Source organism: Aquarana catesbeiana, linkage group LG05 (genome assembly GCF_042186555.1).
Source record: "Aquarana catesbeiana isolate 2022-GZ linkage group LG05, ASM4218655v1, whole genome shotgun sequence".
Taxonomy (NCBI): domain Eukaryota; kingdom Metazoa; phylum Chordata; class Amphibia; order Anura; family Ranidae; genus Aquarana; species Aquarana catesbeiana.
Genome location: NC_133328.1, coordinates 402971272 through 403043360, shown reverse-complemented (window position 1 = coordinate 403043360; position 72089 = coordinate 402971272). Strand labels below are relative to the sequence as shown.

The following is a 72089-nucleotide window of genomic DNA, read 5'->3' as shown; positions in this document are numbered from 1 at the left end:
AAAAAAAAAAAAAAAAAAAAAACACGAAAATTCAGTAGGGCACTCTCAAATTTGACTGCAAAAGAGGAAAATCGCCTTTTACGCTCACAGGAAGAAACCCAGAAGATTGCATTTTTCGCAAGATCAGCATGTATTTTCTAGGCTGGCTGAAAAAAAAAAAAAAGGAAGCCTAATGCAGCCAAATTTAGGGATCTACTTAAATCATAAAACAGAATTGATATACAGAACAATTTATTTATAGTGGACATTTGACCTAGTCTTTTTCTTGGAAGCCATTGAGGGACACAGGAAGTCTTTATTCTTTCATGTAGACTACCACATACAGGATTGGCCAGTGAAAGATAATCCTTAATACCACTATAACGCAGTTTTGTAGCACAGCAGTATTGAGAGCATGATCAGACACAGCGGTGGGATCCGTAGCCCTCAATGAAATCCAAGAAAACAAAGTTGGACACCTGGTAACTTGTTTTCTAGGAAGTCTTCCAGGGCAGCATCCGAGAGATAGGGCTCTTCCCATCTGCAAACAGGAAACCCTGTTGTCCACCGTTAGAAAAAGTTCACTCATGCCTCAGTGATAGCACAGTATCAACAGAACAAATAACCTAAATGCCTAAATTCTGACTTATACTGACACTTAGGGTGGAAATGAGTGCTGCCCTAGAAGACTTACCAACTCAGTTTTCTCAAGTCATCTTCCAGGGCAGTATCAGAAGACGTAGCAAAGATTACTTACTAGGGAGGGGTTATTGCCTTCAGCACTTTCCTTCTGAAAGCTTGATCCTGACTGGACAGGCAAGTAATGAGGTGGTGCCTTACGAAGTATTTAAAGCTTGACCTTGTCAGTGCACTGTAAATGTGCTTCAGTGTTACCCCTGCTCTCTGTAACCAAGGAAGACAAGGTCCTGGTATAAACGGAGCTTTGATCCCGCTTGGAGGAGCAAGATTTTGTGCCCGATATGATAAGGTTATGGCCAGCTTAATCCATCTTGCTATTGTGTTTTTTAATGCCTGTTGCCCTTTATTAGCTCCTAAATGCAAAACAAATAGATTTGATGATATGTGCTACTTCTTGGTTCTTTCTAGGTAGGCTATGAGGCTCCTCCCGACATCCAGTTTACAGTAGGTTTCCATTTTTCTGCTGTCCATTGAGGCCAGAAGGGAGGGAACATTAATGATTTGTGACCTATAAAAGCTGAAGGGACTTTAGATAAGAAAGCCAGGACTGGAGAGCTGAATTAAGCAATATGGCTCAATCATAGATCGTGACCAGATCTCACCTCACTCTCCTAGCTGACACCAAGGACACTAACATTACCGTCTTAAGCGTGAGGATTTTGTCCAAGCAGAAAGGAACCCTTGAACTTTGGCTAGATCCCATACTGGACACTTGTCGTTTCTTATTGGTTTAGATTCCTCTATAGGAGTAAAGGGACAGTTTTTAAATGAGTTATCTGCCAACTTGGTGTCGAAGGAGGAAATAGCTGCTACTTAGACCTTTAGGGTGTTATGCAAGAGGTTTTTATCCACACTCTCCTGAAGAAAGTCTGAGACTGTGGGGACCACATCCTGCTTAGTTCCTCCTTTGTCTTCGTCCCAGTCAAACTTTTTGCCGACTCTCATATATAGCCCAGGTGATCTTTCTCCGGCTGGCCAGTATGGTGTTAAATCTTATCTGACAGCACCTTTCTCAGCAGCATTATCCTCTTCACAACCAGATTGAGTTTCATCAACCCACTGTTCAGGTGGCTGATCCCTGTGTTTAGATTCGGTGCATCTGGTAAACAGGGGTGGTTGTATGCTCATGTTGTTGAGGGGGGGGGTCTGGTTCCTCCCTGGCTGTTGTCTTTGCCCTGGATAAATAATTGTAATGACAAAGGCTTCCTCCACCGCTTTCAAACCTACTGAAGATTACACTTGCCTTGCATTAAGTGTTCTGCCAGTTACGCTCCCCAACCCAGGGTGCTGGCATCTGTGGTAAAATGCACTGGGTTGGTCTATGTGTCCAAATATCATGGATCCCCATTCCGCTGGGCTAAAAGGTGGTTTTGAAGGGGTCTTACATGCAATTGGGCCCAAGTGATGGCCGGGATAGAAGATGTCATGAGTGCCAGAGCTCTCATCCCTTGTCTGATGGCAATAAAGTTTGCCCCTGCCACTGACGCTACCCTCTCTGATCTTTTGTACCTCGTCTTGGGTTAGGTAGATTTTCATTTCCTTGGCATCTACCACATAGCCCTGGTACACCACTGATTGGCTTGGGACTTTTGTATGTTTATCCACCCTAGTTCCTGAAAGTAGCTGATGCTTGTCTAAAGGTCACTCACCAGTGCTTCTGCCGAATTTGGAAAGAATAGATAATCCAAATATAGAATAACTCCTATGTCCTATAACTTTTTCAGCGTTTCCGCCGAACTTTTTGTGAAGATTCTGGGTGCGGAAGAAATTCCTCAAGCGTAAGGAAGTGTATTGCCTTCGGCCCCAGAACTGCAAACCTCAGATATTGTTGAGGACTTCCCTTTATCGGCATGTGTAGATAGGAGTCTTAAGTCCACGGTTGCCATGAAGACTCCCGGCGGTAGGCTGTTCCTGATTGAGTAAATAGACTCAATTCTGAATATCTTGCATTTTATCTTCCCTGTGATGTTTAAGATTACATAAAAGTCTGACCTTACCAGGTTTTTTTTTTCCCCCCCTTGTGAATATGTGCGAGTAGAATCCTGTGCCTTCTTCGCTTGGCAGTGCAGCGTAAATTACCTTTTGGACCAGTATGTCTTCCTGAGAGGATAACAGACCCTACGCTCGGTTTTTGTCAAGAGTTGTGATCAAGGACCTGGGTGGGGAGGTTGCGTGGAGAACAAACTTGTTTTCAGTTACATCCTGCCATTGATGTGCGAATGACGGTAATCTGCCCCCCACCTGAAAAACGTTTTTTTTTTTGGAGGTGGAAGGTTTGCAGTTGAAGTCTTCCCTGTTACTCCTTTTCTGAAAAGGACAAGTTTTTTTTTTTTTTGCTTGCATTTCCCGGCCTGATGAATACACGTTTTCCCTGGGAAGCCTTTTTTTTCCTGTCGGCGGACAGACTCTAGGTCTGGTCTAAAAAGTAGCTGGTCTGAAGGGGATACCACATAGTTTGTTCTTGGAGGAAATGTTGCCCGGCCACGATTTTAGTCAAAAGGCGCTCCTGGCTGAGTTGATCAGCGCTGTGGTTCTGGATGTTAATTTCACCGCTTCCACCTATGCATCTGATAAAAATTTTGCAGCTCCGGTTAGAGTAGGGATGGTTTGGAGCAGTTCTTCCCTGGGTATCTCTCCTTCCAGGTGCTCTTGGATTTAATTCAGGAATGACAACAGGGTGCGAGCTGTGCATGTAGATGCTATCGCATGGGTTCAGGTTTGCAGCCCCTGCTTTCCATGCTGTTTAACAGAGCCTCTGCTTTGTTGACCATCGGATCAGTCAGTGTTCCGGAGTCTTTGAAGAACAGATCTGTCATGTTAGCGATCCTGGAAGGTGACACATCCACTTTAGGGCACTTTGCCCAAGCTTGTGTGTAGTCTTCAGAAAAAGGGTAACTGCGTTTAACCGCTGCCGGCATAAACAATATGCTCTTTGATGCCCAAGGTGTCTAATGGCACTGAGCAGCTGTTCCATTTATTCTGATGGGAAGAGAATACCCAGTGATCTCTCTCCTTCGTTCGAGTCTAAGCATAGGCCATCCTCTAATCCAGAGTCTATATTCTCAGAGCCTTGCCCCTGGTTTGATGGGCCTGTTCTTCCCCACTGCATGATGGGAGGGAAACCTGGCTGGTGGATGAATCACTGCTCTGACTTGTACTCCCTGGCATTTCTAGTTTCTGTATAGCAGAACACACCAGATGCAAGATGTCCCTCAATTCCTTATTAAAAGAGGCAAGCATATCTTCAAGAAACTCTTGAGATTCCTTGTCAACCATTTTATTAATACATTTTTGGCAAAGTGGTTTTGTCCACACTGAGGAGTGTTTGTGACCACATGAAGCACATGCTTTACTGCTAGTCTTTGCCTCTTTCTCTTGGAGCCTTTGTAAGTAAGCAAAAATGGATAAGTAAAAGGCAGAGGTGACCCAGTGTGCTCTGGCTTACCTTGGAGCTTTCCTGACTCGTAGGATTTGCAGGGCAATGTAGAGTGCGACATGGTCAGCACAAATGAGGCATTGCCTAATGCTCCTTATGTGAACCTTTGCCCCAAGTCCAGCTCTGCCCCCCCCCTTGGCAGATTGGTGGACAGGTTCTCTTTTCCAGTGCCTCAAGTGCAGAATGTGTTAAGTTTTCCTCTCTAGCTTTTTTTTTTTTTATAAATCGCCACCTCAGCGAAACCAGCTGCGGCCAATGGCGAGCCGTCCAGAAGCGACGGTGAATATACCCACCCCATCACTTGGACCGCTGTCCATGCCTCTACAAACATGGCGCCTGGCCTGAACTAAGTCACCGGAAGTGAAGAGAGGCCCGGAAATGACAAGACAGGCATCCCCAGGCCAATCGCTGCTCAGCAGGAAGTCCTCTGCACATCCACACCAAAGAAAACCGTCCAGGGGCATATTTTGCCATACAGATGGGAGGACAGCTGCTAACACCCCTATTGGGGTGAAACCTTGGGTGGTCTGCCAGGCTAATTCCTGGCCCTGGTTTTGCTGCCCCTGCCCTGATACTGCTAGGAACTCAAGAGCCCTGTGGAGGCAGCCAGGCAGTCTTTTGCAACAAGCACAGACTATGGAGAAGAAAAAACAAACTGGTACATCTCCTCTTGATCTGGAGGAAATACGAACTGAAGCATGCAGGTAATGCGTGAAATGTATAATGGTGGACAAATGCATTTCCAGTTTACCTGCGTGAGTCCCATCTGCGACATGCTGCGCTGGAAGACAACTTGAGAAAATAATTTCACAAGTGCAACATTCATTTTTCTCTCTCATCCATTGAGGGACACAAGTCTTACCTTTAGGATATCCCAACTGAGAGGTTGGCAACAGGTCCAACATTAACAGAGAAAATAAATACCTTAGACTTACCGGTAACGGTATTTCTACGAGTCTTTCAGGACAGCACCTGGAGAGAGCGCAGCTCCACCCACTTTCCCAGGAAACACTGCAGTCAGTTTCTTTATAGACCGGACACTTCCACCATGGCCTCAGTTGTTCAAGAGTACCTCCAGCCATGCTGAAATTAGATAAGCTGAACATAGCAATAACACCACATTTTGTAACATTTTATAATGCTTTAGGGTGGGTCATCGGTGCTGTCCTAAAAGACTTGTAGAAATACCGTTACCGGTAAGTCTAACTAAGGTTTTCTCACCTCGTATTTCAGGACAGCACCTGGAGAGGATAAAAGAGTACTTACTCTAGGGTGGGACCACCGCCTGTAGGGCCTTTCTGTCAAAGGACTGCTCTGATGCAGAGAGCAAATGCAACTTGTAATGGCAGGTAAAAGTGGAGAAGCTTGTCCACGTAGCCGCCTTGCAGATCTGTCCTGGAGAAGCCCCTGCCCGTTCCGCCCAGGATGCTGCTACCGCCCTGGTTGAATGGGCCGCCACGCCTGCAGGAGGATCTACTCCTGAAGCTTTATAGGCTTCATTGATGGCCATTCATAGCCACCTACCTATGTTGCTTTTGGAAGCACCGTATCCCTTACGTGGGCCAGAGAATAGTATAAACAGTGAATTTGAATTTCTGAATTCACTTGTGATCTTCAGATAATGTAGTATACATCTCCTTACATCTAGGCTGTGAAAGTCTCTTTCCCTCGTGCCGGATGGTAAAGGACAGAAAGTCAGAAGAACTATCTCCTGCGACCTGTGGAATACCGTTGAAACCTTAGGTAAAAAACCTGGGTCAGTTCTCAACACTACCCGGTCCGGAAATATAGAACAGAAAGGTTAAATAATGGACAGGGCTTGCAATTAGCTCACCCTCCTGGCTGAAGTGACTGCAACTAAAATTGCTAATTTAGGCAACCAAAATTTGATTGTCACCTCTTCCATAGGTCCGAAGGGTCCTTTAGTCAGACCCTGCAACACCAGAGATAAGTCCCATTTTGGGAAAAACTTAAAAGGTACTGGCCTAGCTCTGGTCAGTGCCTTAAATCTAATAAGTGGGTCCTGAGATAATTGTCTCTCCAGGAACACCAAAAGATCGGCCACTTGCACCTTTAGGGTGCTAGTCGCCAACCCTTTTTCCATTCCTTCCTGTAGGAATTCTAACACAAACTACTTCCCTTGGTGAAAACTGTTTGCTTGCGCACCAGGAATTAAAACATTTCCATGTCTTAAAGTAAATCTTTCTAGTGACCTTCTTTCGGCTGTCTAGTAGTGTTGAAACTAATTTATTAGACAAGCCCTTACTTTTTAAGATCTGCTCCTCAGTAACCAAGCAGCTAGTCTTAGGTGCTCGATATTGGGGTGCTGAAGGGGCCCCTGGGTCAGAAGGTCTCTCTGTAAAGAAAGAAACAAGTGGGGTGCCACCGCCATTTTCTGTATGGTTGAAAACCATGTCCTTTTGGGCCAGAATGGGGCTACTAAGATCATGGCTGTAGATTCCCTCTATCTTTTTTATACTAATGGAATCATTTAAAAGGGGGGAAAGGCGTAACACAAGTGGAAGGTCCATGGTTGCGCTAGCGCGTCTAGTCCTGCCTTGATCTCGTCTGTTCAGGGATTAGCAAGTCTCTACCTTTGCATTGGAGTGGGATGCAAATAGGTCTACTGTATTTGGGGAGTCCCCCATCTTCCTGTTATCCTCTGGAATACATCTGTATTCAGACTCCACTCCGATTCCAGTACCCTTTCCCTGCTTAGGAAATCGGCGATCTGGTTCAGATCCCCTTTAGGTGTACCGCTGTCAGGATGCTAGATTGGCTTCCGCCCAGGACATAATTTGGAGGGCCAAGGAAAGCAACACTCTGCTCCTCATGCCTCTTTGCCTTGTTATATAGGCCACTGCTGTGGTATTGTCCAACAACACCTGAATATGGTGACCCAGAACTTGGTCCCTTAAAGCCCATAGTCCCAGGAGAACGGACCTCAATGCCCTCCAATTGGAGGATCTCCTATCTTCTCTGGTTGTCCATGCTCCCTGGGCCATCTGACCTTGCAGATGAGCACCCCAACCCCAGAAGCTTGCGTCTGTTGTCAGTCTTTGCTCTATGGGGAAAAGTCCAAAGTAGACCCCAGTCCAAATTTGACCGATTCCTCCACCACCATAGTTTTCTCTGAACCCGAGGAGGAATCTTGATTAATTTTCCAGCGGTTCTCCATAGGACCAATTCCTGTGAATTGTCTGCTGGAGATCTCTTGCATGGAGACGTGCCCATTGTACTGCTGGTATTGAGGACGTTAGGAGGCCTAGAACAGTCAAGGCTGCCCTGATTGAAATTGACAGATTTGTCTGAGTCCCTTTTACTGCCTTCTGGACTTTATCTTGTCCTGTGGGAGAAAAATCCTTTCCTGAATGGAACTGACAGTATAACCCAGAAACTGTGTCTGGGATGGGATCATATTTGATCTTTCTTTGTTGATGATCCATCCGAGACTCTCCGAGTGTGTTCTTGTCTCTTCTAGATCTTTCTCCAATAGATCCCTTGTTCTGGAAAATAGCAAGAGATCGTCCAGGTATGGCACTATTGATATACCCTAGTCTGAGGGGTGCTAGGGCCTCTGCTATAATTTTTGTAAATATCCTTGGCGAGGACAACAGGCCAAAAGGGAGGGCTCTGAACTGTAAATGTGAGACTGACTCTCCCATCTTGACCGCTAATCTTAAGTACTTCTGCGATGTTGGAGGTATAGGCACGTGCAGGTATGCATCTCAGATCTATTGATGCCAAAAAGCATCCTGGCGTCAGAAAATTTTTTACTGAAAAGATCGTGTCCATTCTGAACCTCTTGTATCTGATTGACTTGTTTAATACCTTCAGGTTTCAGATTAAACGGAATTTCCCTGATGGTTTCCTTACCAGGAATATGTGCGAATAGCACCCTTTCCCTTCCTCTTCGGGGGGGAACAGTTATAATCACCCTCTGTTGGATGAGTTCCTGAAGTAGAGCCGACATCCCTAGAGATTTTTCTAAGTCCCGGGGAGCCAGGGTTACATAAAAGCAATTTAGAGGGGATTAAGAGAACTCCAGTCTGTAGCCCTCTATTATTTTGAGGGAGCGAATGGACTGGAGGTCGCTGTCTTCCACTGTGCAAAAAAGGCTTGCAACCTTCCTCCCACCGTCGGAGGACTGTCATTGGTTCTTTGTGGTTTGGCCAGGAGGTCGGAAAAGTACCCCTGACTTCCCCCTTCCTCTTTGGGACCTCCAGGGTCTTTTATACCCAGCTTCCTTCTTTTCTTCGGTTGGTCAAAAAGAGCAAAATTTTTTTGGCCTGTGGGACTACCTTCTTTTTTATTGGGAAGGCCTTCTTCTTGTCAGCCATTCTATCAAGTACGGCTTCCAACCCAGGACCAAAAACCAAATTCCCCTCAAAAGGTAACCCACATAATTTTGCCTTTGAGACAGTATCCCCTGACCATGTCTTCACCAATAAGGCTCTGCGAGCTGAGTTCACCAAGGCCGCAGATCTTGCCGACATCTTAATAGATTCAGCAGAGGCATCTGCTATGTACCCTACAGCTTTCTGTAGTACAGGCAGTGTGTCTAACAGGTCCTTAGAGCTGCACAATTAATCGTCAAGAATCGTTATCGCGATCTTGACTAAAGGGTTTCACAATTCTTTCTAGGCAAAGAATTCTCTCTGCTCTTCTGAAGCCACAGCCCTCAAAAGAAAGGAAGAGAAAAACCGGGCATTCTGCCAAGAAACAAAACATTCTTTATCAGTTGAACTTAAGTATAAACATTGTAACAATTTGTCAATGGAATAGACTTCCTGTGTAAGTGAAAAAAGTTTAACCACTTAAACACTAAATCTTTTTCTGACATTTTATGGTTTCAAGTTAACCCCTTCCCGCCGACCGAACGCACATATGCGTACTCGGCTTTCCGGGGTTATACCGGGATGATGCCCGCAGCTGCAGGCATCATCCCGGTACCGTTTTCAGCGGGCGATCGGCTACCCGAGTATAACAACCGATGCGGCTAAAAGCCGCTCGGCTGTTATACCGGAGGAGCGGGAGGGGACATCCCCCCCCCTCCCGCCGCTGTTACCGGGCCTCCCGTGCGATCGGCAGGCCCGGTGTCCGTTCGGCTGCCTTCGGCGGCTGGGGGCGGGCTGGAACGAAGCTGCGAGCGGCTTCGTTCCAGCCTTCTTGTTGTAAATGCGGAAGCGACGTCATGATGTCACTTCCCGTTTACTCGGCTGCCAATGGCGCCGAATTTAAAAAAGTACACAGTATTCAGAATCGCCGTTTTCAGCGATCTGAATACTTTGAAGTGTAAAGGAGGGATGGGGGGGTCTTTTAGACCCCCCCATCCCTCCATAAAGAGTACCTGTCACCACATATTACTGTCACAAGGGATGTTTACATTGCTTGTGACAGCAATAAAAGTTAAAAAAAAAAAAAAAAAAAATTTAAACACAATTTATAAAGTACAAAAATAAATAAAATTAAATTAAAAAAAAAAAAAAAATTTTTTTTAAAGTGCCCCTGTCCCCGCGAGCTCGCGCAGCGAAGAAAACGCATACGGAAGTCGCGCCCGCATATGTAAACGGTGTTCAAACCACACATGTGAGGTATCGCCGCGATCGTCAGAGCAAGAGCAATAATTCTAGCCCTAGACCTCCTCTGTAGCTCAAACCTGGTAACCGTAAAAATTTTTTAAATCGTCGCCTATGGAAATTCAAAGGTACCGTAGTTCGTCGCCATTCCACGAGTGCGTGCAATTATAAAGGGTGACATGTTTGGTATCTATTTACTCGGCGTAACATCATCTTTCACATTATACAAAAAAATTGGGGTAACTTTACTGTTTGGATTTTTTAAAATTCATGAAAGTGTCACTTTTCCAAAAATTTGCGTTTAAAACACCGCTGCACAAATACCGTGTGATAAAAAATATTGCAACAATCGCCATTTTATTCTCTAGATTCTCTGCTAAAAAATATATATAATGTTTGGGGGTTCTAAGTCATTTTCTAGCAAAAAATACGGATTTTAACTTGTAAACACCAAATTTCAAAAATAGGCTTAGTCATGAAAGGGTTAAAATCTTTTTTTTGCTAGAAAATTACTTAGAACCCCCAAACATATATATTTTTTAGTAGACACCCTAGAGAATAAAATGGTTGTTGCAATATTTCACACTGTATTTGCGCAGCTGTCTTTCAAAAGCAATTTTTTTGGAAAAAATTACTTTAATTAAAAAAAATAAATAAATCTAACCAGTAAAGTTAGCCCATTTTTTTCGTATAATGTGAAAGATTTTACATCATAAGAATCGTGATCTTTTTATTCTAAGCAAAAAAATTGAGATTCTCATTTTGGCCAGAATCGTGCAGCTCTACAGGTCCTTGCGAGAAGTTCCTGCCTCAATGAGCGTTCTTAATTGCTCGAGCCAATGTTCCAGGTTCCTGGCCACCACAGTTGATGCCATAGCTGGCTTTAAATTGGCTAGAGTCGAATCCCATGCCTTTTTTAATAGGGAGTCTGCTCTCTTGTCCATGGGGTCTTTCATGACCCCCATGTCCTCGAAGGCCAAGTCAGTGTTCCTTGACACCTGTGAAAAGGCCGCATCAAGTTTTGGCTTCTTATTCCAGACCTGATCACCATCGTCTTCGAAAGGGAATCTTCGTTTGAGAGATTTAGGGAAAAAAGGTGCCCTCTTTGGGTCCTTCCATTCCATTCCAGGGGAACAGACTCCGACGAATCCCCCACATGTAAGGGGAGATGCTGGGCTGGCCTGAATAACAAAACAAAGTGCACAGGTATGCCCCATACTGTCTCCACCTGGAGAGAGCATAGCACACCCTTGGTTCCCTGCAGCGCTTCCACCATGGTCAGAGGAAACACTACAACTGAGGCCATGGTGGAAGTGTCCAGTCTATAAAGAAACTGACTGCAGTGTTTCCTGGGAAAGTGGGTGGAGCTGCGCTCTCTCCAGGTGCTGTCCTGAAAGACAAGGTGAGAAAACAATCCTAAGGATTGCCTACAGCTCAAAAGCAACCTGAAGGACCTTACGCTGGAATCAGATGAGGCTGCAGTCTCCACCCAGTATAAAAGAATGTTAATAGAAGACCAAAGGGTAGCCTTCACAGGAAGCCAATGCTGATGACATATCATAAACATGCATAAACAGTGATGTATTGACATAAAAAAAGGACAAAAACAATTACCGTATTTATTGGCGTATAACACGCACCCTAAGTTGAGGAGGGAAGGAAAAAAAAAAAAACTTACATTTAAATGCCCATCAATGTAGCCTCATCAGTGTAGCCTCATCAGTGTACACCGGAAACCTTGTCCAGTGTCATTGCAGCTTTGTCAGTGTACTCGGCTCACAGTCATGCCCAGTCCCTGTGTTATGTTCATCATAGGGCGGGACTAGTCGTGACTGAGCTGAGCACACTCAGCTATGTATCTCGGCGGCTCAATCCACCGCTCACAATCAGTGGGGGAATCGGCGTATAACACGCACCCACGATTTTAAGGGAAAAAAAAAAAAAAAGTGTTATACGCCGATAAATACGGTACATGAAGGCATAAGCTTGGAAGATGATTTACCTGATCCACTCATAGTGGAAGATGAAATCAAAGTCACACTACAGTGTTCATCCAGGATTACCAAAAGAGAAATTGCTGTAGCTAGGTGAAAGATTTATAGCCCGAGTACCCAGTTACAAGCTCTTCTTGGAGAACTAGAGACAGAAATTCCTAGGCCTCAACTCAATTTTTAACAGTATGCGACTTTCATTCACGAAATTACATTAATTCCAAAATAAAATGTTAAAAAGCAAAATAAATTGATGTACTACCAAACACTCTTTAAATTAGTCACTGAACATACAAAATGTTTTCACAAAATAAAAATGAACACATAGGTGTATCGAATGGAAATTTTGGTGCCAAAAATGAAAACGCAGGATGCACTTGGCCGGAAACCAAAACCGAAAAGGACAGTTTTAAAATAAATTATATTCAACTTTGATTACTATCATGAATTTAAATGAATATGAATTTGGCAGCCATTATTGGCACCTTTAGCTCAAGAAATATGTTTAAAAATTCTATATGTGGTGTTAAAAATCCTGCTTGCTACATTTTTAAGTCAGTTAAAAAAAAAAAAAAAAAAAAAAAAACCTAAAATGCACCTCCCAATAAGGGAGCCAGGTTACTTTGTCACATGATCTATGAAAAACACACCTTGGCATAGTAAAATCGCTGCAAAGCTCCATACTTTGTCATTCTTTTTCTCTTCTCAGAAAAATGCCATTAACACCATTTTCAGCACATCTCTATAATAGAGACACACAGTAAAAAAAAAAAAAAAAAAAAAAAAAAAAAAGTGTATTTGATCCCCTGCCGATTTTGTACATTTGCCCACTGAAAAGAAATGATCAGTCTATAATTTTAATGGTAGGTTTATTTTAACAGTGAGAGAAAGAACAAAAATATCCAGAAAAATGCATTTCAAAAAAGTTAGATTTGCATTTTAATGAGTGAAATAAGTATTTGATCCCCTATTAAATCAGCAAGATCTCTAGCTTCAAGGTGTCTTCTATAAAGCCAACGAGCTGAGATTAGGAGTACTCTATTAAAAAGGGAGTGCTCCTAATCTCAGCTTGTTACCTGTATAAAAAGGCACCTGTCCACAGAAGCAATCAGATTCAAATTTCTCCACCATGGCAAAGACCAAAGAGCTGTCCAACCATGTCAGGGACAAGATTGACCATCAACCTACACGACCATCGCCAAACAGCTTGGCGAGAGGGTGTCAACAGTTGGTGCAATTATTTACAAATGGAAGAAACACAATATAACTGTCAATCTCCCTCAGTCTGGCTCCATGCAAGATCTGACCTCGTGGAGTTTCAACGATCATGAGAAATGCTGCTTATGACCCCAAGAACACCATCCCCACCATCAAACATGGGAGGTGGAAACATTATGCTTTGGGGGTTTTTTTCTGCTAAGGGGACAGGACAACCGCATCAAAGAGACAATGGACGGAGCCATGTACTGTCAAATCTTGGGCGAGAACTTCCTTCCCTCAGCCAGGGCATTAAAACTGGGTCGTGGCTAGGTATTCCAGCATGCCAATGACCCAAAACACACAGCCAAGACAATAATAGAGTGGCTCAAGAAGAAGCACATTAAGGCCCTGTAGTGGCCTAGCCAGTATGCAGACCTTAATCTTATAGAAAATATGTGGAGGGAGCTGAAGGTTAGCGTTGCCAAACGTCAGCCTCAAAACCTTAATGAATTGGAGAGGATCTGCAAAGAGTGGGAAAAAATCCCTTCCGAGATGTGTGCAAACCTAGTAGCCAGCTACAATAAACGTCTGACCTCCGATTGCCAATAAGAGTTTTGCCACCAAGTACTAAGTCATGTTCTGTGAAGGGGTCAAATACTTAAATCACTCATTAAAATGCAAAATCAACTTATAACTTCTTGAAATACGTTTTTCTGGATATTTTTGTTATTCTGTTGCTCACTGTTAAAATAAGCCTACCATTAAAATTCTAGACTGATTATTTCTTTGTCAGTGTGCCAACGTACAAAATCAGCAGGGGATCAAATATTTTCCCTCATTATAAATATATATTTCTAAAAGGTGCTATTGACATGACTTTCACCACATCGGTAACAATCCATACAAAGAAACCAAAACTACCAAGTTCAGAAATGAAGTTGCGTAATAAAAATGGAATGTCATAAGGAAAAAGTATGATGAAAAAACAAAATAAAACTTCAAAAAGCTCACCATGTCTCAGACTGTCTACTTTTCAAAAAGGGGTTGTTTGAGGGAATGTGTACTATCCTAGCATTTTAGGGCCTCAAGAAGACATGGGCCGCCAGTATTGGGCAAGCTGGTCATTGGTCAGACTCCATAAAAACCCAAAATAACACTGGAGGAGCTGCAAAGATTCACAGCTTAGATGGGAGTATATGTCCATAGGACAGCTGTACGCCCTAAACTCCACAGAGCAGGGCTTTACGGAAGAGCAAACAGAAAAGCTTTGTGTTACTAAACCGACCCTGCATTCACTCGTTTCCCACAGTAGACAGAACATGAGCATGCAATTATTTTAGTAAATATAAAACTACTAGCTAAACACCTTTTCTCATCAGCAGTATATAGCAGTTTTGTGACTTCTATCAGTGTCTGGTTAAAGCTTCTAGGACTTTTCATTCTACTGACTGTCCTATGAGGCTGTAGGACCCCTGACCCTCTGTCTGGACAGTGTTAATTGGCCCTGTGCCAATCAAAAAAAAAACAAAACACACAAACACTACACACAAACACAACACACACCCCTCTACCAATACACACTAAACTATGTATGTGTAGAGTTGCCCCCAAGGCTCTGTACTAAACAGCAGATGGATTGGGGACAGTAAAAAGGGGAGGATCAGAGAAGACAGGATCAAACAGCCTTTTTACATAATGCAGAAAATTAGCCCCTTAAGTTCCACAGCGAGTATAACATGCTTGACTGCATATACAGACAACCCACTTCAACCCATTCTCTACCAAGCTACGTTTATAAACATTCTGGTATTCAGGGGGGTTAAAAAAAGTTCAGTGTTGCTACTTCAGTAGTAAGCCAGCAATTGGCTGTCATGTAAAAGTGATAAGAGCAGCTGTAGAGCCCTCCGCCATAAGACCCACAGCGTTTCCTAGGCTCTCCTCTGGGATTCCCGGAACCATGGTAAAATACTGTACCAAAACAAGTTTTGCAGAAGGAGATTAAGAGACATCCATTCCCAAATCTTCTCTGTAATGAATGAACCAGAAAGTGATGTGTATTCCACTACTTCCAGGTTGAGAACAGCGGTCATTCCCCAGCTACTGTAGCCAGGTAAGCAGCAAATCAAGCACACATTTTGTTTGTCATTAGCTGCATGAGACCTTGGGGGTCTAAGACTCCTGATGTCTCCAGAAAGATAGTCTGCCCATGTTATCTCACAGCAATTTTAAAGTGCATACACTTAAAGTTGTGTTATAAAAACGTTAACACCTTCAAAAGTTGTAAGAATGTAGTGTACATCACATGATACAACCCCCCCCCAAAAAAAAAACAAACAAACAAAAAAAAACCAACAACACACCCACGCCACTTTAATTCCAGGTTGTAATGCAACAAAAAAATGACCACCACCAAGGTGGCGATTACTCAAGGCACAGTTTGCTTGATTCAGTACAGAGCTAGGGGCATCACCAAATGGTTCTTTCATCTCATGACTGTAAAACAGACAAGGGGGTCTAGATCTGGATGTATAGATCCCCCATAGCATCCACTGCTGCTTCTAGAGGAGTCCTGTACCTGAAAACAAAATGTGTTAAGCATGCAGTAGAACCAGGATATTGGAGAGTCCACAATAAGCATTATCTGCCTACAATGCAGGCTCTGGAAAGCGCACTGGCACATGGACTGCTCCACCAGCGAACCTGTCCACATCCAAGATGAACAGGATGAAGACTAGAAAAGGGAAGTTCTATTAAGACTAAGTTCAGTACTACTAATTTCTGCAAGATCTGTTTTTATGTGAATGGGGTCAACCATTCTTCTACCCAAGCCCAACAGGCTGGCATCTGATCACAGGATCTTCCAGAAAGCAGTAGGGAAAGACTTTCAACTGCAGAGCTGGAAAACCAATTCAACATGCCATCAAAATCTGTCAGCTCAGTCTAGTCACATGACAAAAGATAATGCCGAGAGAGTCTGGGGCGAGAATGGGCATGAAAGGCTGCATAAGACTCCAAAGACACTAGGTGGAGATCTGCTAATCTGTGTGGTGACACAGGAAAGCTGGAGGTAAGAAGCAGAGAGCTCAAAGCAAAGGTTCGATTTGTATCCCTGGGAGATTACTCCCTGCACTTAAGTAGCAAAGTACCTGGGTGTGCACAAAGGACAACAGATATGTTTAGGAATGTGGGGTACACCATCATGCTATTTTTTTTTCAGGTTTAGCAGAATGTAAGACTTTGCAGATGGGCAGAGAATCAAGTTTGGGAGGCCTGGTTGTGTATACTCCAGGGGTTAACAAAAAGGAATTAAACTTTGCAGACCTTTCCCTTGGCTCCTTACACTGAGGCAGATGGGTACGCTATAGGGTGCCCACGTGTCCCAGATTGCCCGGGATTGTCCCTTATTTCTGATTTTTGTCCCGTGTCCCGGGCACCTTCATTCCGGGACAATACAGTGTCCCGGAATGAAAAAAAAAAAAAAAAAAAAAACAAAAAACACACCGCCAGGCTCCAGTCTGACTCCGTCACCCTTATAAACATTTACACACCGCCACCACCCTTATAAGCATTATAACTGTGTAACACACACATCATATGCCTAACTGGTTGCTAGGCTAGGGCCGTCCCGCATCTAGCAACCAGTGCTGTCAGCTGACACCGTCACGTGGGCAGTCAGTGTAGTGGGCACCCGCACCCTACGGCTGAGCAGCGCGCCTCCGAGAGATAGAGAGAGCAGCCGCCAGCCAGGCAGCCACAGACACCACACTGACACCAGAGAGAGAGACACACATAATGCCTGTGCCCAGTCAGTGCCGCCGTCCCAGGGCTGCCGCCGACTACTCCAGCAGCCGCTGCAGCAGCACATTGCCAGCAGTGCAGCCCAACTCTGAGCTGCCCGACTTCTCCACAGTTCAACTTCTGTCCTGAGCGGAGCCTCGTCCGAGTCCTCCCTCCCACCCACGAGGTCCGCGAGTTTGCTGCATGCCATTGATAAACTTTCAGGTTAGTGTTACACTTCTTTGGTACAGTGAGCATGCTCCCCCTCCATTCTGCTGCTGTCCCCCCAACTCCCCCTCCATTCTGCTGCTGTCCCCCTCCAGTTTTCCTGTGTCCCACTCCGTTCTGCTGCTGTCCCCCTCTGTCCTTCCTCCGTTCTTCCTCCATGTCCCCCTCCATCCTGCTGTCCCCCTCTGTTCTTCCTCCGTGTCCTCCTCTGTTCTGCCGTCCCCCTCCAATTTTCCTCCGTGTCACCCTCCGTTCTGCTGTCCCCCTCCGTTATTCCTCCGTGTCCCCCTCCGTTCTGCTAGCCCATACCACTTGATTAAAATGGTTACCACTGTCTGCTTTTTTTTTTTCAAACATTTTGCAAAAAAAAGTATCAAAAACCATCTTTTTGGGGTGGGTGGGGTGTCCCTGAATGGCAGCTTGGAAATGTGGTCACCCTAGTACTCTACCCTTCAGTGACACCCTTCGAGGGCCAGAGGTTTTTCCACCAGCCCATTCATGGTCAGGTACTTCTTGGCTGCAGGACCCATAGAGCCAAGGTGTAAAGCTCCAGCCATTTGCCACACACACAGATCCACTGCCACAGGAGACAGTCTTAAGAGCACTTGACCATTCTTCCAGGGTTTGACAGGCAAATATAGGGCAAAGGGCAAGACACACCAGCGAGAACAGCATTCTAAACAGTTTCAAATAGGGTCTTTGAATACAGGGACATGCCCCAGTAGCATAATGGTCTCATTGTGAAGGTGTTTCACTGAAAACAAACTAGCAGTTGACACCGGTTTTACACTCCTCCAAATGCTTGCTCCATTTGTTCGTGTTTGGGAAGGTTGTCAAAAGGCACGTCAAGGTGTCTAATCCCCATGAAAGAAGACATTTAAAAGTAGGGGAAATGAAAGGTATTTCAGGATTTTATCCACAGGGTAGTTAAAGCAGACCTTTACCATCTTTTACCAAAAAAACACATTGGCATACAGGTCCCGCATGCCAATATAAAAGCTTATATTAAGCATTTTGTGCTTTTAATGTCAATTAGTTTCTCCCATTTCCTGGTTGAGGCTCCTTTCACACTTGTGCGACTTGAAAGTCACACAATTTTGACACGACTTGCAGCACTGCCTGTGTAATCTTGAGGTCTATGGACCTAAAGTCAGACCAAAGTAGTGCAGGGACTACTTTAAAGTTGCTGCAACTTGAAGACACAAATATGAATGGTACTCATTGGAAGTCCTGGGGTACGACTTGTCATGCGACTTTGCAGTACCAGGTCACAGGACAAGTCACACAAGTGTGAGAGGGCCTTTGTGAGACACCGATGATGCAAGTTGGACATCACAGATGCATCCTGGGAAATTAACCTTTCACATGCTCAAGAAAAGAACCAGTGTTTTAGGCAGAGTTCAATGAAGTAAAGGAAGAGGATTTAATCTACCCTTTAGTGAAAGATGGGCACCTTGAGACAAATAAGAATAAGGTATGCAGAGAATAAAAAGCCTGCAATAAGTAACCATTTGCAAATGGCCATTATTCAACCCTTAAAAAAAAAAAAAAAAAAAAAAAAAAAAAAGGTACCTTTGTTGTATGTCCAAGGGTGAAGTAACTCATAAAACTATGGGATGTCTGAGAGGAACAGCGTCCTCTTAAGGCAAGAAATGACTGGAGTCACAAAATTAAATTGCCCACTCCTCAAGGAATGCTTTGATGGGGTATTGCTGAGCAAAACTCTAAAAAGGAGGAGTACTTGGCTTGTCAAGATTAAGCTAGTCAATGTACAAAAAGGCTGCTCCAGGACAATGTGTGACAACGTGTGTGTTGTGTCAATGACTGAAATGGTATTCTTAAATCTGAGAGGTCAGCAGAACCAAAACTTCATAAGGCAAAAAATCCCCCTACCCCCCCAAAAGGCAGATTACAAACCTCAGTTGAGAGCGCCAAAGTAGCTGCAGCTAAAGGAAATGAGTGAGAGAGGGTGAAGAAAGTTATGCTAAATTCCCTGATAGTCAGATCATTGTAGAAACTTTGCTCAAATTCTTACTATACCAGAATATTTCACCCAAAATAAAAGGAGCCATGAGCAACTCAAGCTAGCCATACATGGTATAGTATTTTTTTGGTTCATCACTGATCAGCACTAACACATTGGCTGCAAGCTCTGATCAAGCGATCAATAGATCGACATCACATGAATGGGAATACATGGATCAAATTTTGATCCATGTATGACCAGCTTTAGAGGGTATAGATTCTAGTAGGGACAGTGACCAGGCCCATCGTCATCAAGATCACCCAAGTTGTCAGTGGATTGCGAGCTGGAAAGGCCCACAGGATAGCTCCTTTTAAGTTTCTGATCCTTTATACAAAGTAGGGATCGACCGATTTTTTTTGCGCAAATATGATACCAATATTTTGGCAATATGTCAGGCTGATAGATATGTCTGAAAAAAAAAAAAAAAAAAAAGAAGAATTTACACCTTTTTTTTTAATCACTGTCACAAGGGATGTAAAAACGTCTCGCGACAGTAATAGCCAGTGACAAGTACTCTTTATAGAGGGATCAAGGGTCTATTAGGCTCCATTCACACTAGCGCGTTTTTTGATGCATTTTGCAGAAATGCATGGGAATTTTTTAACATGGGTTCCTATGGAACATGTTCACATCAATGCTTTTTTGTATCTCTGCGTTTTTGGAAAGGGTCCGGGACTTTTTTTCCATGCAAAAAGCAGCGTTTTGCATGTAATGGATTTCAATGGACAAGCATCAAAAACGCAAGTGCACCGTTTTTGCAGCGTTTTTGCCGTTTTTTTTTAATTTTTTTTTTTTTTTTGTAATTTTTTAAGACTGTAAAAAAAAAAAAATGAAAAAAAAAAAAAAAAAAAACGCAAATCGCGGCAAAAACGCCGCAAAAACGCTGCTCAAAAACGTGCCAAGCATGAAAAAAAAAAACCTCCAAAAACGCTCAAAAGCAACATGCATAGGTGTGAATCGAGCCTAAGACACCAAACCCCTCCTCTGCACTTGAAAATATTCAAGATGTCAAGTTAGGGGTTTTTGAATACTTTCTATTTTTTTTTTTTTTTTTTAAACTGGCACCTTTAAGATGCCAGTAATCCGGGAAGTGATGTCATGACATCGCTTCCAGTTATTAGATCCAAGACCCGAACAAAGCATGAGCTCCCACTGTTTGTAATAACAGCCAAGCGGCTGCTGAGCCACATCAGTTTTTACAATAAAGCCGACCGTCCGTTCTAAAGAATACCGGGGTGACTGAAGCAATAAAAAAATAAAAAAGGGGTATATTTCTCTAGTTTGCCACTGATACCGATTTTTCAGAAAATGCCGATATCAGCCTGCAATAGTCTGCCTTACCAATAAATCGGTTGATCCTAATACAAAGCATGTGAGAAGAGGAAAATTTAAATAAGGAGACTTTCACCTGAGAAAGCAGGGGCTTAAATGATCATCTAACTTGCCAGTGTGCCATTGTTTGCTGTACACAATGTAAGCAAACACTTTAGTTAGCCAACCAAAATAACATACTGGACGGGAATAACTATTGGGGGGGGGGGATTATGGCAAAACCTGCACTGACTACAGACATTACAAAACATACCACATTACCAGCAGTTACACAGCTTACAAATATTAGAAAAATCATTTATTGATTACTTTACAAAATGTACTTTAATTGACAAAACTGCTAAATTACAGGTTATCCTGTATTTTCTATTTACAAATAGCATTTAATAGTTTTTTTTTTACATTACTTTACAGTCTACAAACCACAAAAGCGCAATAATTTTTTATTCCAATGATTCATACTTTCAGGGAAGAAAGTCCATCACAAAAAGGTCTAAAAAGTTTTAAGAATGGACAAACCCCCTCAAAAAAAAAGGGGGGGGGGTCAAGCTCACACAAAACCATGTTAAATAACATTAAACTTAATTTAAAAAAAATGACCAACAAAACCAGAAGCTTTTCTAGTCTTATGTAGATTTCCAGTCCAAACAGACTTGAAAGTACAAGGTTATAATTAAAACCCCCACACATTTATGCACACACTTAACACTGTTAACACTCCACTACAGTTAAAAAAAAAAAAAAAAAATAACTGCTAGTTAATGCAAGTTTTTTTTACCCATAAAAAAGGACTAGGTAGCAGCTTGAATGGTACCAGACTTAAATAAATACTTCAAGACAACAGCCTGTACCATGGTAGATTCACACACATCCATAAAAGCTTTACATATTCTTATGTAGAGGAAAAATTTAGAGCCAAAGTTAGCTGATAAGCAAAAGCTTTGCCCCAATTTAACATCCAAGACGTGTATAAACAAATAAAAAATTAGCGATCAATTCAAAGCATCCAAATAGATGGATCTCAATCCAATGGTGCAGAGGGCACAGATGCAGCATAATCAAAAATAAGAATCATCCTCTCTAAAAACCCTATCTCCTTGTGAAATGTAAACCTTTGGCACTTTTATTCTCATACCAATACACTTTGTTTACCAGGCACTGTAGGCTAGCATCTTTCTAGAATGGTTAGGTTGGGTAGTTTGAAGGACACCACAAGCCTTGATGGTACCTGCAATTGACTTCATGGACAAATATGCTGAAGCAGTGCTGCAAACAGCTTGGCAAGAACAGTTTGCAAAATAGCTTTCGCAAAAGAAAAAGAAAAAAAAAAAAAAAAAAACTACAACACACACACCCCACAACAGGGCAGATGCCAGAGCAAGCAGATTGGTATTTTTAATTATAAATAATCATTCCTCTCTGTATGTAGCATCAATTCATGCTGAAAGGCAGAGCCCAAACCCAACAATGAGTCCCAATATAGAATGTTCTCATCTCCGCTTCTACTGAGCTTAGTAGAGAAAGCATCTTCAACAAAAAGCTCAATACATGGTTATAGTATGAAAGGGCAGGGGGACAGTGGCTCTTGGCCAACACTGCAGCCCACAAAAACAAAAAAAAAAAAATTAAGGAAGATGATTGTGTTCCTTTAAAGCACAATAAACTGCATAGTGCTTCTGCAGTGTAATTGGTCCCTCCCTATGCTGTAAAATAACTAGCTGATCCTGCCTGTTCCTGTGCCCCCCTTAGTAAACTGACCATGTTCATCATGGCTGCTGATCCATGATATTGTGGTCAGTTTGCGTGCCTTGGTCATCCCAGTTTCTCCCTCTTCCCCTCCCTACCAGCTCGGTAGTCTGTGTGAGCCATCTTACCGCCCCTCCCACCACTATGGCTGTAAAGTCACTGATCACAAATCCTGGAATCCCCTGTTACAGCAAAACATACAGTGCAGTTTTATTTTATTTTGATGCAGCTTAACACCTTATTTTACAGAACCACTGTGCTGTCATGTGACCACCTGGCTGTCAGAGGGGAATCTCAGCCCTTCCCTCTGTAGTCCTTAGATCAGGAAGAAAGAGCAATGGGAGGTCACGTGACCGCACAGCAGCTCTGTAAAATAAAAAAGGTATTTAGCTACATACTCTTCAAAAACAGACACTTAACTGTACATCTTGCTGTAACAGAGGGGATACCAGTAATTGTGATCAGTTACTTTACAGATTTAAAGCAGATGTTCCACAAATGCACATTTAGGTTCTTGACCCAGTAAACACTTGGCACGCAGCAAAATAAGAAACCAGGCTCTCAGCATTGACACCCATGTACACAATTACTTAGATGGCACAACATGTTAAGGATAACTGGCAAAAGACCCAGAAGTAAGAAGGGTTACAAATCCCTGGAACTTCCCTTCAGTAAAAAGGGATCTGCTTGGATAGTTATAAGCATATTCTATAGTTGCTAAGGAAAAAAAAATCCCATTTTCAAAAATGCACTGTGCAAAATGTGATCCTCCTGAGGCCTGCTGTCAGGAACACCCATCTTCACACACTTACAGGTCTACAGCAGCTGAAGACTTCAGCATCTTTACACACTTCCATGTGCAATTGTGCCTATTCTATCTTCCCCCATTCCCCATATAGGAATTCTGTCCTGTAGGGATGTACCAGATGGCATGACTGGCAACAGGAAACCTGGTATCACACCTGAAAGCATTTGATGGCTATGTAAGTGTCAAGATAGGCATCACCACCTGCTATAGAGGCAAATATTGATCTTTTGTAGGGTGCCTTGTTTTCCCCAGCAACAATCGCTCATACTATTTAGCAGTGAAAGGTTTACTTTAAACAAACTTGAGTCTCAGTATAAAAAACAGGTACTCATGTTATTACATCCTAAAATAAAGGATGTTTAAAAAACCTTCCGTGTAAATGTTCAGAAATCCTTCAGAAGGTCTCACAGGCACTTCAAGTTCCGAACAAATAAAATGGGTTATATAAGGCAAGATGACAACTCGTATGGCTTGAGAACAGGAAGATAGTGAAGTAGATAGCAAAGTGTACATCTTATAAATGTACATCTGTGTAACATGCAATGTGTTGGGCAGGTTTTATGATGCTTGCCAACAACCACAAATAAAAATGCACACAATATATGCAAAATGACAGTTCATATTTATTGTGGAGTTTCTCCACAAGAACTGGGGAAAACGAATTGTACAGGAAGGCACAGACTGACTTCACCAGGCCATGTACTATTAATGGAAACAAACTGAGAAAGCTAAACCCATTCAAGTTGCTCATTTGTGCCTTTAGCAATCCCAGCAGAACATCCTAATGCAGTAAATTTGCATAGCCTCAAGTAGTATGGAATGAAATAACTGCACTTTTTGCAGCAATTGCTGCCTTATTAAATTCATGCCTTCTTTAAAAGACACAGGCAAATAAGGTATCAAGTAGGCAACGCCAGCAAGTTGATAAGATTCCATTTGAAATTCATACAGAACAAAACTGTGGCCTTGGGATCATACGAGTCAACTGCACATGAAGTCCTCAAGAGATGGAAGTTTTTCTAGCTCATAAGCATCAAAGAGATCACTGATGCCCTCCTCTTCTCCAAGGCTTAGTAAATAATCCTCATGGATAAGGGGAGGGAGCAAGTTCACAAACGGGTTGTCAAGACTTAAAGGTATTTGATCTTCTGTTTGTTGCAGGAGGTTTGATGGAGAGGTCAAAGGAGAAATTGCTTCCATTGTACAGTGTTCTATGTTAGGTGATAGTAAATCTGGAGGGAAAAAGGGAGAAATACATTTAAAAAAATTAATAATAAATTGACAGTCATGGCTGAATGCCTGCTTCAACATCCCAACATGAGAAGAATATATACAGATACCTTTGGAGTTTGGTTTTGAGATATTCCCATTTTGGTCCTGATGGCTTTGCTTCACTGGACTACTGGATTCACTTTCTTCAGGGCATAAATACACTTCAATTGCTCCTTGGGTGCTGGACAAGTGTATTTGTAAACTCTGGAAAAATAAATAAATCAAACACACAATTACAATTTTTTTCAAACAAAAGCTTTACTTTTGTTGACATGTTAACATTAAATATTCAAGACTAACCTACAGTTGGTTTCATGGCAACGCCAAATGCTTATGCATACCCTGAGTATTTGTGCCCTTGTGAGAAAAACTCAGCATAGTCATCTTAGTTAATGGAATGTGTCAATGGAGTGAAACTTTGGAATCAAGATTTTACTAACAATTTAAAATTTTCCTGTGTCCCTGTTAACCTGACTTCCAGTATATTTGGGACATTGATCTGGAAAAAAACAACCAGTGAAGTCCAAACTAATGATCTGCATACCATTTTTAGCTCTAGCCAAATTCTCAAACTCAGGTCAGCAATAACAGCCCCTTTATTTCTTCCATGACAGGTTTTGAACTGTACTACTGTATCAGATACACCTGCATGATTTTTGGGAGAAAAAGGGTCGGTTTATTTTGGGTAAGGGAAACAGCCACACACCCCTCAAAAAATAAATAAAATTGAATAATCAAAAACGTTAAAATTTAAGTAATTCAATTCAAAACATGAAACTGTTGCTCAGTGATCCAGTCATCTTTTTTGGATGAAAGTATGTGTGGAGTGGAGAGGCACAAAATTCAGGTTGCATGAGGTCCAGGGTGAAATTTCCAGTCAGTAATGATTTGGGGAGCCATATCATCTGCTGGTGTTGGTCCACTGTGTTTTATCAAGTCAGCACTGCCCTCTACCAGGAAATGCTAGAGCACTTCATGCTTGCCTCTGCAGACCAGCTTTATGGAGATGCTGATTTCATTTTGCAGCAGGAAAATAAATAAAATCAAGCAGTGGTATCACTGCTTGGTTGACCATCAAACTCGCTTGACTTAAACCCCAAAGAGAATCTGTGGGGTATTGTCAAGAGGAAGATGAGACCAGACAACGCAGATGAGCTGAAGGCTGCTATCAAAGTAACCTGGGCTTCCATAAGACCACAGCATGCCACACCGCATTGATGCAGTAATTAATGCAAAAGGAGCCCCAACCAAGTATTGATTGCATACTGTACATTGACATACTGTTCAGTAAGCCAACATTTCTGCATTTAAACTTTTTTTATTGGTCCTATGTAATATTTAAAATTTTACGATACACTGAATTTTGGGTTTTCACTAGCTATAAGCCATAAATCAAAATTAAAAAGAGAAATGCTTAAAATATCACTGTAATCTATACAATACATGAATTTCTGAATTGAAATACTGAAATTAACTTCGGATGATATTCTAGATTTGAGATGTACCTGTATATAGATACACACTGTACATAAAACAGCCATAACTTTATGACCACTGAATACCTTGTTAAAATTGCATATGAAAGTGGATGGGATATATTCAGCAGCAAGCAAACGTGTGGTCCCTTAACCACCTCCCGCCGTATAGTAAAATGGAGGGTGCAACATTGCTCTCATTCTGGGACGTCGTCCCACTCTTGCTGCGCTTGCGCGCTAACAGTGCAGTGATCAGGGGCGCACTGTGTTCCTGGGACACAGCGCATCACTGATCTCAGTGAAGAGTCGATGAGGCTCTTACCCATGAGATCAGCTGTGTCCAATCAAAGCTGAACACATGTAAACAAGGAAACGCTGGTTATCAGCTCTCCTCGCACTGACAGCATGTGAGGAGAAGCAAGCAGATCAGCAGCATTTCCTCAGAGGAGATATGCCCCGATTATCAGTGCAGCCCTAACAGTGATGCCAGTCTGTGTAGCCCATCAGTGCAGCCTCATGAGCGCACATGTGAAGGGGGGGGGGGGGGGGAACCCAGTGGTGATTAAATACCACCAAAAGTTAAAAAAAAAAAAAAAAAAAAAAAAAAAGCTAAACATTGTTTGGGTACAGTGTTGCATGACCACGCAATTGTCAAAGTGCAACAGCAATGAAAACTGAAAATTGGCCTGGGCAGGAAGGGGGTGAAAGCGCCTACTATTGAAGTGGATAAAGGACATGCTACTGATGGCTTGGTATCAGACACCGCAGCATACCTTCAGAGGTCTACTAGAGTTCGTGCCTCAACGGGTCAGGGCTCTGTCAGCAGACAGAAGGACCTACTCTATAGGTGATCACTGTACAAGACTTACAAATGCACTTTTGGAGAACCAAAACAGATACACGATTCCTAAAGTGTAAAATGCTTTAAATCTGTGTAGTGATCAATAAAATTTTAATCCTATACACCACTATTCAATTAATCAATGGCATGTCCAGGTGACACTTACCTCGACAGGATCAGGCACTTCAAGTCTAGTTTCAGGGGGAGCTCTGACAACAATAACGGTTTGATCCTTAAGGCCACCAATTTTCCTTATATCTTGATAGGTTACATAGGCCAACGTAAAATAAAATTAAGGAAAACAAAGTGCATCTATGGTCAAAATCTAAAAATATAGTTGTGGAAAGATCGCCAGCATACAGGCAGCACTCAAGAAATTCGATTTTTCAAATAAGCCTATATTGGATTGTCCAAAAACTTAAACATGTAAGATCGAGACATGGATTTGCCTTGCTCACAACACTCTCCCCCCCCCTAGCCAGCGGTTGTGGTCCCAGTAAGAGCTGGAGAGTCCAAGAAACACGGGGGAAGGAGGGGGTGCGGGTACCATGCCATGGGCTCTGTGAAAGTGACAGGCAGCTATGGAGTTACTGCATCATTTTCAAGCTGTGAGCCGACTAAACAAAAATCACACAAGCTGATGGTTGCTCCTGCATGAGCTGAACTAGTTAATAGCACTTTAATACTAATATTGACCAACATGGTTCAACCGACAAAATAGAAAGTGCAAGACTAGTCACTATAGACAACATATCCACAGGAAAACTGACACTACATAAAAAAAAAAATTACATTTTACTTGAGCACTAGTTTGAAAAAAAAAAAAAAAAAATTGCCATTACCTCATGAGGGAAAAAAAAAATAAAAAAAAAAAAATAAAAAAAAAAAACCCCAACAGAGAAAGGATATCTTTGGTTCTCAGAATCCTCAGTTAGAAGTTTCAAGTCTAGTGTACAGCTTTGTATTAACTCATCTAGTTTAGCCTCTTCCTGGCTAAGTTCTGACAGTTCCTTGGATAGTCCTTGACACCGTACCATGTTGATTCCATCATCAGGCAAAGTGCAGCCCCTATAAGAGTACAATTTCATAACACATCAATTACATTTTTATGTCAACGAACCAGGCAAAGTACCCAGGCTTTCGCTGCCAATTGCTTGAGCACTGGCACAGACAAAGAAAACCCATTAAATGCCTTTTCACTTCAACCAACAAAATTAGGATTCTTTGTTTACCTATAAAATTTTCTGAGTTCACAAGGCACATGGGTTAGGCTGCCACCTTCATTTAAAAATGGACATACCAAAAATAAAAACCAAACAAAAGTAGGAGTTTTTCTACCAGCTCATCTAAAGCTTGTGTTGCAAGTAATGTCTGTGTCCTGTGATGTAGAATTTTGCAGGCAAACCAAAATCCCTAATTTACAAACAGTACATCATAAGACACAGCGGCGTTCATTTAGGTATGTAAACATGGATGCCCCGAAGCAAAATCAGTCTGAGGTGAGGGCAACAACGCAACTAGCCCAAATCCCAAACAGAAGAAAGGGATACCCCTTATAAAGCCACATGCATGACCTTTCATCTGAAACAGACATCTGCAGAAGCTTAAAGTGGATGTAAACCCAATGTCATCCTTTCTAAACTACTGCCATGGGGGTTATCTATAAGGATATACATGCCTCCTGCATGTATCTTTACCTGTCAAATGTCTCCCCTCTGTCTGTTATGAGACCCGAAAACTGCAGATTCTGTGGGTGGGTCTGTTGTCTGGAGCTCGGTGGGTGGAGTCGTGATGTCAGACTCCCCGCCCACCTCTACACTCCTTGTCAATATGCATTTTCTCCCGTGTATTTCTTACACTGAACTTCTGCTATGATCTCTAACATCCAGTGAAAAGACAGGAAAGTAACCACATGACTTCAGCATGGCAAATCATGCTGAGGTGTGGAACAGCCAATTCTTGCAGAGCAGAAGAAAGGAGTGGGGGTGGGAATTAAACAATGCATGTCTTAGGCTAGCTAGAGCACAAGACATGTAAATCACCTGTCACTCACAGCAAGAGGGAGGATTTGACAAAGTTTTTCTCTGTTTGTCAAGTTTTATCTCACTTAACAATAAGGCCCCTTTCACATGAGGCGGACTCCATTTCTACGGAGCCCGCCTCGGTCCGCCGGCTCAGCGGGAGATCTGTCCGTTAATCTCCGCTGAGCCGGCGGATGACAGGTCCCTCTCTGCTCACTGAGCAGGGGGGGGGGGGCTTGTCAGGCGCCGCTGCCGCCTATGGAGGGATCGGACGAAAACGGACAGCGTGTCCGTTTTCGTCAGATCTCACCCGATCCGATAGCGACGGATCTGGACGTAGAGCCATCCGTCTGCTTTTAGCGGATCGGACGGGGTCGGATGTCAGCGGACATGTCTCCGCTGACATCCGACGCTCCATAGGCTAACATGGATCGCCCGTTCATGTCCGCCGTCAAAACTGACAGGCGGACCTGAACGGTCTGATCGTGTGAAAGGGGCCTAAAAGAGGATTGCTCAGAGCTGGATTAACTCTTTGTGGCAAGACTAGGCTCAAAATGATAGGAAATCTTACACTTTACATTATGACACAAAAAAAATAAATAAAATTCAGGTTTACATCCACTTTAATGATCCAGAAAGCATGGACACTCCTTTACTGTGGAAAGGAGACAAACTTGATCCTGTAGCCCTGAGAAATTAGCTGGACAACCCACCTAAGACCCCTTTCACACCAAGGCGCTTCAAAAATGCCCTAAAAATGCCATAGTGTTATTACCGCGTTTTTACAGCGTTTTAGGGGTGTTAGCAGTAAAATTAACGCAACGCTGCAGGCGTTTTAACAGCGTTTTTCGAACGTTAGTGAAGCATCGGCGTCAAAGAACTCCACCTCCCTATATCACTTCCTGTGTACTTCCTGGTATCTTGTTGAGGTGAAAAAGGGTAAATAAAGAAGATGGAGTTCATGGAGCTGTTTTTGTTATTTGTGCTACTCTATTGGGAGCATATCCACCAACAGAGGCAGCACCGTCGCTATTAGGTTCATCCCATCCTCCAAGCGCACACCTCAAATTGGACAATTTGCATTGCTATACGAGGACTTGAGAGTGCACCCAGACAAGTTCAAAAATTATACTCGGATGAGCATTGCAACGCAAGTATCTATATCCTAATCCCACATCCCTAACCCCGCTCCCACTATTCCCAAATCCTAATCCCAACCCCGCTCCCACTAGTCCCAAATCCCTAACCCCGCTCCCACTAGTCCCAAATCCCTAACCCCGCTCCCACTAGTCCCAAATCCCTAACCCCGCTCCCACTAGTCCCAAATCCCTAACCCCGCTCCCACTAGTCCCAAATCCCTAACCCCGCTCCCACTAGTCCCAAATCCCTAACCCCAACCCTAATCCCGCTCCCACTAGTCCCAAATCCCTAACCCCAACCCTAATCCCGCTCCCACTAGTCCCAAATCCCTAACCCCAACCCTAATCCCGCTCCCACTAGTCCCAAATCCCTAATCCCAACCCTAATCCCGCTCCCACTAGTCCCAAATCCCTAACCCCGCTCCCACTAGTCCCAAATCCCTAACCCCGCTCCCACTAGTCCCAAATCCCTAACCCCGCTCCCACTAGTCCCAAATCCCTAACCCCGCTCCCACTAGTCCCAAATCCCTAACCCCGCTCCCACTAGTCCCAAATCCCTAACCCCGCTCCCACTAGTCCCAAATCCCTTTGATGGTCTGTTTAATCATTCTGACCTTCCCACAATTTCAGTCCTGTTGTAGATGCTCTCATTTCTGCTTGCACGTTTACCTTTTTGTGAGATCATGTGACTTTTCTACAGCTCAGGGCGGATTATAGGCGTTTTTACAGCGTTTTCAATTCATTTCAATGGAGAGGGGCGTTTTTGAAGCGCTTTTTTCAACACCCAAAAGCTGCTCCAAAGATGCTGCTTGCAGGACTTCTCAACGCCCCGCCAGCGCAACGCCTCAGTGTGAAAGGGTCCATTGAGATGCATGGGGAGCGTATTATGAGCCATATATAGCCATGCTATGGCGTTTTTAGGGTGTTTTTGAAGCACCTTGGTGTGAAAGGGGTCTTAAAATGGTGAAGTTTAAAGCTGCCTGACCCTTACAAGGTCCTTCAGGCAGAATGGACTTGAAGAGCATTGAAAGGAACAAAAACAGGAGGATGCACCAGCATAGTGCGTTATCCTCAACATATCCAACATATAAAAAAAAGGTGGTAACAGCTTGACAAATTTGCTTTGAAACTAGGAGCCAGGAAAAAAAAAAAAAAAAAAAAAAAAAAAAAGTCTTACGAGTAGAACATGTAACATGTTCCCGAAGGTGAACTTCTTTAACCTTTTGGCTGCCAGAGTTTTTTTTTTTTTAAAAAGCAAAGCAATCATTTTGGGCCTGAAGATTACAGAAACCCCCTAAAACACATCTTTGCTGAAAGCAGACACCCTAGAGAATAAAGTAGTTGTAGCTCCAATTTTGTGTCACACATTACTGCAAAATTTTAGAAAACGCACACAAGATTTCTCCCTTGATGAAGCCAAGAACATCTCCAGAACAGACTGGAGAAAAGTTAGAATTTGCCAGAAAGTAGAACATGCTGCATTTTTCCTGCACTGTACTTGAATGCTATAAAAAGCATCAAAAATGCACTAGCACACACATGTCCTTAAAGAAAAATAGAGGGGGGAATATGCACTGGAATGCTTCAAATACACACATGCAGAAAAGCATCTGGAACGCATCCGGACCGCGTTTCTATGGTGTGAACTGGCCCTAAAGCAGAAATCTCGGACCCCAAGACAGCCAATCTGGAAAAGCCCACGTCCTCTGCTTGTGATCATGATGATTGCCCGAATACCCTTCACCTTTATCCTTTGTAAAAGGGAAGGAAAGAGTTAAAGTGGATGTCTGTTTAGCTTAGGAGCTGTGTTAAATCCTTGAGACCTCTCCTCTGATAGTTGCAATTACCCCTTTGGAACCGTAGTCTTTCCAGAGCCACAAAGAAAACTACACTTTGTAGATCTGAAGGCATTCAAGCGAATACTGTGAAAGGAAAAAATTTCAGCTTGTATCCTCCGGACCAGGTATATCCAAACTACGGCCTTCCAGCTGTTGCAGAACTACACTTCAGGCATTGTAAAACTGACATTTACAGACATGACTAGACATGATGGGAATTGTAGTTCCTGAACTGGAGGGCCATAGCTTGGAGACCCCTGCTCTAGACCATGGGTGATCAACCTGTGGCCCTCAAGCTGTTGCAGAACAAGTCCCATGAGGCATTGCAAGTTGCTGACGGTTACAAGCATGACTCCCAAAGACAGAAGCATGATGGGACTTCTAGTTCTGCAACAGCTGGAGGGCCATAAAGGCCCTTAGACATCACCCTTCACTGAGGGGAGGATTTGCCTTGAGGACTGGAGTGTTTGGGTTTCCAGTGCTTGCGAAACTGAGTTGTGGGCTTTTATTTTGCACCCAAGACTAGTTGTTTATAAAAGGAATCTCCTCTTGGAAAATTAAGTTGTTACTGGATTCCGATGTGTGCTTTTGCATCCAAAAAGAGGCACGAGACCACTTCCCCTTCTGGATATAGAGGTCCAAGGTTGGACCAAATAGGTGTCCGACTTCAAAAGAGCAGCAACATGCATCTTGTCATGAAGTTATGCCAAACAAAACTTAAGCCATAGGATCCTTCTCGTGCAGATTTACTGCCCACTTGTGAAAGCTGCCATTATGGAATCCTCCAAGGCATCTCAAAGCTCAGGGCTCTCATTAGCTGTCAAATGGCAGGATCCTCCATATCAGAGTCTTTAGAATGGAGCATCTGCTTTGCCCAGACATACTTCTAAAGCAGCCACCACAGTCTGCAGAACCATCTCCACTGGAGAGAAAGATGCCTTAAAAGTAGATTGTCAACATCTAATTTGTGGAATTCTTAAAGACCACGCCCCCCCCCCCCCCCCCCAACCATTTGTGGCAAAAACATGTGGGAGGGGTGTGGGTAAAACATACGATTCAGGTAATGGAGACTTAAGGCTAATGTGAGATCGGTAAGGGGCTTCCTGATCAACGGCTTCCATTTTTTCCTCCTCATTGTCCCACAAAAAGGGGGGGGGGGGAATGAGTCCCTAGTTCTGCGTCCCAGACTAGCATCAAATGCATAATGAAGGGGCCCTGTGAGGCTCCGAAATGTTGCTTCTGCTGTAAAAATGTGATCGCTGAATAAAGTTTTTAAAACATTCTAGAAATCCATGGTGTGCTGGTGATGTTCTCTCGCCCAGACTAGAAAGAACTCTTGAAAATCGGTCTAGAAATATCTGCAGACCATTTCTACTTGACACAAAGAAAGAGTTGTACCCCTGAAAACTGGGAACATCAGATAACCACCCCAAACACACATCCATCAGTGCTCCAAAACTTTAGAGATGAATAAGGAGGGGGGGGGGGGGGGGGTTGGGGGTTGTCAACTCCACAGGGGCACTTGCTGCTACAGGACCTAGCAGACCCAATCTTAACCCATCACAGCAGGCACACCCAGCAGGGTCTCTACTCCCCCTCCAGGAGAGCCCATCTGTACCAAGATAGGGGCGCTATGAACAGGCCTGAAAATGTAGGCACAAAGTTCCACAAAAGGTCTTCGGAAAGACTCTGAAAAGCATTCATCTTCAGACATTGTGCAAAGCAGAGTAGAGCCGTCAGGGAGCTGCTCCGCCCACAAATGCTGTTGGGCAGATCATATACTTGACTGACAGCTCTAATGTACTTTACATTACCTGTGGGGAGTGCCTGGAAGAGCTGAGCTGTCACAGGACCCATTTCAACTTAATCCCACCCCGAACTTGGGCCATAGTGACAAAGCCAGTTAGGGGATTTCCTCCACCGTAAGCTGTGTACGCACGGCTAACGCTTCATGCACACGAGACGCCCATGCAAACTCTGCTGAACACTTTTTTTAAAGCTAAAACCGGCGTTTAGAAACGCCCATTTTGCATGCCGCGTTTAGACGCGTTTGTGTCTAGAAGCGTCTGCAGAGCAGAGAATGACATTTTGTGACCCAACTTTGGGGCCCCGTATTTTGGCGCCACTTGGTGCTAGGAACCCCAAATTTGGTGTGCTAACACTACAACATCCAAATTTGGGGTTCCTAGCAACAAGTGGCCCAGAGATACGGGGCCCCAAAGTCGGGTCACAAAATGTTAAGCACTTCTGCAGCAGAGAATGACCATTTCCGACCTGATTTTGGGGCCCCATATTTCGGGGGCCACTTGGCGCTAGGAACCCCAAATTTGGTGTGCAAACAGTGGAACTAGCACAACATATCCAAATTTGGATGTGTTAGCACACCAAATTTGGGGTTCCTAGCACTAAGTGGCCCCGAGATATGAGGCCCCAAAGTCTGGTCGCAAAATGTCAAGCACTTTTCTGCAGCAGAGAATGACTTTGTGACCCGACTTTGGGGCCCCGTATCTCGGAGCCACTTAGTGCTAGGAACCCCAAATTTGGGTCACAAAATGTCATTTTCTGCTGCAGTTTACCATCATATTTCTGTGTTTTCTGGTCCAAAAAATAGGGTTCCTTTAAAAACACTTATAAAATGCAAACACGGCTAAACGCAGTACCAGCGTTTGGCGTCTGAACCTTTTTTTGCTTCTGGAAAAACAAAGGTTAAACGCAACTGCCTAAAAAAGCCAAAAAAACGAGACTGTGTACATGGACACATAGGATAACATTGATTGAGTTCAGGGGCAGTTGAAAAAAGTGTCCAACTGCCTCTGAACGTGTTTTTAATAGCGTCTCGTGTGCATGAGGCCTAACTATCATAAAGGAGCATGTGCAGCATTGTATGCTGGGACACAGTCCAGCTGATGGGGCGAAGCTGTTATTCGAGAATGGACCCTGAACTTGTCTGATTTTCAGACAGCATTACCAGGAATCAAAAGATACTTACATCCACTGGATATTATTTTTTGATTTCTTTTTTATGAGATGAATGCCTTCTAATACATTTGTAATGTCATAAATTCTTCTTTTCTGCACTTTAAGGACTTCTGCAGCTCTGTTAAGGTCCACAACTCCATCAGAGGACTGGCTGAGTAACTGAATGAATTTCTTTGTCAAGAGCCCAAGTGAAGTGTCATAACGAGTCTTTTCCAAGGGAGACTTTGGAGCTAAAGCAAACATAGAAGAGTAAACATTTTAGGTGTCAAATGAACATGGAACCTTGCATCCCGAGAAAGATAAAAAAAGGTACTATCTACTTCAGCAATGATACCGAAGATTGACTGGGGATTTATCAAAGTAATAACCAATATTCAAGATGAATACTTAGACTTCCATTACTAAACAACCAATACGTACAGTGAGCTGAAGATTTATAAACAGCTTACTTTTTGGACTATCTGGACAAAGTACAGCTGCCCTTCCTTTGCCTTTTGGTGTTTTTAGCCCTTCAGAAAGATACTGTTGACTTCCATCGCCAAGTTCCAGCCGCCGCTTAGCCTGCAAAGAACGAATAAAGAACAGATTCAGAACAGTGATAAACTTCAAACTGTAGAACATCAACACAATGATTAATGATCTAAAGATAGTCTGTTGATAATAATTACATCACTTCAGCACGTTAACCCCCCCTTCCCATTTGGCGTTCTGCATCACTGGTGGTTATATAGCATTAAAACTGTAGTTCAATGATAGCCGTCTAGCATATTCTAGTCTCTCACTACATTGCTGTGGTAAGAGCCTCATTGAAGCTCGACTTCACGGTTAAGGCTACTTTCACACTGAAAGGGCCAGCGTTAGCAGTAAAGCACTGCTAGTTTTAACCCCCGCTAGCGGTCAAAAGGGTTAAAAGCTGCTGAAGCGCTTTGCAGGCACTTTGGCAGCGCTGCCTATTCATTTCCCCTCCCATTTTGGGAGAGGTGTATACACACATCACTCCCAAACATACTGCTTGCAGGACTTTTCCCGTCCTGCAAGCGCACCACCCCAGTGTGAAAGCACTCAGGCTCACACTGGGGAGGCATAAGAGGCTTTATACAGGTGCTATTTTTAGTGCTCAAAATCGCCCCAGTGTGAAAGGGGTCCAAGTTCCACAAAATTACTTCCGTCCAACAAGAGTGCCCTTGCAGGGCACCAAGGGAATCGTTTTGGGCAGGGAAGGACATCTAGCAGAGATCAGCTTCCAAGTCATGCTTTAGTATCAAAAACAGATTTAGGGGTGCACAGAGGGTTGACCCTGCCCAACAAACTGACAGACACCTCCTCCTAAGGAGAACTAAACTCGATCACCGGTTCACTTCAAAATCTTCAGCTGCCTAGGCAGCCAAAGCAGGGGTACAATTCATCTTGAATAGAGCAAAATTCAGGGTCTCGTGCACAGCTTAGGCCCTAGGATCCAGTGGGCTTCAAGGGAAGTTTTTATAAAGACTAACAAAAAGTACATTCATCACATGGTACTAACAGCCTTGCCGTTATCGGCATGCCTTTCCACACTCGGCATGCCTTTCCACACACAGACAGAGCAAGGAAAAAACTGCTGATAACCCAGCAAGTCTGTTTACATGTGATCAGCTGTGATTGGACACAGCTGATCACATGGTAAAGGGCCGCTGTGATTGGCCCTTTACCCCAATCTGATCAGCTGTGCCCCAAAGACAGCTGTCACAGAGCGCGCATGGTGTGCAGTTTAAGGGGCGGAAATCTGGGAGGAAGTCTATAGACGATCTCCCAGAACTATAGTACACCGCTATAGCGCAGTACCAAAGTTGTTAAAGTGGCTGTAAAGTCTGCACAATAAACTCCCATAATAGGTTCTCTTATGGGGCAACAGTGATGGCAGTGTGTGTGTGTGTGTGTGTGTGTGTGTGTGTGTGTGTGTGTGTGTGTGTGTGTGTGTGTGGGGGAGATCAGCTTCGCACTGACCATGGAAAGGAGAGGAAGGGCGATAGAGGTTGCAGAGCAGGGCAATGGAAAGTCAATTTACTGACAGGAATAGGCAGGATAAATCAGGAATTGTACTATATGGAAAAGGATAAATATTGTAAAAAAAATTTAGCAAAAAAATAAACAGACCGACCAGTCAATCGCAAGGAGGCAGTGTAAAAAAAAAAAAAAAAAATAGAATAAAATAAATACCACCCCTTTTCCCTCTGTGCACATATACATAGGTCTTGCACGCATATGTAAACGGTGATCGCACCACACGTGTGAGGTATCGGTGCAAACAGAGTGAGAGCAATAATTTTAGCTAAAGACCTCCTCTAAATTGGTAACCTGTAAAGGCTTTTAAAAGCGTTGCTAAGATTTTTAGGTAGAACTGTGAAAGTAACATTTACAGTAGCAATTATTTACTCTTTTTGTACTATAAAAGGCTCAATTTAATTTTTTTAACCCCATTATGTTACTGGCCGATTATGAAAATAGTAATCGATTATTTTCATAATCGATTAATTAACTGATCGATTAGTTGTTTCAGCCCTATACAGAATGCATTATTTTTTACATTTTAGGAAATACAGTGCAGCGCACATACAGCTCAGTACACCGTCCATGTCAGTAAGTACCTGAGAACTTGTGAATATGAGGAGCAATGCCTCATGGGACATGTGGTCCTGGCAGAAAGTGAGTGGTTCTAAAGCAGGGATATGCAATTAGCGGACCTCCAGCTGTTGCAGAACTACAAGTCCCATGAGGCATAGCAAGACTGACAGCCACAAGCATGATATCCAGAGGCAGAGCATGATGGGACTTGTAGTTTTGCAACAGCTGGAGGTCCGCTAACTGCTTATCCCTGTTCTAAAGGCAGGTTTTTTTTACCTTGCTATAAGGGCATGCTATACTATACTTTGTAGCTTGCTATCGGGGCACTCTGAAGGCAGGAGAGAGAAACATCGGTGGGGGACCCCAGAGGAGGAGAATCAGGGCTGCTCTGTGCAAAACCATAACACAGAGCAGGTAAGTATAACATGTTTGTTGTTTTTTTGTTTTTGAAGACTGTGTGCAGGGAAGATCAGCATCTAAACCTAGAGAAGGTGGAGGCCGATAGACTGGAGGGAATATATAAGGCCTTACAATTACATTTAACCGGTTCCAGACCAGCTCACGTCTATTTACAGGGGCAGTATGGCACCCCTGCGTGAAACCCCATACCTGTACAGGGTTTCCTTTAAGAGCCGCCAGAGGGCGCGCGCCCGCTGCTTGTGGCCGGCAGTCCTGTGCACAAGCGCCAGCACGGGGATTTGTGTGTGTAAACACACAAATCCCTGCGCTGTCAGGAGAGATGTCGTGTGTTCCCAGTAAGTAGGAACAGCGATATGTCTCCTCTCCTACTCAGTCCTATCCCCATACAGTTAGAACACATTTAACCCTTTCCTTTCCAGTGTCATTTACACAGTAATCAGCACATTTTTATAGCACTGATCACTGTATAAATGCCAATGGTCCCAAAAATTAGTCAAAAGTGTGCGATGCAATACCAAAATAAAAAAAAAAAAATAAATAAATTATAAAAACGCCATAAATCTTTCCCATAGTATGTAGACGCTATAACTTTCCGCAATCCAATCACTATATGCTTACTGTAATTTTTTTACCAATAATGCATAGATATATTAGCCTAAACTGATGAAGAAATTTGTTTTAAAAACTTTTTTGGGGATATAATAGCAAAAAGTAAAAAAAAAATTTTTTCAAAATTACTTTGAATTTGCCGCCGTGCACCTTCCCCCCGAGCTCTATGACCGCAGGCTCAATTGCCGCTGGTATATCCGCGATTGTGTCACGGAGCTGAAGAACAGGGAGATGCCATTGTAAACAGCATCTCCCCGTTCTGCCTAGTGACACTGTCACTGATCTCTGCTCCCTGTCATCGAGAGCAGAGATCAGTGACGTGTCACAGCTAGCCCATCCCCCCCTAGAGTTAGAATCACTCCCCAGTACTGACTTAACCCCTCCACGCCCCCTAGTGGTTAACCCCTTCACTACCAGTGTCATTTACACAGGAATCAATGCATTTTTATAGCACCGATTGCTGTATAAATGACAATGGTCCCAAAAATGTGTCAAAAATGTCTGACATGTCCGCCATAATGTCGCAGTCACAATAAAGAAAAAAAAAAAAAAAAAAAAAAAATTTAATAAAAATGCCATAAAACTATCCCCTATTTTGCAAACGCTATAACTTTTGTGCAAACCAAACGCTTATTGCGATTTTTTTTTTTACTAAAAATATGTAGAAAAATATGTATTGGCCTAAACTTGGCCTCCTGGATAGTGTAGTCGTTAGGTCTTGGCCCCCCCCTGTGCATGCGCCCAGGCGTCCCTTCGTCCGCCTCAAGCCGGTGACGTCACACGCCGGCGGGCAGATTTAAACCGGCTGATCTGGCTGTGTGTTCAGCCAGAGCCGGAGGGAGATACTCTCACGTTGTGGTGTGTGTAAAGACCGGTAAGCAAGGATCCAGCCCGTTAGGCTTTATTATTACTGTTATGTTTCCTTTTATAGCTCTTGTATGCCCTTTGGCCATTCATTGATCTTCATGACTATTACACTACCCCCCTTCCAACCTTGGTGTTCCTTCCCCTCAATGCAGTGAAAACACACTGGAGATCTTTTCCCCTTTTAATTATTCCAATAGTTTCCCCTCCTTCACCAACCTTCCTTAGCTTCTTATGCTTTCACTAATTTCTACTCGCTCTACCCTTTGATCTCCACTGATTTTTCTGTTATGCTCACAGCATTTCTATACCCAGATTTTCTTTCTTTTCAGTCTGCTTCCTGCAGCCAAATCCCCACAGCTCAATTAAGGACCTTGTGTGTAAGTATCTCCCCTATGGATCATTAGGCACATAGTAAGTATTCAACCTAGGAGACTTTTGTCCCCCCTTTATCCTATGAATATTATATACATCATTTACTAAAAACTTTCCCTTAACTCTACGAATACCTATTGTCCCTAGCGTCGCCCTTTTGCCCTCTATGGCCACACCTGACTGACTCCCTCGGATCGGTTTATTTGGGGTGATTGTCTAGGGTCCAGCCTGGTGTTTTGCGGATGCTAGCACTTGTTTGGGTAAGGGTCTGCATCCATGTCTCTCTTCGGCAACCAAGCTCACATTTTTTTGGATGACAAATTTGAATATATAACATAACTAGGTCTCTATATCTCATTTATCTAGTGGTTCTGATTAAACTTTGCACATCCCCTGAGGAAGCTAACAGGGCCAATGTGCAATGTCTCTTCTGTCAACCTTGATTTTTCTGTTTAACACATGACCAAACATCTGTAATTTTATATGTTTAAATCTTTTCTAAGCATGTTATTAAAAATTCTTTTCTATTTTAATTGATGGAAGTAATATTGTCTTTATGTACCTGGCATCTTAAAAATCCCCCCAACCCCCCACTGTTTTTTCCTTGAGGAAAGAAAAATGTTTATTTTTTTATATATTTTTGAGGGATATTTATTATTGCAAAATGTAAAAAAATAATGCGTTTTTAAAAAATTGTCGCTCTTGTTTATAGCGGGGAAAAAAAAAAAAAAATAAAAAAAAAAAAATAAAAACTTCAGAGGCTATCAAATACCACCAAAAGAAAGCTCTTGTGGGGAAAAAAGGACGTCAATTTTGTTTGGGAGCCACATCGCACGACTGCGCAATTGTCAGTTAAAGCGACGCAGTGCCGAATTGCAAAAAGTGCTCTGGTCAGGAAGGGGGTAAATCCTTCCGGGGCTGAAGTGGTTAGTATAAAAGATTTCTACCTCCCTTCTTACAGCTTTGTGTCTGACTCCTAGGTAAAATGCCTGTATATCCTACGTCAGGGTGTATTATATATATTATTACTTTCACTGTTTGAGTATAAATGAACCCCTTATAGCAGCAATTATCTGCTCTTTTTGTACAAGAAAAAAAAAATCATTTTAGTTTAACTGGTGATACAAAAAAAAAAAAAAAAAAAAAAAAAAGTTAGAAAAGCATGCCGCTACTAAATGTCTTATGCCCCTTTCACACGGCAAGCCCACTCAGATCTGCTTGGCCGTTTTTCAGGCGGATCCGAGCGGGCCATCCATTGACTCCTATGGGTAGATGGATGACACCCGTCTGCCATCCGTCTGGGTGGATCGGATGAGATCCGGTGACATGCCATCAGTTTTCGCCCCATCCCTCCATAGGAATCAGAGGTGCAGTGAGCAGAGACGGACTCGTCATCCGCCGGTTCAGTGGAGAGATCTCCTGCTGAGCTGGCAGACTCCTCTGAGCAGAGCTGCCTCGTGTGAATGAGGCCTTAGGCCTGGTTCAAACCTTTGCGTTTTTGGTGCTTTTTGCAGAAACCCACTACAGTTCATGTAGTTAACATGGTTCCCTATGGGACACATTCACATCTGTGCTTTTTTTTCCAGCCGCTGCGCATTTGGAAAGGGTCAAGGACTTTTTTCAACGCAAGACGGTGCTTTTTTGGTTCAATAGGACTTGAATGGAGAAGCTGCAGAAAAGCATGCAGTGCGTTTTGCCATGATTTGCGTTTTTTTTTATCTGCCCACCAACAAATTGGCCAAAAGAAATAAAAAAAAAAAAAAAAAAAAAAAAAAAACACAAACTGCAGCAAAAAGCACTGCATTAATGAATCAAAAGCAAACTTCATAGGTGTGAACCGAGCCTTATGCTGGCCATACAGGTATTGATTTACAGATTAGAATATTAATTACGAAAAATCTTTGTACATTCGCTGAATGAAAGCATATAGTTTGAAAATTTCTCTTGCTTTTATTCAGTATTCATTATTTCGGAACGAAAACCACATACACAATCTGAAAATATCTTTGACCAAAAAGTTTTCTATTCTGCCACTTCGAATTTTCCTGTCACTGTGGTCAAAAACAGAAAATTTGACCTCACTAACGTTCTTAAAATGAACATTGTTTTTTTTATGGCCAGAATAAATGACAGCAGGCAGACCTAATGCATCAAACAAATGATACAACAACCAAATTTCAGAAAACATGGTCATGTTGGTTACATTTCAAAAGGAACAACCGAATACACCAATATCATGTCCAAACCTGTATAGTTTGACCTGAGGGGGTCTCATGAGCCACCTCTCAAACACACCTTACCCTCAACCAAGGCCCCCCACCCCCTTCTCCCCCCACTCTTGCCCATTCCATCCCCATATACAGTCAATAATCCAGATTATATCTAATGAACAATATACTCACCTTCTGCGACAAAGATTATGGTTGTCATGACGGTTATACCCCTGAAAGACCTACATTTCCTCAGCCTAACTCCAAATGGTTACAAGTATCGCCCACGCAGTTAGCTCCCGTTGGGGGTGCGTGTGGCAGAGAAGAGATACCAGTTTCTAGAATGTAACCTCTAGATACATTCCATCAAGGATTCTTGAGTTGTGCTTGTCTGAGGGGTTACTACAACCTCACTGGTGTACCATAGACTCCCATAGCACGCTGTAAGCATAGCTGTGTAATCTTATATCCTATTTCCGTTCACGTTTAGTTTATCACTACCTATTCAACCTTACATTGCGAATGTGCACCAACATTTTTGTTATTGCTGTATTACATAGCCACATGGCTACATGTTACGTTGTATTCTTTGTAACCTGCATTCTTTTCAATAAAAGAATGTTGAAACAAATGACAGCAGGCACAGGTAGTTTAACCACTTCAATACAGGGCACTTATACACCTTCCCACCCAGGCCAATTTTCAGCTTTCAGCACTGTCGCACTTTGAATGACAATTGCGCGGTCATACTACACTGTACCCAAACTAAATTTTTATCATTTTGTTCCCACAAATAGAGCTTTTGGTGGTATTTGATCACCTCTGGGATTTTTTTTTTTTTAAGAAAATAATGTTTTTTGATTGTTACAAGACTTTGTAAATGAGTAAGTTTTCTCCTTCACTGATAGGGCTGCACTGACGGGCACCGATGAAAGGCAATAATATGCAGCACAGATGGGCACTGAAGTACTGTTATGTATGGCATCCATCAATACCAAACAATGCCTGCCAATCAGTGATGCCCATTGTGGGCACTGATTGGCACCCCTGTGGTCTAGGGTGGCATACCTTGTGGTGACATCCCTGGTGGTCCAATGTGGGCATCCTCAGGGGGGCCTGCGCTGATAATCGATCAGCACATACCCCTGTCAGAGGAGCAGCCGATTGGCTCTCTACTCACGTCTGACAGACACGAGTGAGAAAAAGCTGATCACCGACTGTTTACATTGTGATCAGCCGTGATTGGACACAGCTGATCACATGGTAAAGAGTCTCTGTCAGAGACTCTTTACCGAGATCGTAGTTGCGGGGTGTCAGCCTGACACCCCGCAACAACAATCACTGCGATGCGCACCCCCAGGGGCGTGCAGCGGCTTAATATCCTGAAGACATCATGACGCCCAGTCAGGGTATGGAAAACCACTTTGTTGCCATCATTTTGCTATATGGCGGGCAGCAAGTGGTTAAGCCACCTGCCTATGGCAAGGGGGTCTGTCATACATAATATATTGCAGTTCTGTCTGAAAATCCGAAAGGCTAACCCCCCCCCCCCCTAAATAAAAAATTTGGTCTGAGTCAGATGATATTTACCAGATTCAACCTCTAATAGTATATACAGTACATCTCTTCTGGCTGTTCTTCCCAAAGTGGATTAGAGATTTTGCTCCCTAACCAAATAGTTGGTTATTTATATTTACCACTGCATATGGATATTTAAAGAGGAAGTAAACCCCGTTTTCCTGCATAGGTGTCACTTACCTGAGCCTGCAATGTCACCGCTGTCCCCTCTGCTACGGATCGTCCATTATCTTACCGGGTATCGTGGCTCCAGCGCTGTGATTGGCTGGGGCCACGATGACGTCACTCCCGCGCATGCGCACGGAAGCCACCACTAACGGCATATCGCCACTAGCAGCGGCATTCTCTGTGCGCCGTAGACAGCGGTACCTGTCTTTTTGCAACACGGTTTAGGAGATAGTTCTTGGACCTACAGGCAAGCCTTGATCTAGGTTTACCTGTAGGTCAAAGTGGTCTGTAAGGGTTTACAACCACTTTAAAGTGGAAGTCCAGTTAAAAATTAAACATTTTCTATTAATTCTTTGTAAAATATCTTTATCATTATTCATTTTCTGTATAGCGGTTTGTGGCACGTAAAGTCCAATCAAAGCCAGATAATCAGCTTCTTCCTGTTCTTCAGGGACAACCTTACTTCCTCATTTCTGAATTCTGCATGGGGGCCTCACTTCCTGAAAACATTGTCCTTCTGATACATGCCCCACCCCATGTCTTCTTTAGGTCTCATATACACTGCTCCTGGTAAATGGACGTTCAGAGGCAGTTGGCTGCTTTTTCAGCTGCCCCTGAACTCATCCAATGTTCTTATGTGTACATGTACACAGGTTTGTTTAATGTTTTTAGGCAGTTGAGTTTAGAGGCCTTTTTTGGAAAGCAAAAAGATGAGTTCAGACGCCAAGTTTAGAGGCATTTCAAATCGCCAGACGCTTCTAAGTGCGGCTAAACGCAGTAACTCTCGTTCAGCCGCATTTTGTTTACAGGAGTTTTCTTTTTCGGCTATTTTGAAAAGATAAAAAATTTTTGTTCAAATGCTTCTAAATGCAAATGCAGCAAAACGGCCGTTTTAAACATGGGTTACTATCAAGGTAATCGTTCAGGAGAGGTTGTAAAAACGTCCCATGTACATTAAGCCTTAGACAGACACACCTAGGAACTGCACAGCTCCACAACTTCTCTCTCTCAGATCTCCTGCCTTCATAGCCTTGTTTTAGCCAGCAGTTTCTCCTGAGAGGGAGAGGGGGGGGGGGGGGGGGGGACAGGCTTTGGAAGTATGTTCTGTTTGTTAGATTAAAATGCAACATGCTGCAGATTTTCTACACTGTACAACCAATGTGGTTGTTTCTGCATGGCACACGCCCAGCTGAGGGATCTACATGTGAGTAAGTTGGCTACAAATGAGTTTAAGGCCTCTTTCACATGGGTGGCTGTTCTGCCGCTGTTAAATGCATGCTTTGTTATTTTCAAATTCCAAGACCCTAGGCACAGTGATCACTTGCAGTTTTACATTGTGATCAGCAGCGTTTACATGTGGCTGCATTTAGCTGCAGTGGAACATTTTTGCCATTTCTGATGTGCTTCCTGTTTTCCTTGTTGCCGCTGCCATCTGCAGGTGAAATAGTACACTGCGATTACCTGCAGATAGCTGCAATTATTTTTTCTAACCGCACAAAACCCCCATAACGAAACCTTCGCTAAATGCAGTGTGTGAATGGGGCCAAAGGAAAGCATTGTGCGAGTTTAGCTGTGGTAGATAAATTCATCTATCCACAGCTAAAAGTTGAATTCTATCCACCCTTGTGAAAGATTGTGTCCACTAGTGCGACTTTGGATAAAGTCGCATGCCAAGTCACAGACCATTGATTTCAATAGCAAAGGTTCCCATCTATGCGACTTTGATCCAGAGTGTAAAGTTGGATCAAAGCTGCACAAATTTGGAGTCGCACTAGTGGAAATGTAGCCTAAAGCTAGAGTGTGACTGATCCAACTTTACACTCTCTGGATCAAAGTCGCATCAAAGCATTGCAGGTACCTTTCAAAGTTGCATAGATGGGAACGGGTGCCATTGAAATCAATGGGCTGTGACATGTCATGTGACTGTGTCCAAAGTCACATGACAATTCATACTAGTGGAGCCTTAGTCTACGTTTCTACTATTGCAACCACAAAGTTGCACGACTTAGAGTGCAGCTTTGATCCAACTTCACGCTCTGAATAAAAGTCACATCAAAGCATTGCAGGTACCTTTTCAAAGTCGCATAGATGGGATCAGGTGCCCCTCCCCGTGTCCAGCTCCCTTCTCCTGTGCACAGCTATACTGTATATGTGTACTGCACCTCCCATCCCCCATGTGTAGAATGAATTAGGATGTACAATGAGAGAACACTGGGCAGGAACCTGTGATCAGCTCTCCCCATCCTATATACGTTCACTGGCTACACAGGAAGTGTCCCTCCCAGGAAGTGATGTCACTAGCTTTCAGTAGCCACACTCACTGGCTGATTTTACTCTCAGAAAGAAGTAGAATTGAAGTCACGTGACGGCACTGGATTCTGCTAAATAAAAGGTAGAAAAACTCGGATTTTTTTTCCCATTAAGACATAAGGCTGAACTTCTCACAATAATGATTGCAGGGTGAGAATGCAAGTGTTAGAGTGGACTTCCACTTTAAGACTAAATTGCCTATTTTTATATTTGAACTAAATTATACACACTTTAAGGTTATTATCCGATTAATCGAAACATAAATCGACCAACTAATCGATTTTTAAAATAATAGTTAGTTGCAGCCCTAGTACCAGTTCTATTTCATACATCCTGGCTATTTTAAAGGTATAAAATAGGTTCAGTTCCTGTACTTGTTTAGTTGGTCTTGGGATCAACGAAAAAACAGATCAGGTGACCTGCCGCAAATAGTTTTGACCATTTATTGGTAGATCAGAGACATCGTAGGGGTTGTGGTGAGGGGTGGGAGGCTTGGTCAGTATTCACTCCATAAGACGCAGGGACATTAAACCCCCCCCCCCCCCCCATTTTTTTTGGGGGAAAAAAAAAAAAAAGTGTCTTATGGAGCGAAAAATACGGTACCTGCTGACTTCTTATACTGCGCGTTGGCACCAGCAGTAGGATCTCCCTGCAGTTTCCTGATCTGTTCCTGTCCACAGTGCTGCATTCTCCAGAATATAAAATTGGTAACTTAAAAGCACAGGACCCCATTTAATAGCCACTGCAACGTCACAGATCAAAAGAAAAAGGAAAAAAAAAAAAAAGCCTCAAGTGCATGGTCTCACTACTGAAATTAGACTTATGGTTATCCTGTCAGCCCTTTTAACTCCTAAATACAGCGATAAGACAAGATGCCCACCATTACCTTTGTTTGCCAGTAGCTGGCAGGGATTGCCCTGAAATATACTTCCAGCAAAGTGAAACTAGTTCCAGAGGAGGTGTAAACATTTTCCGGCCCAATAAATAAAAGTGGGAATCTTATACAGTCTGCTCTTATAGACCCCGAGGCCTGTTCACACTGATGGGGTTATGCGAGCTGCGTTCTGCGCGAGCGCAGCACATTCATTTGAAACACATGGACAAGGTTGCTGCTCCTTTTTTGACATTACAGCCTGCATCAGAAACTGCAAGTGCGGCTCCCATTGTAGGAGTGAAGCCCATGGTGTGTGGTGTGCCAATAGGATTAATCCCACCCACAAATATCTCTCGTGTTCCTCAATGTGGGTGGTTGAGGATACAGATGCAGACCCACAGTGACGATCGCCCACACAGATGTGAACCACGCTGCCTAAATGGGAACTGAAGACATGCAGCACCGTGTCCATGTGAATATATGGGTGGAACTTACAGCATAGGAACACCCAGTAGGACCCCTTTCACACTGAGCCACCCTGGGTGTCGGCAGTAGAGGTCGACCGATATATCGGCCGGCCGATATATCGGCCGATATTTGGCGTTTTTTACTTAATCGGCATCGGCCGATTGTGCTGATAAAAAAGGCCGATTATAACTTCAGCCGTGACTTGCAAATGACTTCTGTAATAGAAGTTAATGCAAGTTTCCCTAAGTTATCTGTGGAGAGGATTCTCCCCTCCTCTGGGCAGCCTGCCAAGTCTGATAAGAAGATACATTGTATCTCTTTCAGGTTCTTTTTATCAATAGACTGAACTCCGTGTGTAGAAGTTTTCAGTTTAACCATTTAAAGACTAAATCTTTTCTGACACTTGTTGCTTACAAGTAAAAATCCTGTATTTTCTGCTAGAAAATCACTTAGAACCCCCAAACATTATATATATTTTTTTAGCAGAGACCCTAGGGAATAAAATGGTGATTGTTGCAATATTTTATGTCACACGGTATTTGCGCAGCGGTCTTTCAAACGCAATTTAAAAAAAAAAAATACAGTAATGAATTAAAAAAAAAAAATAAGCAGTAAAGTTAGCCCATTTTTTTTCGTCCAAAAGTTTTGATTACCTGTTTTTGTGTATTTATTATTTAAGATAGGGTTTTTTTTTTTTTTTTTTTTTTTTTTTTTTTTTTTTTTTTTTTTTAGGTTTTTTTTCTAAATTATACATACAAGTGAACTGATTGAAGGTTTGTTTTGTTTAATGTTTAAATGAAAAAAAATTTCTGTATTACTTAAGGCTGCTTTCACACTGGAGCGGGCATGCGTTGATGGTAAAACGCTGCTAGTTTTAGCGGCGCTTTACCGTCATTTTAGAGGCGCTTTTCGGCTGCTAGCGGGGCGCTTATAACCCAGCTAGCGGCCGAGGAAGGGGTTAAATGCGCCCCTGAAGCGCCGCTGCCAAAACGCTTTGCAGGCGCTTCGGTAGCGGTGCGCATTCATTTCAATGGGCAGGAGTGGTGGAGCAGCAGTATACACCGCTCCAAAGATGCCGTTTGCAGGACTTTTTTTTACATCCTGCCAGCGCATCACCTCAGTGTGAAAGCACTCGGGATCTCACACTGAGACTGCAGGGGAGCCGTTTTACAGGCACTTTACAGGTGCTATTTTTAGCCCAAAAGCGCCTGAAAAACGCCCCAGTGTGAAAGGGGTCTAACTGTTAGATTTTATGAGATGAAGGGAAAAAAGAAAGGAAAAAAAAAAATCGGCCAAATATATCGGCCCAAAAAAATCGGCATCACATATCGGCCATCGGCCACCGCGATTTCTAAATATCGGCATCGGCCAGAGAAAAACCCATATCGGTCGACCTCTAGTCGGCAGTAAAGCGGCGCCATTTTTAGCCCCGCTTTAGCTGCCCCATTGTTTTAAATGGGTAGGAGCGGTGTATTCACCGCTCTTACACCACTGCAAAGAAGGTGCTGGCAGGACTTTTTGTGATGCCCTGCCACCGCAGTGCCCCACTACGACAGCCCTCAGGCTTTCACACTGGGTTTGCAGCTGAGGCTTTTTTCAGGTGCTTTTTTTTAACTGCTGTTGCACCTGAAAAACGCCTCCAGTGTGAAAGGGGTGTTAGGAGAAATAACAGAAGCAGTTGCAGCTGCCATGTCAAGATAAGCAACTGGACTAGGGATTTCTGGGTTATTTCATAGAGCTGAGGTGGGTAAGACCATCATACATTCCATTTGACACAAAAAAAAAAAAAAAAAAAAAAGACAGTCATCTAAAGCCGGTCACCGGTCTTAGCCAATTTCTAGTGTTGCCATCTTGTTACAGCTATGAAGCCAGAACAAAACAGAAAATGTCAAGTTTCATAATGTGGGCTTGAAAAGCAGTTTTGTCTCCCTAAATGACATGGTTGGAAATGGTCTATGTGTCACTGCAGTGTTTTTTTCTGCATCTATCGGCAACACACATAATTAGAATTCAGTAAACTGAAAACTGGTAATGTATATTCTGGATGGAGCCATCTCCCCCCCTTTTTATAGTCCAACTTATAGAGGGACAAATGTAGCCAGATCATAGAGTGGCATTTAGGCCTCCTTCACATGGGTGCTTACCTGCATATGTATAGCAAATTCCTGTGGCTGTGATCACTTGTGTATGCAAACAGCTGCAGCCACTCAGCCTGTACAAATGAATAACAGCACATAGAGTAGCCACACCCCCAGCGGTTACTTGCTGTTAGATTAGAGATCTTGGATGCAGGAAGATGTGTCCAGGATTGGACATCTTTTCCAAACTCCTGGGTTTGAAAATACAAGTGAAAAGCAATGGCTTCCAGCTGCAAGAATGAAGATTCCTGCCACTGGAAACTGCTATATGTACACAACCGCTTGTGTGAAGGAGGCCATAGAGGAGGTCTCAGAATAAAGGAAAGGGATGGTCAGCACTCAGGATGACATCCAAAATAGTATTTTATTAAAATGCATGTACAAAGCTGTAAAACATCCTACGTGTTTGACGTTGGTCCTTAGTCATTGAATAAGGACTAACGTCCGAAACGCGCAGGCTGTTTTACAGCTTTGTACATGCATTTAAGAAATACTATTTTGGAGGTCATCCCGAGTGCCGACCATCCCTTTCCTTTATGCTGGTAAGTTGGAGGTGTCAGCAGCCTCAAGGTCTAAGCACTGGGCGGAGTTTTATGTGGGAATGTTGCAGCATCTATACACCTGTTTTCCATAGAGAAATCCCACGAGTAAAACAAACAAAAAAAAAAATATGGTGGTCAAGCGAATATAGAAACACTTAGCAATTGTGAAAGACTAGGGCACAGCAGGCCATTCATTTGAATGGGTTGCTGTGCCCACATTTCATCCAGGAAAAAGGTTCCCTGCACTTTTAAAATGCAACCAGAGGGAAATAGCATAACACTCTTGCACCATGCCATTTCCCGCAAGTGAAGATTCACTGCCGTTTCAGATGTGAAAGGGTGCCTTTAACCCCTTCCTGCAGGCACCCCAATCACGTGACCGCTGTGATTGGCTGTTACACGATTGGAAAGCTCCCGATCACTAGTATGCTTTGGGAGCTTTACAGTACCTGCCTGTCTGTGCTGGGCACCTGCTCTCAGCGCAGAAAGTTATAGGGCCACTTACGCGTATGGCCGGCAGGAAGAGGTTAAGAATGAATAGCAGTCCTGCGTGCCTGCAAAGGAGCAGCACGGTTTGGCAGCAGTAGCAATTTACCCACTGTCCCGCAACCACCCGTAGTGTGAACCTAGAGGAACACTGCATGACCCATCTTTCTCTCCCATTACTGCCTGTTCACTCCTCACCTACCAGAAGCCCAATTTGGGAGCTGACACCACCCTTGTATGCCCAATGACAGCTCTCATCTCAAGCAAGTGCCTGCTGCTACCACACCACAAGAAATTGCCACGACACTCATAAGATGGCTGCCAGGCCCCAGGAAAAAATGGCTTCTGCCACCTGAACAAAAATGGTGCCTAGCATGCTGAGCACATGCAGACACCCAGATACACTGTAAAAAATGAACTGCCTGTCCCGCAGCCAGTTAACCCTGCTATGCCCAGATCAAAGTACAGCAACGCCAGGGCCCAGGTAGCAAACCGGTAGTAACGAATGCCTGAAAGGAGCCTTACCAGTCCCATGGAGGATGCGGGTGATCCTCCACAGCAGATTTGCCTTCAAAGTAGGGAGGGCCAGGGAAGCGCTGTAAAATAGACAGCAGGAGCCGGGGGGGGGGGGGGGGGGTGGTTGGAGGTTCACCACCTCAGCAGTCAAGGCTACTACTGTTACTCTAGTAGGACAAAAAACACCTTTAAATATAACCAAAGATTGTGCTCTTACAACCTCAATCATCCCTTTGGCCACGGACTGTACGAATTTCATTTCTGCAACCGTAAGTTGCAGGAAAGAAATTTGCACGATTCCTCAACCCCCCCAATCCCCACAGACAGTGCTGACGGGAATCCTTCCAGCAGACAGTGTTCTCCCAGCGAGGGAAGCTGTCCCCGCCTGGAGAAGACAGTGATTATTGCTAGCGGCTATAGCAGCCGCTTGCGATAACCGCAAGGAAATCTAGCAGGCTGGTTGTACCCAAGTTGATCAATCAGTCCCTTGTCATCTGATTTTGGGCGATAAGACAACCAGATAAAAGAAAAAAACAAAAAAAACACCACCCACATAAATCTCTACGGTTACTACTGGGGCTGAAGATAAATTAAAAGTGATGTCTTTCTGAAAATTACATGTATACCTGCATATACCTTAGATCTAATTTGAGTCAGCAGCAAAAAGATTAATGCCAACAAAGCCTCTCCTCTTTCATTCAAGCCAAAAAGATTTATAAATAAGAAAGGTAGTAAAGCACCCTAAATCCATCAAACATGACACATTCTTCAAGTGACATCAAGTGTATGGCAGCCTTAGAAAACCTCATTCTTTACAATCAGATTTACTTAGACACATCTCAACCTAACATGCTCATAATTCACCGTATGTTTCTGAAACATGACAGCATCTTAGTAACAGATACATACCAACAAAGGGGAGTTGTACGCCTGCCCATCCCCCATTGGCCTATGGTTATCAGCTGCAAGATCACTCCTTATATTGTAGATCTCCCCCTCCACCCCCAACCTCCCAGCAGCACCAGGCATTCTACTCTGCAGCAATCACATCACACTATAGATGGCTTTACAGGGGATAATCAGTGGTTAAAGTGGTTTCTTTGCACTTTTGGCAATTTCCTCCCTCTCCGTTATACATCTGCTAATATTTATGTGCTGTGACCCATATAGAATTTTGACCCTGCATCCTCCAACTTCTTGCCTAGGTGACAGCAATGTATCTTCAGCCGCTCACAGCCTATTCATGCCAATATATCTGAAAAGGCTGCAGGTCAGCTAGTGCCAAAGTATCAAAATTTCCTGCCCGCATAGATGTCAGCTTTCCAGGAGTGAAATCTCACGATAGTGGGCACTTACCAACCTGAAGCCTTTTGGGATATGCGATGAGAATATCCAAAGGAGCCTCACCAGGAAAAACGAGGAAGTGGGAGGATGGAGGGCTAGATTTAGGCCTTGTTCACACCTAGGCGTTTAGTGTATTTTGCAGAAACGCCCGACAGTCCATTAAACTACTTCAATACTTGGCACTTACACCCCCTTCCTGCCCAAGCCAATTTTCAGCTTTTAGCGCTGTTTAAATGACAATTACGCGATCATACTACACTGCACCTAAACAGAATTTTTATCATTTTGCTCCCACAAATAGATCTTTCTTTCTATATTTCTTTCTTTTGGTGGCATTTGATCATCTCAGTGGTTTTTATTTTTTCGCTAAACACAAAAAAACCTAAAATTTTGAGGGAAAAAAAAAAAAAGTTTTTGTTTTAAAATTTTGTAAATAAGTAAGTTTTCTCCTTCACTGATAAGGCGGCACCGATGAGGTGGCACCGACTATGGGCACTGATATGCAGCACTAGTAGATGGCATTGATAGGCATCACTGATGGCACTGGCAGGCATTGGGGATGGGCACTGATTGGCAGCTGCATGGGCACCGATTGGCATTTCCCTGATGGTCTAGGGTGGGATACCTGGTGGTCCTGGGTGGGCATCCAAGGGGAGGCTGTGGTGATAAACAGAGGTTCTTTACCAAGATCGGTGTAGCGGTGTGTCAGACTGACACATCGCAACACCAATAACCACAGGCACGCGAGAGTGGTCGTTCTGGAGGGCCGTCACATGACATCCACCAAGAATGAGAGCCGCCCAGCCGTCATTTGACGGTGGGCGGGTGGCAAGTGGTTAAACATGGTTTCCTATGAGACACATTCACGTTTTTTGAAAGGGTCACTGACTCTTTTAAAACGCAACATGGCGCGTTTTTGGTTCAATAGACATCAATGAACACAATATGAAAACACACGTAGATGCATTTAATTTGCCTAAAATAAAAAAAAATTAAAAAATCTAGAAATAAAATGCAAAACTCATCAAAAACCATAAAAAACAGATCAAAAACTATGTGAGAAATGCAAAACACGCTGCAAAAATGGATCAAAAGCAAACTGTATAGCAGGGGCGGATCCGGGGGGGGGGGGGGGGGACGACAACGGGGCAATTGCCCCCTCCGAGAATACAGGTGATAGACAATGCGAGCGGCGGCGGCTCCGCCGCGGGTGACAGTGCGGGCGGCTCCTCCTCTGGCAGTGGTGAGTGCGGCGGCTAGGTCGGTGAGTGGGCGGGTGAGAGAGGGGGGTAGCTGGGCGGTTCTGTGTGTGCCTGTGAGTGGGCTGCTGGCCAGTCAGGGAGCCGGCAGGCAGGGGAGCAGAGAGATGACATCATCTCTCACCACCCTGCGCCCGCCCTGCATCCCTGCCCTCACTGTGAAGGCAGCTGTGGGCAGCAGAGAGATTACATCATCTCTCTGCTGCCTGATTCTGGGACATAGCAAGAGACCACCTTAGCAGGAAAGTGACATGGCAGGTGACAATCCGCATCTGGTGATAGGCGACGTGGCAAGTGACAATCCGCGTGTAGCAGATGACCTGGCAGGTGATAAATAGCTTTTGGTGGCAGGCGACATGGAAAGTGACGCACTCAGGGCTCCCACTGATTCTGCATTATGGCGAGTTGAACTATTTCATTTTATATTACAATGTAAGAATAGGAATAATGCGCTTCAATCATCCTGACACAATAATAACCATGGTGCTGTGATGATTGAAGCGCCAACACCAGCCGTTTCCCCGATAAATTGCCCGCAAAAAAAGGGTATTTTCTGGCATTGCCCCTCCCGAGACTAGACTCTGGAACCGCCCTTGCTGTATAGGTGTGGATCAGGCCTAAAGGCTTTTTTTTTTTTTTTACATAGCCAGGTATTGCAGCTGTCCGCTTTGTGCGGGAAAAATTGGTGGATTCTTTCTTCTGGTATGACCAAGTTATGTGATCAGCAGCCCATTTGAACTAATGGCAGCAGACAGTGGCCGCTGCTGCAAGCATGTAGCCACACACAAAGCGGTTAGGGGCAGATTTCTTTGCCTGGACGAAGCTGGATCCAGGCTCGGACACCTGTTCCTAACCGCAGCCATCAACTCCGTGTGTGGAACATGCGAACAGAAGCAGCCACTGTCAGCCTGCCATTAGTTTAAATGGGCTGAGCGGCCGCTGATCACACAACTGTCATTCCAGCAGCAACAATCTAGCAGCTGCAGCTACCTGGACATGTGAAAGAGGCCCTTAAGGGTCAGTTCAGCTTTACTGACTTGTCACAAACCTCATACATTGCAGTGCTCCATATTGTACCAGAATGATTACCTTTTCAGCAACTCGTTCCACTACCCTTCACTGAAGATAGGACAGGCTTTGAGTTGGATGCACAGCCCCAGAAACTCACAAAAGCACTTGGCTTCATTCTCTACCCATGTGCAGTCCACTCACAGAACACTGAGCTGCCAGAGTGCAGGCTGTGCATGCGTGGGTAGGAACAAAGCCAAGTGCTTGCTCATAAGCTTCCAGGGCCGTGCATCCAACGCTCAGTACATGGTGCTATCTGCAGGATGAAGAGTGTAGGGCAATGCACCCCGCAATTGAAAAGGTAAGCATTCCTGTTCAAAATGGAGGGATGCATAATGTACTTCGGATGCTGTAATGTATGTGGCGGTATGTATCATAGTTAGTAAAGACAAACTACTTACAGATCCCAAAACATGAACATTCTGCAACAAAGCAGATGGAATGAGTGACAAGTACAAGGAATGGTGTAAGGTCCACTTTACCATCAACCCTTATTTTAGTTTAACTCTTGCCTGGTTTAGCGGGGAGCAGCTGAGATTCAAACCAAGTATGGGCAGGCTGATTGTAGCCAAGTTGATTGGTCAAACAGCCTGTCGGATTTTCACTGTGATTATTGCCAGTGGCTATAGCAGCTAGCAAAAATCACGGTGTTCTCTCGGGACGGATATCTCCCTGCGCCCCACCACCTCGCTGGAAGAACACAACAGTGCCACAGGAGGGATTCCCCCATCAACACTGACTGTTGGAGTTAGAGCAATTTTCTTTCAGGCAACCAAAGAAAATCAGAGTTATCTGTGGCTGGCTTAAAAGAGAAGTATGTGAATTGGGGTTAGTGCAGATTCATACTTACCTAGGTGGATGCAGCATCGGTCCGAAGCTGCATCTGTCCCCCGGCGCCTCTACACTAAGAACCGAGTCACTGAACACTGCCGATGGCCCAGTTCTCTCAGCTCCCCAAGCAGAGAGCTGCTGCCTGTCAATCAGCAGCTCTGCTCCGTCATGCATGCTGGAGCTCTGAGCTGTGGAGGGAGTGGCTGTCTCAGCGGCTCGGCTCGCTGAGAGGCCAGACCGCCATCAATCCAGGCACCTGGTGGATCCAGACTCAGGATGACGTGGTGCCTGGACTGATCTTGGTGACGTCAGCAGAGAGCGGAATTCAGACCACTGTTGAAACCGGGTCATAGGAGTGCAAAACAAACCGCACTCCTGTGACCAAGTGGAAACAAGCTCAGGCTTGACTTCTCCTTTAACAGGATGATCCTGCAGCAAGAGCTGCTGGTCTCATCAGACCATTGTACACCCAACTTCCAGGCCTCAGACACTCCTGAAGAGCCACACCGCAGGCCTAATTATGCAGCCAGCCACCTTCATTTCCATACCAAAGCCATGGAGGATGGGAGGTTAGAGATCCTGATCAAAGGAAAAAGGCAGACATGGGTAAAGGAGCAACAACACCAAATGGTAAACTGCTGGTAAATCAAGGAAAGCCATGTTGAAGTTTAAAATGCCTAATCAGATGTTGGAGGTTAATAAAACTACCACAACACAAACAGGCAAGCCAAGATGTACTTTCATAATGGTGACCACACAACCTCTTATGATCAACATTCCTATCAAATCGATTGATAGTCCAACAACCAATTTGATTGATATGACACACAGAAAAGAGGAGTTTGAGCCATAGTTGTGATTGATAACGTACAATCGGATCTTTCAATCAAACTCCACTCACCTGTGCTGCATATCAATCGAATTAGCTGTTGACTATCAATTGATTGTCTGATAGGAATGTTGATCTTAAAAGAATTGATCAGAGGCAATTACATGGAGAAAACAGATGTGAGTGATAGCATGCAATATGTTTGCTCCGTTTCTACCATGTAATCTGATCAATTTTCTTTATAATCAACATTCACATCAGACAATCAATAAATAGTCAACCAATTTGATCGATATGACACAGTAAAACAGTGTTTGAGTGACAGCTGTGATAGCATACAATCATATCTTCCAACTATCAAGCTTCACTTTCCTGTGTGTCATATCAAATTGATTGTTGACCGTTGATTGTCTGATAGGAATGGCGATCATAAAAGAATTGACCAATCCAATGAGATTAGTTGGTAAAAACAGATGGAAAGATATGATTGTACACCATCACATCTGTTTTCACCATGTAATCTCATCCGATTGATCAATTTTCTTTTATAATCAGCATTCTTATCATTGATCAGATGAGATTACATAATGAAAACCGGTGCAATTGAAAGCGTACAATCATATCCATCTGTTTTTACCATGAAATAGCCTCACCGGACTGGTCAGTTCTCTTTTATGATGAGCATTCCTATCAATTGATAATCAATTTGATTGATATGTCACACAGGAAAGAGGAGCTTGATCGATCGCTGAAAGATACGATTGTACGATATTACAACTATAACTAACTGTTTTCCTGTGTGTCATATCAAATTGGTTGACTATCAACTGTCTGATAGGAATGCTGATCATAAAAATCGATCAGACAAGATTGGGGGGGGGGGGAACACCACAGGAAACCTATTGTACGCTGTCACCTTTTTTCACCATGTAATCGTTTGATCAGTTCTTTTATGATCACCATTCCTATCACACAATCGATCATTAGTCAACAACCAATTCGATTGATATGACATACAGGAAAGCAGAGTTTGTACATTATCAATCGGTTATCGCTCAATCATATCTTGCAACTATCGTTCAAGCTTCCCTTTCCTGTGTCATATCAAATTGGTTGTTGGACTATCAAGCGATTGTCTAATAGGAATGCTGATCATAAAGAATTGGACAATCGATTGATAGTCCAACAAGGAATCTGATTAATATGACACACACAAGCTTGATTGATATGACTGAATTGGTTGTTTGCGATCGATCTGATTGGTCAATTCTCTTTTGACCTCAACATTCCTATCAGACAATCGATTAATAGTGAACAACCAATTCCATCTCTATCAGTTGATGAGGTCCAAAAAAGGGACTTGACCAGACAATCGATCAATGGTAAACAACCAATGCCATTCCTATCAATTGATAGATGGAATCGGTCGTTCACCATTGATAGTAATGTTGATGATAAAAGAGAATTGACCAATTAATGGTGAACAACCAATTCCACCTCTATAAATTGATCGGTCAATTCTCTTATTGTCAACATTCCTATCAATTGCTAGAGATGGAATTGGTTGTTCACCATTGATAGGAATGTTGATGTTAAGAGAATTGACCAATTAATGGTGAACAACCAATTCCATCTCTATCAATTGATAGGAATGTTGATGATAAAAGAGAATTGACCTATTCTCTTAACATCAACATTCCCATCAATGGTGGACAACCAATTCCAATCAATAAGAATTGACCAGATGAGATTACATGATGAAAGCTATGATTGTACACTATCACTCGCATCTGTTTTTACTATATAATCTCACTGGATTGGTCAATTCTTTCATCGTCAACATTTCTATCAATCAATAGAAATGGAATCGGTTGTTTACCATTGATCGATTGTCTGACAGGAATGTTGAGGTTAAAAGAGAACTGACCGATCGATGGTAAACAACCAATGCCATTCCTATCGGTATAGATGAAATTGGTTGTTTACCATTGATCGATTGAGAGAAATGTTGAGGCTAAAAGAATTGACCAGACAAAAATTGGATCAATGGTGATCAACCAATTCCAATTTTATCAATTGTTAGATAGGAATGTTGACAATAAAAAGAACTGACCAAACAGATGAGATCAAATGGTAAAAACAGATGCAACCGATAGCGTTCAATCACATCTTTCATCGGATTGGTCAATTCTTTTATGATCAAGAGGTCTATCAGTCGATAAGAAAGCGGAGTATGAGCGATAGCTGAAAGATACGACTGTACGCTAATCGATCACAACTATCGCTCAGACTGTCATTGCAATGAAATTGGTTGTTGATCAGATTGATTGGAACATTAACGATAAAAGAAAATTGATGATGTATGGAAGCGTGTATGCCCCCCCATGGTAGAAAGTGATGTCTGAGCATTAGAAGGTATAAATTGGTGTGGATCGGTTGGTGATTCCCCTCCCCCCTCCCTCCAGTGACAGATGTATAAACAGTTCTAATACACAGGTGACCTTTCCCCTACCCCCACCACCCGGGGCGGGAACCTGCCCAGAAAGCCTACCCCCCCCCCCGGTGTGGTGCAGTGTGGGGGATGGGCTGATTACCGGAGGGCGCCCCAGTGTAGGTTGCAGTAGGCCGGCTCTGGCGGCGGGTCCATGCGGTGTAGAGTAGATGAAGCTGGCGGCCGCCTGGTGTTGTTGTTCGGATACACACAGTCCATGCTGGGGATGGTGTACCGGGCCGGGAGAGGACAGGATCTGCAGGTATCCCCCTCCTCCTCCTCCCACCATGGCGGCGGCGGAGCCTCCCCCGGTCACGAACCCCCCGGAGCCCTTCTCCGAGCCCTGCAGGCCGGCCACCAGCACCTTGTCGTGTCCGGAGAGGATTCCTTTCCTCATACTGCTCCTCCCGCTCTCCGATCCCGGGCACACTCGGCTTCCTCCCTCCTTCCGACCCCTGGAATCCGTGCGGGCCCGGCCCCCCGTATCCTGCTAATAGTCACCGATGCAGCTAGCAGGGACCCCCTCCGTGCCTGGGGTGAGCTGATCGGGGGGCGATCGGGCACCTGAGGGGGCAGATGCAGGCGGATTGTGCTGCTGGAAGTGATTGGGCCCCGCTTCGACCTCCCTGCCACCGCCGCGGCTGAAAAATGGCTCCAGGAAGCTGACAATGAATGAAGGGATGCGGTTTACGCGCGAAGGTCCTCCCGCGAAACTCAGATTTCCCGCCGTCTTTTTCAAACTGGATTTGCATGTCCACGCCCAGGATGCGTTCGGCATGTCTGATTGGCGGGGAGGCGCTCGAATTCGGGACGCCGCGCTGCGTTCTCCTCACACCAGAGAGCCTGTCACATACCTCGGTGTTTGATTGGTTGCTGAGGCGAGGCGGCGGGAGGGGTCAACGGAGAGTTATCACATGGTGCAGAGCATCAGCACTGTGTGCCTGGTATAGGACGAGCTGATAGAAATTTCTGGACGTTTTATTCGTAAATTCACGTCTTTATATCTGTATTCTTCATAGGGAGTGTTTTCTGCATAGTTGTTGTAGTAATGTTAGGGTAGTAGTGTACTATACATATACTGCTGAGCTCTTAGGCCTCTTCCTCCTGGGATTACATACATGGTGGGCAGCTGTGGTAGAATGGGTTGTCACCTCATCCCTTTAAAACTAAACACATTAATTACACAGGTTCTGTGGCTGATTAAGGGGATAGCAAAACTCGCTTAGTGCCTTACCTCTTTTACATTAGCCCCAGAACCTGTGTAATTCATATGTGTTTGATCTTAAAGGGATGAGGTGGCAACCTGTGGAACTACAAGTCCCATCATGCCTCTGAGAGTAACTGTCGGCCTTCCCATCATGTCTCTTTGAGTCGTGTTGTAACTGCAGTGCCTCATGGGACATGTAGTTCCACAACAGCTGGACCACAGTTGGCCACCCCCGCAACTTAGAGATTTTGGACAATAACAAACAAAGGTTACCTCAGCTATGGCATTAACCACTTGCCGACCGGGCCATGGCCGAAAGACAGCTACAGCGCGGTCAGCTTATTCTGGGAGGGCGTCCATGAACGTCCTCTCAGAATCCCACTCTCACGCGTCCCCTGGGGCGCGCACCCGAGAACATCCGTGACCCGACCCGGCGCATCACGCTAAACGGCCGCTGATTGCGGCCATTTACCATGTGATCGCTCCGTCAAATGACGGAGCAATCACATGTAAACAAACCGTGTAAACAACCCCCCCCCCGTCTACCGATCGGTACAGTGTCAGAGGAGAGGGGAAGAGAGCGGATGACAGCAGTGCTGTGGGCTGGATTTGTAGTGCCCACAGCGCTGCTCTGTGACAAATGCAGTCACATCCATCCATCCATGCTCAGCAATCCCTGCAATACCCTGCACTACTCTGCAATACCCCACACTACCCTGCACTACTCTGCAATACCCCACACTACCCTGCACTACTCTGCAATACCCCACACTACCCTGCACTACTCTGCAATACCCTGCACTACTCTGCAATACCCTGCACTACTCTGCAATACCCCGCACTACTCTGCAATACCCTGTACTACTCTGCAATACCCCGCAATATGCAGCCATACCCAGCCATACTCTGCAATACTCGGTGATACCCAGCCATACTCCGCCATACCCAATCATATTCGGCAATACCCTGCCATGCTGAGCCATACTTGGCTGTACTCGGCCTCTTTTAGACCCCCGATCCCTCCATAAAGAGTACCTGTCACCACCTATTACTGTCACAAGGGATGTTTACATTCCTTGTGACAGCAATAAAAGTAAAAAAAAAACCATTTTTTGTAAAACACAATTTATAAGTCTAAAAATAAATAAAATAAATTAAAAAAAAAAAAAATTTTAAAGCGCCCCCGTCCCCGCGAGCTCGCGCAGCGAAGAAAACGCATACGGAAGTCGCGCCCGCATATGTAAACGGTGTTCAAATCACACATGTGAGGTATCGCCGCGATCGTCAGAGCAATAATTATAGCCCTAGACCTCCTCTGTAACTCTAACCTGGTAACCGTAAAAAAAATTTAAAGCGTCGCCTATGGAAATTCATAGCTACCATAGTTTGTCGCCATTCCACAAGTGCGTGCAATTATAAAGCGTGACATGTTTGGTATCTATTTACTTGGCGTAACATCATCTTTCACATTAGACAAAAAAATTGGATTTTTTAAAATTCATGGAAGTGTCCCTTTTCCAAAAATTTGTGTTTAAAACACCGCTGCACAAATACCGTGTGATATAAAATATTGCAACAATCTCCATTTTATTCTCTAGATTCTCTGCTAAAAAAATATATATAATGTTTGGGGGTTCTAAGTAATTTTCTAGCAAAAAATATGGATTTTAACTTGTAAACACCAAATTTCAAAAATAGGCTTAGTCATGAAAGGGTTAAAACTGACAGGTGTTCTAATCCCTCTCTACTATGTCCAAAACAAAAAAAAAAGTTTTGCCACTAGTTATATTTTAACCACTTAAGGTCCACCCTATAGCAGTTTTACTGCTACAGGGTGGCACCTCTGCGCCGAATCACGTATATACATGTGATCCGGGTAGGGGGCGCTCATGCACACCGCCAGCGGCTCGCTTCCTCTGTGATCATACACAGCGGAAGCCAAGCGGCGGGTACCTCTGACTCAAGTCCGCTAGCACCCATCGAGCAGAGAGACAGAACCGCGGACTGCCTATGTAAACAAGGTAGATCGCCTTTCTGACAGGAGGGAAGGGATTAAAGTGGTTGTAAAGGCAGTGCTCACAATCATTGCCAGCCCTTCTGCTAGGATAACCTGTACTATACAGTGTATGTTGTTTTTTTTAAATTCTTCTTCTAAATACCTTATTTCTCCTCACCGATCAGCGATCACATGACCACCCATCACTCTCTTCCTTCGATGTATGTACTACAGAGGGAGGTCACATGACCACCCGTCGCTCTCTTCCTCTGATGTAAGTACTATAGAGGGAGGGGCCAATATTTCCCTCTGACATCTGCTGGGCGGTCATGTGACTTCTGATCGTCGAGGAGAAATAAGGTATTTAGAAGAAGAATTTTAAAAAACAGGCTAAGGCCCCTTTCACGCTACCACGACTTTAAAGTTGCTCTATTTTGCCGCGATTTCAGGGAGACTTGAGGTCTATGAACCTGAACTCAAATTAAAGTCGGACCAAAGTAGTGCAGGGATTACTGTGAAGTCGTTGCGACCTGAAATCACACAGATATGAATGGTACTCATTGGAAATCAAGGGGGACCGACTTGTCATGCGACTTTGCAGTCCCAAGTTGCACAAGTGTGAAAGGGGCCTTACACTGTATAGAACATGTTTTTTTTTCTTTAAGCCCGTAGTGTATGAACACACTCCAAAAACTCCACCCGGTGCAAAAAAAGTGCACACCAAAAAGTGCACATAGGGTGTACATGTGGTTCTCCAAAATTGAAGGACCTTGTCCTGATCCCCTCGGGCTCCAGACGGGGACTGGGTTACTTTCACATGGCCCATCTGACCAAAGCCAGACGGATCCCGTTCCCTGGGGTTTTGCTGAAACAGACCACCACCAAGTAGTAGGTGGGGCTCCCCCAAAGGGAGACCCTATGAGAGAGGGCAAACTAAGCCAGAAGGCCATGTCCATCCCCTCCCGAAACTTTCAGGGCAGGCCAAGGACCTACACCTTACTCATCAAATGTGAAACAGTGTACAAACACAACACAACAACCAAAAAGAAAAACATAAAGTGACAGTAAAAGACAAACAACATAAAGGTGGGGAAAGGGGAGGTAGAGAAAGTGCATGTCATGCCATGTGCATGGCCGGCCCTGAGGCCAGGAAAAAAAAAAAAAAAATTCTCTGGTCCTGGCCAAAAAGCCCAGCCCAAGAGGCAGGTGCGAAAAAAGCGTGTCTGGTGCAGTGACCAAAGTGGAAGTAAAAACTCAAAGTGATCCTCTAACACAGTGAATAATTACAGCACCCTATCGAAAAGCCAGTGGCGTGCAAAACACACCTCAAAAACTTCCACCCGGTGCCAAAAAAAAGTGCCCACACATAGAGAGTGAAACACAAAAACGTGCAACGGGTGTACAGAGTCCTCCACTAGGGAAGGACCTTACCCTGATCCCCCGGGGCGTTAGGCTCCAGACAGGGACTGAGGTACTCAGACAAAGGGTCCATCCGGCCGAAACCAGGCGGACCCCCACAACTGGAAGGACTGCCGAAGCAGACCAACCCAAGTACAGTGGGGCTCTCCCGAAGAGAGACCCCTCAAAGGAGAGTGCGAACCAAGCCAAAAGGCCTATGTCCACCCCCTCCCAAGACTTTCAGAGTAGGCCCGAGGACCCACACCCTACTCGCCACACAGTGACAAAACGTGTATACAAAGACAACCAAAAAAAAGACAAAAAGGTGACAAACAGGGGTAAAAGAAAGAGTGGGGAAGATAGTGAGATGGGAGAGTGAAAGTGGCCATTGTGCTATACAATGGCCGGCCCTCCGGCCAGGCATAAAAATTTCCCCTGGTCCTGGCCAAAAGGCCCGGCCCAAGAGGCAGGTGCGAAAAACGTGTGTTGTGGTGAAGTGACCATGGTGCCATAAAATCAAGTGCTTTCACACCGTGACTATACGGCACCCCTGAACTGCCACTTCAGGGGCACATTCACCACTGGCTTTTCGAAAAAGCCCCAACCCCCCAGCCCAGACCACAGCAGACCCCACCACAGACAGGAAGGATATGGAGATCAGGGAGCCAGAAAGAGTCCTTTATCAGGCTCTGCCATCGCTCCCATTACTCCCTCCTAATTACATTCGGGATGTACTAACCACTCCCCTCCCCCCGTAAGAGGGAAGTAAGCGTTCTCTCCCGAATAACTGTCTGGAGCTAGATCTGCCCCAATCCAGGCCAGAAGGCCAGGATCCCGACCCTCCGGTTCAGACCTCGTGGTTCTCCATCCCCATCAGAAGGCTTCCCTTTCGGCTACAAACCGCTCCAGGTCACCTTCACTCCAGCAGGCTTTGCATAGCAACCGCAATCCCATCTCTATTTCGCCATAGATCAGGGACGGAAGCAAGCGCCACCTCCTGGAAACTGATAAGAACAGGTACTACACTTGATCTTAGCCAAAAGACCGAGAAGCAATTAGCAATAATCACGCCTCAGTTGAACCTCATTGGCTATGATACTGCCACTGCGCAAAGCTGAATAATTACAGTGAATAATTACAGCACCTCTATCGAAAAGCCAGTGGCGTGCAAAACACACCTCAAAAACTTCCACCCGGTGCCAAAAAAAAGTGCCCACACATAGAGAGTGAAACACAAAAAAGTGCAACGGGTGTACAGAGTCCTCCACTAGGGAAGGACCTTACCCTGATCCCCCGGGGCGTTAGGCTCCAGACAGGGACTGAGGTACTCAGACAAAGGGTCCATCTGGCCGAAACCAGGTGGACCCCCACAACTGGAAGGTCTGCCGAAGCAGACCGATCCAAGTACAGTGGGGCTCCCCCGAAGGGAGACCCCTCAAAGGAGAGGGCGAACCAAGCCAAAAGGCCTATGTCCACCCCCTCCCAAGACTTTCAGAGTAGGCCCGAGGACCCACACCCTACTCGCCACACAGTGACAAAACGTGTATACAAAGACAACCAAAAAAAGACAAAAAGGTGACAAACAGGGGTAAAAGAAAGAGTGGGGAAGATAGTGAGATGGGAGAGTGAAAGTGGCCATTGTGCTATACAATGGCCGGCCCTCCGGCCAGGCATAAAAATTTCCCCTGGTCCTGGCCAAAAGGCCCGGCCCAAGAGGCAGGTGCGAAAAACGTGTGTTGTGGTGAAGTGACCATGGTGCCATAAAATCAAGTGCTTTCACACCGTGACTATACGGCACCCCTGAACTGCCACTTCAGGGGCACATTCACCACTGGCTTTTCGAAAAAGCCCTGACCACCCAGCCCAGACCACAGCAGACCCCACCACAGACAGGAAGGATATGGAGATCAGGAAGCCGGAAAGAGCCCTTTACCATCAGGCTCTGCCGTCGCTCCCATCACTCCTCCTAATTACATTCGGGAAGTACTTGCCACTCCCTCCCCCCCTTGCAAGGCAGGAGTAAGCGTTCTCTCCCAAATAACTGTCTGGAGCTAGATCCGCCCCAATCCAGGCCAGAAGGCCAGGGTCCCGACCCTCTGGTTCAGACCCCGTGGTTCTCCATCCCCATCAGAAGGCTTCCCTTTTGGCTACAAACCGCTCCAGGTCACCTTCACTCCAGCAGGTTTTGCATAGCAACCGCAATCCCATCTCTATTTCGCCATAGATCAGGGACGGAAGCAAGCGCCACCTCCTGGAAACTGATAAGAACAGATACTACACTTGGTCTTCGCCAAAAGACCGAGAAGCAATTAGCAATAATCACGCCTCAGTTGAACCTCATTGGCTATGATACTGCCACTGCGCAAAGTGAATAATTACAGCACCACTAAAGGAGCACATACACCACCAGCTTTCTTCAACCCCAGCCCACTGCAGCCCCATCCTCACCAGGAAGGCATAGAACCTTGAGCGCTTAGGGAGAGCCCCATAGACTAAAAGGCTTCACCACCGCTCCCATCATTCCCGCCTAATTAAATTCGGGAACTACTAACCGACCCCCCCACTCCACCCCTCGACAGAAAAAGGGGGATCAGTGCTCTTTCCCGAAAATAAAACTGACAAGGACTGGAACCACACCAAATCTAGGCCAGAAGGCCAGGGACCCTACCCTTCAGCCAGACCAGCGCAGCACCCATCCTCACCAGGGGGCACCCTTCTGGCTGTCTCGAGCTCTACTGAGTACCAGCCTCCAAACTCGGAGCACTCGGGTTTGGCAGGTACAAGCCATCTAGGTACTATTACACCAGAGTATTTGCATAGCCACCTCCTCTCTATAGGAGTAGCACAGCGCCTCCTCTTGCAACCGATGAGAACAGATTTTTATTTTTTTTCTACCATCAATTTCTTCTGCATTTATGCTAATGTAAAACACCTTCACCAACAAAGGATTAAGGCAGCAGCATTACATAATTTTGTTAAAATCACATATAAACCACGTATAAATCATAATTTCACCAATAATACTCAAATAATGTCAAAATGACCAACCTACTCCACTCCTCCGCCTTCCATAACTCATTGGCCTTCCTTCTCCCAATTTTGTGAACGTCATACATGTACGACGTATACAGCCATGCTAAGATTAACTTGGCCACCATTTTAGGCGTCAATTCCTCTTTCCTGAAAATCAAAAGGTTATGGACATGCCATATAGCATCTCGAAAAATAACAAAAGAGATCCATGGGACTCTTACCTCCCCACCTTCCACCTATCCAGACAAAAACTGTCGAACATCAGGATTTCTTTGTCCTAAAACGACTGGAAAAAAAGACACGAAAAATCTTCCGCACCTGCACTGTGAAAGAGCAAAAATAAAACAGGTGACATAAATGTTCTGCATTAGCACAACCCACTCTGGGACATTTTTCGGATCTACAAAAGGTCCCACTTCTGGAAGGCACCCTTGTAGGATCATCCATGTGGTATCTTTCATCTTTTTAGACACACCTGCCACCCCCATCCTTTTACATATCTGAACAGACTGTGTTGAATTTAAGTAAGTTATGAGGCTGACTGTCTCACCACTCCTTACTCCTTTTACAATTCTCAATTCTTTAGTCAACTCACCCGGGCTCAGGTCTTCGACTTTCAGCTGCTTCCTGATGCCCTCCAGGCAAAGGTAGAATGGGGCCACAACTAATGCCCATGGTCTCGTCAGATCTTTCTCAACCCATTTCCACCGTAGAAATTTCCATCCTCCTAGATACCTCATCATAAATGCAGCCTTGCTTCCACTATGCAAGATCCTATTCACCGCTAGTAGATAATGCAGTTTCACAAAGAAATCTACATTAGGGTAGCCTAAGCCCCCCTTGTCCTCCCTCTTCATAACTATCTCACGAGACAGTTTCTCCACTCGTGTTCCCCAAAGAAAAGTAAAAAGCTCTCTCGTTACCTTCTGTATCTATCTCTTCCCTGGTGGCAAGATCACACAAGTGTACAATAAGAGTGGAAGAACTACAGCTTTAATAATCAGGGTTTTACCCTTAAAGGACAAGTCCCTCAAACGCCAAAAATTCAGCTTTTGCGTGACCTTGGTAGCTAGTTTCTCATAGCTAGTTTTCCCGCTACACTGTGCATCATAGTAGACTCCAAGGGCCTTGACCCCCTCCACCACTTGAATTACATCTACTTTAATTGGAATCTCCTGCCCCAACTGGCAGAGCTGGCTTTTCTTCCAATTAATGGACATACCTGACATGCCACAGAATATTCTCAGGTGTAGGGCTGCTCGATCTAAATCTGGCTGTGATGTTGCAATAATGGCAATGTCATCCATGTACGCCAAAGTCTTAGCACTCTGGTGTCCACTGCCTGGGATGAAAAAAACTCTGAATGCCTTGTCTTGTATATTCTTCAAAAGGGGCTCAACAATGGAGATAAAGGTCAATGCGGAAAGCGGGCACCCCTGCCGGACCCCTGATCTAACAATAAAGGCCTCACACAACTGACCATTTACTAGTACCTGGTGTCTTTATATAAACCTTTCACAGCCCTTATCAAACCCTCTGAGAGCCCCATGCCTGCCAAATTCTGAAACAGGAAGGCATGCCACACCCGGTCAAAGGTTTTCTCCAAGTTAATACTCTCAACTACCAATGGACTATTGTGCGAATTGGCATAGAACATCATGTCCCTAAGGAGAACCAGGTTGTCCGCAATCCGCCTTCCAGTGATCGCACAAACCTGGTGCTCCCCAATCAACTTGTTTGTCGTCACTTCTTTTATGCGATTAGCAATTACTTTCAAAAGGATCTTGTAGTCGACATTGAGGAGGGAGCTAGGCCTCAAATTCCTCATATCCCGCTTGTCACCTCCTTTAGGAAAAAGTGTAATCACCCCCTCTTTCATCGACTTACTCATCCTCCCACCTTCGAAAGCATATTTCACCACCTCACGTATTTGAAACCTCTAATTGTGGGTAAAAAAAGGACATCAATTTCTTTTGGGTACAGTGTTGCACGACTCTGCAATTGTCAGTTAAAGTATCTCAGTGCCGTATCACAAAAAATGGCCTGGTCATGAAGGGGGGGGTAAATCTTTCAAAGATCAAGTGGTAAAGGGCCCTTTCAAATTGGTGCATTTGTGCTGCGCTGAAAGACACTTTTCCTGCACAACATAAGCTGATCAGAATTATTCCCCTTTAGGCTCAGTTCACACTGATGCAATGTGGGAAACACACACGAATTGCTGCATTTCCTGCATCGCACCGCAGAGCAATCGCACTGTGTTACTGTGATCTGCTGCCGATGCCAAATTAAAGGTTAACAATACCTCAAAAGCAGGTCACAGAACAAAGTGCGTTGGCTAGAATCAGATTGCATGGGTATGAACACCCATGCAATCTAATTCCAGTGTGGCAAAAAAAGGTGCCTGCATACAAAATGATGGGCTCAAATCACACCGCACAGAATTGCATGTAATTTGCACAGGAATGTGGTGCAATTCCTGTGTGTATGACATGTGATATGATGCATCGCATCAGCGTGAATCCAGCCTTAAATCCTATGTGACTTTTCACATTGCTCCGCTATGTTTGTGATGCAGCCTGAAAAGTCCTGCATGTTGCATCTTTTGGTGCGCTTCAAAAGTGCATCAAAAATGCAACGTCTATTGTAAGCCAATGAAAACGCACCAAGGTTGCGTTTTTGGAGTCTCAAGACATTTTTTTTTTCACTGATGCTGTTTGTTAACCACTTCGGCCCCGGAAGGATTTGCCCCCTTAACGACCAGGCCATTTTTTGCAATATGGCACTGCGTTACTTTAGCTGACAACTGTGTGGTCGTGCGACGTTGTACCCAAATAAAATTTATGTCCTTTTTTTCTCACAAATAGAGATTTCTTTTGGTTGTAATTGATCACCTCTGCGGTTTTTATTTTTTGGGCTATAAACAAAAAAAGACAGACAATTTTGAAAAAAAAAAAACAATATTTTTTATTTTCTGCTATAAAACACACTCAATAAAAAATGTAACAAATCTAATTTCTTCATCAATTTAGGTCAATTTGTATTTTGCTATATATTTTTGGTAAAAAAAAAACCCTAATAAGCGTATATTGATTGGTTTGCGCAAAAGTTATAGTGTCTACAAAATAGGGGATAGATTTATGGCATTTTTATTTTAATTTTTTCTTACTAGTAATGGCGGTGATCAGCGATTTTTAGCAGGACTGCAACATTACGGCGGACAGATCAGACACTTACATTTTTTACACTTTTTTGGGAACCAGTGACATTATTACAGTGATCAGTGCTAAAAATATCACTGTCATTATACTAATGGCACTGGCAGGGAAAGGGTTAACATTAGGGGCGATCAAGGGGTTAACTGTGCTCCCTCAGTGTGTTTCTAACTGTGTGGGGGGATGGGCTGCCTGGGACAACACACAGATCCATCTTCCTGCATAGCAGAAAGAGAGGATCTGTGTGATCCCCTGACAGAATGGAGATCTGCCTTGTTTACTATGGCAGATCCCAGTTCTGTCTCTGCGGGGGAACAATCGAGGGCGGCCAGCGGACATGGAGTCCGCAGACCCGTTGATTGGCTCCCCCGCTGACCTCCGGCGGCACGCGCGCGCTCACAGAGCCCGACGAGCACCTATGGTGATTTGCGTAACTGTGGTGGCTGGTCGGCAAGTGGTTAAAGAGCGGCCACCTGTCAGCGATCATAGCAACCAGTGAAAAGCTGGTTGTTAAGGAGCCAGTACATGCTGGTGTTTTTAAAATGGTTGTAACGCAAAAAAAAAAACAACCTGCAAGACAAAGGCATCGCATACTAGCTCATTATGAAATACTTACCTTCGATCGAAGCTGTTGCAGTGGTCCCAGCACGCTATGTCCGGCGACTTGTCTCCCGGAGTTATTTCCAGGTTTGCAGGCTCTGGTGCTGTGATTGCACCAGCAGGCCATTTCTTCAGGTGAGCATGTCGTCGGCACATGCGAATACAGTGAATATCTCCTAAACTGTGCAAGATATTCATGGTGCCTAAAGGTAAGCCTTACTATAGGCTTACTTGTAGGTAAAAGTGGTGTAACAGGGTTTACAACCACTTTAACAACCAGTGGATAGCCACACATACCATGCCCCCCACCCCCGGTATCTTCATTATGGTCGCCCACAGCCTCTTTCTGCTCTTCTTGTGGAGAATTACCTCTGCTCTCCTCTCTTATTTATAGAGTTGCAGGGGCTTTTCCCGGGTGTTCCGCCCATTCTTCTCAGCTCCTTCCTCCTCTGCAGTGCCAGATGGCAGGCTTCGCTCTGTGTTTGTGCTGCCTAGCTGTTCCCTGCACCAGTGTTTCTCAACTCCAGTCCTCAAGGCACCCCAACAGGTCATGTTTTCAGGATTTCCCTCAGATGAAATGGTTATGGTAATTACTAAGACAGTGAAACTGATCAAATCACCTTTGCAAAATAATGGAAATCCTCCTGAAAACATGACCTGTTGGGGCACCTTGAGGACTGGAGTTGAGAAACACTGCCCTGCACCACCGGCCAGCCTGAAAAGACTGAACATTAGACATGTGCACAACAAAAACATTTGTTTTGTTTCGTTTCTTTACGTTTCCGTTGATTCGTAACGATTCGTAATTTCGCAAGACGCAAATTTTCATATTCAGACTGGTTTTTCAGCTCTTTAGAGCCACCCTTTGGGCTCCTTCTGCTAATTTCGTGTTAGAAGTTTGGTGAGTGTTGATTTGCGCTTTTCTTTTCGCGTTTTTCATTTAGCGCTTTTCAGTTTGCGCTTTTCATTTCATGCTTTTCAGTTCGTTTCTGAACTGTCGTTTGTCAACCAGACATGTTGCGAAATCGGAGGAGATAACGTGTTATTTATTATTGGCCTTGGAGTTATTGCTTTGACATTATTTTTTTGGTTGAATAATAATTTGATTTGGTATATTTCCTATATTTTTGGATGCATAGAATGCACTTTTTGGTTAAGTTCTATTGGCAGATAGCATGTCAAACTTGTTTTTATTTTTTTAATGCACAATAAAAAATTGTGTAGAATAATACTTGGCTATGTGTTTTACTTCAAATTACATTATGTTTGGGAGTAGGCAGTTACATTTTAAAAAATACAATGTAAAATTGACAAGTAGGAATGGGCTGAACACCCCCCCGATTCGGTTCGCAACAGAACATACCGAACAGGCAAAAAAATCGGCAGAACACACGAACACCGTTAAAGTCTATGGGACACGAACGTGAAAAATGAAAAGTGCTCATTTTAAAGGCTTATATGCAAGTTATTGTCATAAAAAGTGGAACATGTATCAAGGCAAATTTTTTTTTTTTTAAAACTGCCGTTTTTTCGGGAGCAGTGATTTTTTTTAATGCTTAAAGTGAAACAATAAAAATGAAATATTGTTTTAAATATTGTGCCTGGGGGGTGTCTATAGTATGCCTGTAAAGTGGCACATTTTTCCCGTGTTTAGAACAGTACCACAGAAAAATGACATTTCTAAAGGAAAAATTGTCATTTAAAACTGATCGCTGCTGTAATGAATTGCCAGGTCTCGGCAATATAGATAAAACTCATTGAAAAAAAGAGCATGGGATCCCCCCCCAGTCCATTACCAGGCCCTTTGGTTCTAGTATGAATATTAGGGGGAACCCCAAACCAAAATTTAAAAAAAATTGCGTGGGGTTCCGCCTAAAATCCATACCAGGCTCTTCAGGTCTGATATGGAAATTAAGGGGAACCCTGCGGCAATTTTTTTAAAAAATGGCGTAGGGCCCCCCCAAAATCCATACCAGACCTGAAATATGGATTTTAAGGGGAACACTGCGCCAAAATAAAAAAAAATGGCGTAGGGGTCCCCCCAAAATCCATACCAGATGCACGCAACCTGGCACACTGCAGGAAAAGAGGGGGGCGAGAGAGCCCCCCTCCTGAACCGTACCAGGCCACAGGCCCTCAACATGGGGAGGGCGCTTTGGGGTAGCCCCCCAAAGCACCCTGTCCCCATGTTGATGGGGACAGGGGCCTTGCCCGGTGGTTGTGGGGGTCTGCGGGCGGGGGGATTTTAGGTGTTTACATGTTTAAAACTTTAAACTCTAAAAAATTACTTAGAACC

At 44.1% G+C, this 72089-nt stretch overlaps 1 protein-coding gene and 2 pseudogenes across 2 annotated transcripts; all 3 read right to left on the bottom strand.

The window, feature by feature from the left end:
* Positions 1–20532: 20532 nt before the first annotated feature.
* Positions 20533–59076, bottom strand: E2F3 (E2F transcription factor 3). Of its 2 annotated transcripts, none has more exons than XM_073631139.1 (7): positions 58451–59076; positions 34816–34927; positions 34377–34596; positions 27299–27457; positions 26556–26670; positions 24142–24277; positions 20533–24033 (listed from the first exon to the last, which is right to left on the bottom strand). In XM_073631139.1, the coding sequence occupies exons 1-7, from the start codon at positions 58742–58744 to the stop codon at positions 23783–23785; spliced, it is 1287 nt and encodes a 428-aa protein (XP_073487240.1). In that variant the 5' UTR covers positions 58745–59076; the 3' UTR covers positions 20533–23782. The 2 variants fall into 2 exon arrangements, with proteins under 2 accessions (XP_073487240.1, XP_073487241.1); XM_073631140.1 differs by having other exon boundaries at positions 58712–59076.
* Positions 59077–63999: 4923 nt separating this feature from the next.
* On the bottom strand, positions 64000–64064 carry LOC141146496 (U4 spliceosomal RNA; annotated as a pseudogene).
* A 1189-nt stretch (positions 64065–65253) lies between these two features.
* LOC141146505 (U4 spliceosomal RNA) lies at positions 65254–65318 on the bottom strand (annotated as a pseudogene).
* Between the last annotated feature and the right edge of the window lie 6771 nt (positions 65319–72089).

Excerpts from the sequence above, each read along its gene's own strand:
- E2F3 (XM_073631139.1), bottom strand. The coding sequence starts at position 58,744 with ATGAGGAAAGGAATCCTCTCCGGACACGACAAGGTGCTGGTGGCCGGC. Across the intron at positions 34,928-58,450 it reads CTACACTGGGGCGCCCTCCG|GCTAAGCGGCGGCTGGAACT; the intron begins GTAATCAGCCCA and ends CGTTCTTTGCAG. Across the intron at positions 26,671-27,298 it reads GAGGATTCTGAGAACCAAAG|GTTGGCCTATGTAACCTATC; the intron begins ATATCCTTTCTC and ends ATTTTATTTTAC.